Here is a 70,984-nt window from a genome sequence, read left to right as displayed (position 1 = left end):
TGTCAGCCAGGGTTTCTGGGTAGGTCTGGACCGTGTATCCAAAGCAGCCATTGCGGCTGCATGAGTTACAGTCCTAAACCTCGCCCATTTACCCTCGACATCAGGAGGAGTGGGGGACGATGCCAACCCCAGCTGCAAGCGATGGTGAAATTCTCGCTTGCAACTTTCATCAGCTAACTGAGACCAGGCCACTTTAAGTTGGAATGGGGTCCTGGGTGTACACCCACCACCGGAGTGGAAGAATGGCAGGCGCATCTTACAGATGACTAGTCGATGGTCAGAGGGCAGATCAGCTCCACGGTAGGTCCTGGTGTCAAGGACATGGGCTCGCATCCGCTAGTCCGTCACTATATAGTCCAGCAGATGTTCTTGCTTTGACCCGGCATGCAGCCATGATGCTGTGTGGATGCGCCGATGCCGGAAGAGCGTGTTGGTAATTACAAGCCCATGGGCTGTACAAAAATCTAGCAGCCTCCTACCGTTGTTATTGAGCTGATCTGGCCCATGCCTTCCAATCACTCCAGACCAGGTGCCAGCATCTTGACCAACTCGGGCATTGAAGTCACTCAACAAGATGACTCTGTCCTGAATGGCCACTTTAGCCAGCACCTGTGACAGGATGTCATAGAAGGCATCTGACTCTTCGGCTTTGCCTGCATCCCTCCACGGATGTTCGTCTTCGGTGGGGGTATAAGTAACCACGACCAACACTCCTCGCCTCCGGTTGATGGGAAGGCGAGCCCAAAGTATCATGGGGCTTACAGCTTCCCACACCTCACGCCACGCTCCCACGCCCCCTTCATTCTTTTGTTCAGAAGAAGAGCCACTCCCTGTTGTTTGGCAGTCTCGTACCCCGAGTAGAGGACTGTCCAGCCCTCATGGTGGCAGGAGCCAGAACCGGTCCACCGGACCTCCTGAATGCCACAGAGATCCAGGCGGTCCCGGTCCAGCTCCCGACAAAGGAGTGGCAGCCTCTCCTCCGCAGTGAGCGTTCGAACATTCCACGTGGCCATCCATAGTGGCTTTTGGTTGTTTCTGGAGGAGCCCCGAGGGTAAAGATTCAATCTCCTGGCTCCGCCAATTGGGGTTTGGCCAGGAGACGTCATAGACGCCTGTCCCCCCGGGGCCTCCGGCACAAGCTTATTTGTTACATATTTATGTTTAATTCGTAGTTTCGTGGTAATGAATTGAAGGTGGAGGGGTTACCAGCTCCTCGCACCCGTCCAGAGCCCCCGTTTAGCCACTGTGGTGGTCACAGACGCCATGAGGGGAGAGGGGGCAAATGGGCATTGGCCCCCTCCCCCCACAGCACTGTCCACGACAGTGTTGCCCATCCGGCACCACGAGGAGGTAGGGGGTGGTTTTGCCGCACACACACAGACACACACACAACGCACACGAGGCAATTGAAAACGATCGCAAATTCCCTCACCTAGCAAGGAAACCTTCACAGGAGACGCAATAACAGTGCCTTAAAATAAAACAAATAAATATATATGTACACATAATAAGAAAATGACCCCTATTCAGAGCACGCTAAAATACATATAATATATACGTGTTAGATTTATACTAATGTAATATAGTCTGTATCCTATAATCGTTCATCTGTGTTAGTGCATTGTAGGAGGATACACCTGTAGTGACATAAGAAGGGAGGGGCTGCTGGGGGCTCTGGGACCCTGGGCGGGCCAGGTGCTTAAGCCTCTTGGCGCCAGGCGTGGGTTCCCAGGCGGGTCAGACGCTTAAGCCTCTTGGCGTCAGGCGTTGGGTTCCCGGGTGGCCCAGGCGCTTAAGCCTTGGCGCCGCCAAAGGGGGGGCTGTGTGTGCTCTGTGGGAGATCTGGGGGCGCACACGGCCCCACCCCTCGTTGGGGACTAGTTATAAAAGGGGAGCTCCCTGGACAATCAGGGCCAGTCGTCGCTCAAGACCCAAGACCCAAGACCAGCCATCTGAGGACCCTGGGACGCTGTGAGAGCCAGTGGTGGGACTCTGGAACTCCCGACTCTACGACCTTGTGAGGGCGAGTTCCAGAGCGTAGCCAGAGTAGTGTATCTAGGCTGTGTAGCTAGGCTGTGTACCTAGGCTGTAACAGAGTATCAGGACTGTTGGAAGGTTGGAGAGTTGGAGTGTTGTTGGATTGTAATAAAGAAGTTACCTCTACAAGTGTCTCCGGAACCCATTACATTTGGCGTCAGAAGTGGCTATGTAGACAAGAAGTAAGCCACGTACCTTCAGTCCTGACGGCGATGTCGAGGAGCAAGCAGCGATGGGGCGGCCAACGCCGGCCGACAGCGACGCTGCACCGCCGGCCGACAACAACGCCGCACTGCCGGCTGAGCAGCTGTCTGCTCCGCCGATCGTCCCCTCTCCAGCGTCGGGAGCAGGGATGGAGGAGGCGCTGCTTCGCCTCGCAGAGCTGCTCTGCGCCACCACCTCCCTCCTGGGCGAGATGCGGTGCTCTCGGGCGATGGCGGGAGGGAGAGAAGAGGCGCGGCGCTCGCCCGAGCCCGCCGCCGCCATTCCCGCCACCGGCGTTCCCCCCACGGATGTGGGGGATGCTTCTGGGAATGACATTGCTTCCATCGGAGGAGCAATGACCGCTGGGAGTAACGTCACTTCCAGGCCCAACGTGGTCCAACCAAACAACGCCGCGTCATCAGCGTTGCGACCTTCACCGCCGGACGACAGCTGGCTTCAACCTAGCATACCGCATCATCAGCGCTGCGATCGGACAGTGAAGGCGCCATTCTTACTGTAACCGGCGCCGGGGCCGGCACATCGACCGACACGCTGGTCGCCGCCTCTGCTGCTCTGGCCAAAGGTTGGAGGTCGGGAGACCAGGCCCCTGACACTTCGTCCATTTACGCGCTCCGGATTAATGATTATTTTTGTTGACATTCTCTTCGTTGTCGTCGGGGAGTCGTGATTGTTGTTGGGTAAACTGTGTGGAGCTTCGCTCGTGAGTGTTGTCAATGTGTGTGCGAAACTTTGCTTGTGATTGTTAACAATGTATGGTTTGTATTGAGCTTTGTTCGTGATTGTTAATGTATAGCTTGTGCTGTCATTGTTAACGATGTATATACTGTATGGGGCATTTATCTTGAGATGGTGACATGCTGCCAAGGATTTGTAATTGTCATGCTGGCTCTCAAATATCTTGGGGTGCAGATCCTGACCAGGATGGCCCAGCGGGTGTTGCGTGTTTAACACGAGAGTTGTGGTCCCGTCATGCTACGGCTGACGGCTTGACCTGACAGCCCGGAGATAGAGATACTCAGTGGCATGTCTAGCCTAGTGGGCTGTGCGCTCACATGGCTCGGAGAGTGTGGTCCCGTCATGGAATAGCTGACAGCTTGACCTGACGGCCCGGAGGTTGAGACCCTCCGTGGTGCGTCTGGAGCAGTAGGCTCGCCCTGACGGCCCGGAGATTGAAACACTCCGAGGCGCGTTGAAACAGTGGGCTGGAGATTCGTGGTGTTCAGGTGTAGTTGTCCCGTTACGTTGGGACTGTATTCCTCAGTTGTTAGGGTGCATGTTGTGCAGTGAGTGAACGATGGGTCATCTCAGCTCGGTCGGTACAGCTATATGCTGCGATGCGAGTCTTGGAGAGAGACTGGGTCGTCTCAGCTCAGTCGGTACAGCTATATGCTGCGATGCGAGTCTTGGAGAGAGACTGGGTCTCAGCTCGGTCGGTACAGCTATATGCTGCGATGCGAGTCTTGGCGAGAGAATGGGTTGAAATTCCCCCCCGATATGGCCGACGTGCGGGGTTTTAGGATGGAGACGCCACGTTGGAAAGGCGGGGGGTGCTAACGGTTGACATGTAATGTCGGTGGTGGTCCTCATTGAGGGCTGCTGGCACGCAAGCACGGGATGCCTTGGAGATGCGGTTCGCGCGTGCGGCCACCATTTCTGGGCAGGAGCAGGCAGATTTATTTTGTTTGTGTCATGTCAATTTTATATATATATATATTAAAATGTAGATACTGGAGCAGCCCTGAAGTGCGACTTCTTTGCCCAGTACATGGGTCAGCCCTGAAGTACGACTTCTCGACCCGGGACGTAGACAGACGTCCGGATAAGTGTGTGTAGAGGGGTGCTAGACATGTTGGTCTTCGCCTTCTCACCACCTGACGGATGGGAGGGTGGCAGGGTGGTGTGGATCCCTGCCATCCATGCGGTGGTTGTGTGATTTCGGTTCGATTACCGGTGTTGGTTGTGCATCCAACGCGTCGGAATCTGTATATTTGTTGTTGTTAATTTCCCCGGTTTCTATGCGGATCCCGAGGAGGGCTAGGTGTGCCGCGGGTCGTTTGTTCACGTGTCATTGCTTCACCTTTTTGTTGATTGATGCTTGTATATAGTGTAAAGTTGTACAGGTTGTTTATGGTATTAATGGTTGCTTTCTTGTTCTCTTTTTCTTTTCCTGTTGAGGCTCGCGTATTTTTTTTCTCTCTCTCCCTTTCGTTAATTTAAACTTTCTAATTATTGACAGCCGGGATGGCTGGAGGCTACATAGAGGAGGGTAATGTAGTGACATAAGAAGGGAGGGGCTGCTGGGGGCTCTGGGACCCTGGGCGGGCCAGGCGCTTAAGCCTCTTGGCGCCAGGCGTGGGTTCCCAGGCGGGTCAGATGCTTAAGCCTCTTGGCGTCAGGCGTTGGGTTCCCGGGTGGCCCAGGCGCTTAAGCCTTGGCGCCGCCAAAGGGGGGGGGGGGGGGGGGCTGTGTGTGCTCTGTGGGAGATCTGGGGGCGCACACGGCCCCACCCCTCTTTGGGGACTAGTTATAAAAGGGGAGCTCCCTGGACGATCAGGGCCAGTCGTAGCTCAAGACCCAAGACCAGCCATCTGAGGACCCTGGGACGCTGTGAGAGCCAGTGGTGGGTATCTGGAACTCCCGACTCTACGACCTTGTGAGGGCGAGTTCCAGAGCGTAGCCAGAGTAGTGTATCTAGGCTGTGTAGCTAGGCTGCGTACCTAGGCTGTAACAGAGTATCAGGACTGTTGGAAGGTTGGAGAGTTGGAGTGTTGTTGGATTGTAATAAAGAAGTTACCTCTACAAGTGTCTCCAGAACCCATTACATTTGGCGTCAGAAGTGGCTATGTAGACAAGAAGTAAGCCACGTACCTTCAGTCCTGACGGCGATGTCGAGGAGCAAGCAGCGATGGGGCGGCCAACGCCGGCCGACAGCGACGCTGCACCGCCGGCCGACAACAACGCCGCACTGCCGGCTGAGCAGCTGTCTGCTCCGCCGATCGTCCCCTCTCCAGCGTCGGGAGCAGGGATGGAGGAGGCGCTGCTTCGCCTCGCAGAGCTGCTCTGCGCCACCACCTCCCTCCTGGGCGAGATGCGGTGCTCTCGGGCGATGGCGGGAGGGAGAGAAGAGGCGCGGCGCTCGCCCGAGCCCGCCGCCGCCATTCCCGCCACCGGCGTTCCCCCCACGGATGTGGGGGATGCTTCTGGGAATGACATTGCTTCCATCGGAGGAGCAATGACCGCTGGGAGTAACGTCACTTTCAGGCCCAACGTGGTCCAACCAAACAACGCCGCGTCATCAGCGTTGCGACCTTCACCGCCGGACGACAGCTGGCTTCAACCTAGCATACCGCATCATCAGCGCTGCGATCGGACAGTGAAGGCGCCATTCTTACTGTAACCGGCGCCGGGGCCGGCACATCGACCGACACGCTGGTCGCCGCCTCTGCTGCTCTGGCCAAAGGTTGGAGGTCGGGAGACCAGGCCCCTGACACTTCGTCCATTTACGCGCTCCGGATTAATGATTATTTTTGTTGACATTCTCTTCGTTGTCGTCGGGGAGTCGTGATTGTTGTTGGGTAAACTGTGTGGAGCTTCGCTCGTGAGTGTTGTCAATGTGTGTGCGAAACTTTGCTTGTGATTGTTAACAATGTATGGTTTGTATTGAGCTTTGTTCGTGATTGTTAATGTATAGCTTGTGCTGTCATTGTTAACGATGTATATACTGTATGGGGCATTTATCTTGAGATGGTGACATGCTGCCAAGGATTTGTAATTGTCATGCTGGCTCTCAAATATCTTGGGGTGCAGATCCTGACCAGGATGGCCCAGCGGGTGTTGCGTGTTTAACACGAGAGTTGTGGTCCCGTCATGCTACGGCTGACGGCTTGACCTGACAGCCCGGAGATAGAGATACTCAGTGGCATGTCTAGCCTAGTGGGCTGTGCGCTCACATGGCTCGGAGAGTGTGGTCCCGTCATGGAATAGCTGACAGCTTGACCTGACGGCCCGGAGGTTGAGACCCTCCGTGGTGCGTCTGGAGCAGTAGGCTCGCCCTGACGGCCCGGAGATTGAAACACTCCGAGGCGCGTTGAAACAGTGGGCTGGAGATTCGTGGTGTTCAGGTGTAGTTGTCCCGTTACGTTGGGACTGTATTCCTCAGTTGTTAGGGTGCATGTTGTGCAGTGAGTGAACGATGGGTCATCTCAGCTCGGTCGGTACAGCTATATGCTGCGATGCGAGTCTTGGAGAGAGACTGGGTCGTCTCAGCTCAGTCGGTACAGCTATATGCTGCGATGCGAGTCTTGGAGAGAGACTGGGTCTCAGCTCGGTCGGTACAGCTATATGCTGCGATGCGAGTCTTGGCGAGAGAATGGGTTGAAATTCCCCCCCGATATGGCCGACGTGCGGGGTTTTAGGATGGAGACGCCACGTTGGAAAGGCGGGGGGTGCTAACGGTTGACATGTAATGTCGGTGGTGGTCCTCATTGAGGGCTGCTGGCACGCAAGCACGGGATGCCTTGGAGATGCGGTTCGCGCGTGCGGCCACCATTTCTGGGCAGGAGCAGGCAGATTTATTTTGTTTGTGTCATGTCAATTTTATATATATATATATTAAAATGTAGATACTGGAGCAGCCCTGAAGTGCGACGGGGGGGGGCTGTGTGTGCTCTGTGGGAGATCTGGGGGCGCACACGGCCCCACCCCTCTTTGGGGACTAGTTATAAAAGGGGAGCTCCCTGGACGATCAGGGCCAGTCGTAGCTCAAGACCCAAGACCCAAGACCAGCCATCTGAGGACCCTGGGACGCTGTGAGAGCCAGTGGTGGGTATCTGGAACTCCCGACTCTACGACCTTGTGAGGGCGAGTTCCAGAGCGTAGCCAGAGTAGTGTATCTAGGCTGTGTAGCTAGGCTGCGTACCTAGGCTGTAACAGAGTATCAGGACTGTTGGAAGGTTGGAGAGTTGGAGTGTTGTTGGATTGTAATAAAGAAGTTACCTCTACAAGTGTCTCCAGAACCCGTTACACACCCATCGCATTCGTGATGGCAATTGCTTGTACAGCTGCATTTGTAAGCGACGCAGAAGGGAGCGTGTCCCAAAGAACGTCTCTCACTGATTTGCATCATCATCATCATCATCATCCGTCACGATCATTCCATACTCCTTGCACGGCGAAAACTTCGAGGAAAGCACCGAACAGCATCCCAAACGCGTCAGTTCCGTCGATAAATTTTCCGTCAACTTGTTGACGTCAATGGGACGCGGTTCAAACAGGATCAGCGTCTTTGCGCGCGCGTGTCTCTGTGTTTAACCGGGCGAGATTGCATCAGGGGCTCACAAGATCCTTGCCACATCTCAGTTTTTCAGTTTCATGTATTAGGTATAACCCTGTGAGCCATGCGGCTCTTGACTCGGGTGCAACCGCAACAAACAAAAACATGAACAAGATCTGGACACAGTCCTCCCCATTGGTGATCTCCGTCGGCGTTGGCTGAGTAACTTTAGTCCCGCACACCCAGCCACCGCATTTCCCACGCGAATTATGTTTTGCCGGATAGACGGGGCTAAACGGGCACGGCTAATTTGTGTACTGATGTGTTCCGGAAGGATGTGGAGCTGAGTGACTGGTACCAGCGGTGTCAAGATTAGTTCAGTTAAGTTAAATTATTAGGTATAGCCCTGTGAGCCATTCGGCTTTTGATTCGGGTGCAACCGCAACAAACAAGAACATGAACAAGAAACATCTTAAAGTAACTACACGCAAACAGAAAAATCCAGGAAAAGACAGCAAAGTATTCCAGAAAAAGCACCGTATACCATTGCTGTGTGCAAAAATCCCAGTGGGATGCAAGTCAAACAATATAAGACAATTCAGATTAAAGTTACGTCTAACTCTGTAATAAACAAATATGGCTAAACCAAAAACGTTTTCGAAATCACCAAAATAAAGCTATAAAAACCATGTAATAGTGATCATTGGAACTGTGATTCAAATTTAACAATAAACGATATACGTAACATGTACGACCAAACTTTGCGACCTCTGTGGGGGAGGTTCGTGAAGGACACTGCTGCTGCTGGTGAGTTGGAGGTAGTCGCCATCCAGCAACAACAGAGGACGGAGGAGTGACCGCTCACAACAACGGGCGGAGCGCAGGGCAGTTAAAACACAGAACGTTGGCACAATGGGGAGCAGAGTTTGGTGCGCACAGTGTCTCTGGAATTGTGTAACGCTGTGGGTCTAGTAGGGGGCACAGGTGGTGCATCGGCCAGTCATCTCAGTCAGACAACCCATGGCACCTGGGTCTTTTCCGTCACCTGCCAGCGGGCCGTCGACACTTCACGTGGCCTCAAAATGTACCTAGCCTGGCACAAGCGCTGCGGTGACGTCTACGCCACTTAGTGGTGAACGGCGGTTGTTGTTGTTGTTGTCTGTGTAGTGGTGATACGTGCTGGCAGGGAGGATCGTGAGACAGCACGTGGTGGGTGGTTACATCACGGTCCGCAAGCGGGTGCCCACATCGTGGTCCGCATAGGCCCCGCCCCCCGGGAGCGGAGGGCTATGTAAGGCAATGCGCGGGGGCACTCGGGGAGTTGGTAACCGGCGAAGACAGAAGACGGAGGAAGAGATAGGCCCTGGGACCCCTAGCCCCGCTGCCCTTGTAAGGGCCGGGGCTCTGTGAGGCTCAGAGGCGAGGCCTTGGGATTCACGGCCCGACGCCCTTGTAAGGGCCGGGCTGTGTAACTCAGTGGTCGAGACCCGTGGCCTGACAATGCGGGTCTGATAGCTCCCCGTGGGGAGAGCGTAGCCGGAGAGCCTGAGGGCAAGGCAGAGTTAGGCACGCGTACCCTACGGGAGAGACTGAGTGCGGCCCGAGCCGGGCGCGCGTAGGGGTCTGATAGCTCCCCGTGGGGAGAGTGTAGCCGGAGAGCCTGAGTGCAAGGCAGAGTTAGGTACGCGTACCCCACGGGGGAAACGGAGTGCGTGGCCGAGTCAGGCACGCGTAACACAGGCGTTATCTCGGTTGTGCCTGTTACTGTGCAACCATTGTGAATAAACAAGTGCTGCCCCGTCAACTCGTCTCCCGCCATTATTGAAGATATTACATCTGTAGTGGAGCGGTCGTACAGCGGTTACCGCGCTGCGCAACGAACCCGGCGACCTGAGTTCGATTCCAGCTAACGACCACTAACACGGGTGACGATTATCTGAAGCGGTCTTCGGCCTCCCCTGGGTCGACTCAGCCTTAAATGAGTACCTGGTGCGATGTCTGAACATCGCCACTTCGGAGACAAAGGCGGCCGGGCGTGACGTTTTCCAACCACCCCCTCGTTGTGCCGTGCCGGACCTAATAGGTGCTCGCTAACAGAACTTGTGAGTGAGCACCTACAGAGAATATTTATGTCTTTGGGCGAGCGGTGGGGCAGTTGTTAGCGCACTAGCGGCCGGGCGTGGTGCTGGCCACCCACCCAACCACCCACTCGTGTGTCGTGCCGACCTTTGTAGGTGCAGATCGCCAACCGAACTTTCCCCAACATTCTGTCGAGGCAACCGCGGGGCATCAGAGCTCCGCGCGCTCACCGCGAAATGCGACGACCCGGGTCTCATTTCCCGTTTACGGCCAAAATCGACGACGAACGTGAGGGCCTCACCTAGGTCGACTCAGCCTCAAATGAGCGCGGTGCTGGCCAGAGGCGTAGCTAGGGGGGGGGGGCAGGGGGGTACATATGTCCCCAGGCGCCAAGGTAGAGGGGCGCCAAAATGAGGCTTACAACGTTACATTATAACTTATTGCGGCGGGCGCGGCAGCCTGAAACTACTGCACAAATCTACACCTCAACCTAAAAATTTATATATCCCGCCACACACAGCCTACATGTCATGTAATTACATTTTGGTACGCGCGCCTATTAAGAACTTACATGGAAGAACGTCCCAAACAACAGACTGTCGCAGTCTTTCAGCCTTAGTCAGTGGCCTGTTTTTTGGTGGCGGAAACTACGACGGCCTGAAACACGCGGGAGTGCACGATCACAAGCTGTTAAAGCTATCTATGAAGCACTGGATGAACTAGTAGGGCTGCTAGATAAATTATCGGAGGACGTAACTATGACGCCTGAAACCAGAAGTGATGCAGAACAGTTACAGGCATGCGTATTAAATTTTTGCTTCATAGTTTTATTACATTTCTGGAATGTCATTCTTGGAAAAATGTATCGTTTTCAGAAGCGCTTACAGGATCCTACTATGAATTTTAAGGAAACAGCAACTGATCTTGAATCTTTGAAGCATGAATTTGTCAAGCTACGTGATGATTTGAGCCAAGTTGCTGTAGAAAACGCCAAAACAAGATGCACAGCCTGGGGGATCGATGTGGACAGAATAATTAGGCGACGTCGGAAGATGCCAGGAAAACTGGCAAGAGATGCAGGACTTTCAGCAGAAGAAGAAATTATGCGCGTTATGAAGAATGTATTTTATCGACTTCAACATATGTCAACACGGTTTTTACGACTAAAAGACCTGAACACAAAGTTTGGATTTCTGCTGGACGTCAAAACTCTTCTATCCGACACAGATGTCGATGCAATTTGTCGAAATTGCACAGATTTTGGAAATTCTATGACACCGACATCAATGGCCACGAACTTTTCACAGAAATTGGAGATTGCAAAATGCTGCTCAGTAACCGGAATGAAGTTCTACCTGAAACTCCTTTGGATCTTCTTGGTTTAATTGTGTTTTATGGAGACGACATATTGCCGAATTTTCGAATTTCACTGTAAATTTGATTAACAATAGCAGTTTCAATTGCAAGCTGTGAGCGGTCGTTCAGCAAATTGAAACTTATTTTGTCGTATTTGCGGCTTCAATGGGACAAGATCGTCTCAGCGATCTTGCTCTTCTTAGCGTTGAAAGAGAAACATTGGAAAAAAGAGATTTTGATTACGTGATTGACCAGTTTGCGACAGTGAAATCAATAAAAATTTATCTTTTGTAGACTGTCAACCAGTCCACGACAGTGACTGAGTGAGCCATGTAATATAATTTCTATAAATTTGCTTCTTTAAATACAATGTTTCATTAAAATTTAAATTGTTATTCCTTATTCAATGTAATAGGAAAATGTGATTAAATGGGGGGGGGGGGGCGCCAATTGTATAGTTCGTCCCCGGGCGCAAAATATCCTAGCTACGCCTCTGGTGCTGGCCATCCACAGCAATTGCCCCAACAGTCTGTTGCGAAAGTCCGCACGTCGCATGCGGATGCGTATCGAAAATAGAACCGTGGTTGAAATGCACAATGTGGAAGTGGCCCACGCTCACTGACATTCAAAAAGACACACTATCACTCACTGGCTTACCAATACCCTCACACTTCCTCTATATCTCTGAAACAAAGACACAGATCCCCCGTATAGCCTTAACAGGCTGTAGGGGCAAGTGCTGTTTGCGAGCGCCTATGAAGGCCGGAACGGTACACGAGGGGGTGGGTGACCAGCACCACGCCCGACCGCCTTCGTCTCCCCAGTGGCGATGTTTACTACACACCGGTACTGGGTACTCATTTGAGGCTGAGTCGACACTAGGGGAGGCCCAGGACCGGTTCAGATAATCGTCACTGGTGTTGGCCGTGAGCGGGGATCGAGCCCGGGTCGCCGAGTTCATAGCGCAGCGCGCTAACCGCTACACCACCGCTCCCCACACACACACTGATACAAAGATTCCCGTATAGCCTTAGAATTCTGTTGGGGGCAAGTGCTGTTACGTTAACTCATTGCACTAGTTACTCATTTGAGGCTGAGTCGATGTAGGGGAGGCCCAAGACTGAGTTCAGATAGTCGCTGGTGTTGGCCGTGAATGGGAATCGAACTCTGATCGCCGGGTTCGTAGTGCCACCGCGTCGTTCTTACCAAGAACCGTGTTGTCGTTCTTACCAAGAACCGTGTTGTCGTTCTTGCCAAGAACCGTGTTGCCGCTTTTGACACGGAACTTGTCTTGGGTGGGTTGTTGCTTTGTGCTTCACTGCCAACGCAGTCACGGAAGCAGACTTTTTACTGACGATTGATAATGTTGACAATGTACTAAGATACTGAACTTATTTAGTACCATACGTAGCCAACCGTGCTAACTGGAGGTTGCGGAGGAAAGGCCACGAAAGCCACTTTAAGCACACAAAAAATCCCAGCTCTAACGAATGCTCTCGGTGCATTGTTATCACTGTTACCACAATCGCCATCAATCGTCAAAGGGCACCATGATTTCACACACCGATGCTGAAACATACTAACCCACAACACCAACAATGAAACAACCAAAATCCCCCGTATAGCCTTCAGAGGATGTTGGGGTAAGTGCTGTTTAGAGGGGACCCATTGAGACAGGACACGGCTCACGAGGGGTGCGAGTGATGAACACGACGCCCGGCCGCCTTTGTCTCCCCGGTGCACCAGGTATTCGTTTAAGTCTGAGTCGACCCAGAAGAGATGCCCATGAGCGATTTCTTATACATTCATACATTCGAACTCCGGTGGCCAGGGGTTCGTGGCGCAGAGAGCCACCGTTCTTTGTGCAAGCCACACGCACACGCGCGGCTCCTCAAGACACGCACGCGCACAACAGACACACTCACAAGCATTCCATGTGACCAAATATGGCAATACCGCCCACCCACCCCCCCAACCTCCACCACACGAATTGACCGCCACCCACTGATTCTCGGTAGCCTTTTACCCTCTGCCTCTGAACCCCCCCCCTTCCCTTGCAGCCCTCGGGTATAAGAGGGGGTGGATATTCAACGTCTCCACGCCACAGTCACTTTGCGTTGACTCGGCACGACGCGCTCCTTGTCCTCCCCAAGAATCATCTTCTTTCTCCTAGAGCCGTCAGCATGGGTAAGCCCGACTTCCAGGTTGTGACCTTGACGACGGATGTGCCTTGCGTTATACTCAGTGTTACCTAGACCAACGTTTGCCCAACGTTTGCCCAGCGGTTCCAACCATGTGGCACGCGACGTCGGCGTGTCTTGCCGGGTAGCCAACGCCTCCGCGTGCGTTACGCTACCCCTCGTTTGTAAAAAAAACCTCCGGGGTAACCCCACGACTCTCGTGAAAAGTGCCCACCGCATCCCGAAGGGCTGCCGACTGCGGTCGAGATCCGACGTGAGCCTTGGGCAAGATTTTGTAAGTAGTAAACGATGGAGCGTGTCGGCGAGATCGGTCAGGGGAGTGACAATTTTCATGTGCCCCAGGGCTTCCACCACCACCACCATACTCTTTGGTTCTTTCGGTAAAGTCACGTATAAAGATAAAATAATAAATTAAATAATAGCATACTACGACGTTTCCGAAAGAACCAAAGAGTAATCCCTGCAGTCACGAAAGCTCAAAATTAAGATTGAACCACTTCTACGGGGAAGTTTTAAGCTTATCTTTTTTCTCTCTCTCTGGGGTTTTTTGTTTTCTCTCTCTGCCTGTGTCCTCTCTTTGGAATTTTCACACTTAAATTCTAAACTTAGCAATCTTTGAAATACGTAATCAACCAGGCTATGCGTTAATTGTGTGTTGACCGACTCTCTGTGTTGCATTACATTACATTTCGATATTTTGCTAGGTTATTTTATTTTAGTGTGTCTCTCTCCCGTTCTCCTAATTTTCAAGCTTGCGTACCTCACCACCACCACCACGTTTACCAATGTCACTCCACCCCCATTCGAATTAACTCGTTTCCACGCCGCGCGCGCCCAATGATTGTCGGACACGCCCCACGTGACGTAGTTAGCAAAGTGCGCGTTAACAGAGAACTGATGCCATTGACAACTGAGGTCTCAGTGAGCGTGCGCACGTGTTCGGCGTGATCGAGCGGTACGTTTGGCACCCGTTAAGCAAGCATCGGACGCGTGCAGCGTGGAAACGAGTTAATTTGCGTTTGGATTGGGGAGGAGTAAATTGGTAGAGACGGCGCGTGGTGGAGTTTGGGAAACCCCATTTCTTATCCTAATTCTAGATTTGAAGCTTTCGTGACTGCAAGGATTCATATTCTTGGGTTTTTTCGGTAATGTCACGTAGGTAAAAAAATTAAATTACAATTAATAAAAGTAAAATAAAAATAAAATAAAAATCACGACGTTTCGGAGGCAACACAAGCCTCCGTCTTCAGGTGGAACCGTCACGGCACGATTGCTGTATCAAGTAAATGAGAAATTCCAAGAGATCCGACCCCGTATATATACTAACCCTAATTATAATACTAATCCTCTGACAAAAAAAAACCTCTAACCCTGTTCATACCCCATATGCAAATCTTAATAATAACTAACACTAAGCCTAATAATAACAACAACCATTATCTCAACCCTGAACCTTATTTGTAAATATTTAAGGCTGCATGTGAATGCATGTATGTACGTATGCGTGTTGACAAAGAGCGGTGGCGCATTGGTCAGCGCATTGCGCGACAAAACCGGCTACGCGAGTTCGATTCCCGCTCACGTCCAATGACGGTGGCGAATATTTGAACCGGTCCCGGGCCGCCCCTAATGTCATCTCGGCCTTAAATGAGTTTGCTGGTGCGATTAACACATCAGCACTGGGGAGACAAAGGCGGCCGGGCGTGGTGCTGGCCATCCACCCACCCTCTCGTGTGCCGTGCCAGACATCATGGGTGCAGCTACTCGCCAGGAGCACTTGCCCCAACAGTTTGTTCAGGCTGCACGGGGGATCTTTGTCTTTGTTCGTTCGATCACGTGTCCGTTAATGCGGCTCGTTTGGGTTGGCTCGCTTCACTATTCGTATTTTAATTGTTAAATTCCTCGTACAAAACGTAGCTCCAATGTCATAATTAAAGTTGCATTAGCAGCCTTGTCGCCGTTAAATCCAGATTCAGTCGGGCGGTTGTGGTGGCTACGCATGTGGCCTCTAATCCAGCACCAGTGGAGGCAGCAGCGAGAGTTGGTGTATCACACGAAGACGTCGCGAAACTCCCTATGGGGCCGTACCTCGGCTCTGCCAGAAAGAGGTGGTACAGCAGAAATGTGATCCGTCTCCATGGGGATAGAGCGTTTCTCCCTCGCACGCATGGCTTTTTGTTTTTCCTCCGGGTGCTCCCATTTCCTTTCACATTTAATTGAGCCGAGAACACCTCAGTACATAGAGGACCACAGAGCTTGGGGGGGGCAATCGTTGGTATCGCCGGCTTCTCGTCTGTGGCTCCTTCTTGCGCCTCCAAGTGGCCCTTTCTCTCTCTCTCGCTACGAGAGCGAGCGGCGGCGCAGCGTTCCAAGCTAACAACATCATCATTGCTATTATTCGGAGAAGTGAACAAGCTCGGTGGATGATAAGATTAATATCTTCCGGTAAAGTCACGTAGAAGGGAAATAATAAAATAATAAAAATAAAACATAATAAAATAATTCTCACGACGTTTCCCTTCTACGTGACGTTACCGAAAGAACCAAGAAGATGAATCCCTGCAATCACGAAAGCTTTAAATCGAAAGATAAGAATAATAGTTTAAGAGATAACAAAGCGGCATTGTGGTGTCGGTCCAAATATCTCAATGCTGAAAGATCACACTTCAAATGTCTAATTTATTTAGAACTGCTTGTTGTTTGTTTTCAGTTTGTTGTGTTGAGTGTTATTGTGTTGTTGTTGTTGTTTGTGTTTAGTTTGTTGCCCTTTCCTCTGCGCCTCCGATTAGCACGGTTGGCTACGTACGGTGCGAAAGAAAGTTCAACATGCGTATTACTCAATTGGAAATCACACGCAGCAGCGGCAACGACATCGCCCTCTCGCTTGCGACGAAAACTCGGCAGGACCCTCTTGAACAATGTGTCTTTTGACTGCTCAGGTTTTGGACTGGGAAAACGAGCGTGATAACAACGATGAGTTGAGCTTTTACAGATTGCAGCGACACGCAGACTTAGGGCAATAGCAGTGCGAAACAGAATTTACACATCTATGGGGAGCCAAAATCGCGATAGTTATCGTATCGTAAAAATAAACTATTAATACCGTGTCGTGAAACCTGATATCGCGTTGACATGGGTGTGCGCGGAATCATGTGTTGCACTAAACGGGGCCCCGTGGTTCGGATGGAGTGCTCTCTACAACAATAACGTCTGGTAATCCAGCGGGGGTTTGTTTAACGAAGACTGGATCTGCTGATGAGACCTCAGAAGCAGGGGCGGTTTATTCATTAGGGCGATTGGGCGACGCACCACCAATGTCATTCAACCACAGAGTCACGCTAGCCGTCACTGTGCCTCTGGATATAGTCCAATCAGCGTCATGCTACGTTCTGTGGAGTACCGCCTCTTTTTGGGCGATTTCCCTCCGGCTGAGAATCGCCCCGAGTGGTCCCATAGACTTACATTCAAAGATGTTTTTTTTCGAACGGGGGGCGCTGCAATGCATTCTCTATGGCTTCCGGGAGGGCTCGCACTAACGTGCTTACGTCATCATACGTAAGCACGTTTCATCCAACAAAATTATTTGTCGCCACCTAGTGGAATCTTTAATAAAAGAAACATGAGTGGATTGTATTAATAGTGAGTATAGAAACAAACAAGATGTATTGTAAGAGTCACTTTATTTTTCATTAATATTAAAGAAGTGAAGTTGCCTTTACATGCTTAAGCTGTTAATTTATCCTTTGCATGGGTGGACCTTATCCTTATCAATCATCCAGACATTTGCCCCCCCTGAGAGATTTTGCAGGAGCCGCCACTGCTCAGAAGGTCAAATCCCGTTCGAAGTTTGCTGCCAGGCATTCCTGTTCTGGAAAGCCGATGGGCCGATTGACTTTAACGTAAGCTAAACATTTTTTGTTTATTTTACAAGGTAAGGCCCACTGAGCTATGCAGTTTTTTTTCAGAAGTGAATTTGCCACAAATTATATCTCAACGAAGTGGCTTATCACGTGGAAATGTATAGCAGCCAAATACTCTAAACGCGTGATGTTGATTTTAAATGTGGAGGGAAAACCGGAGGATGCGGAGATAAATCCACACGACCACGGGGAGAGAGAGACACGCAAACTCAAAATATACAGCAGCAGGCGTCAGGGTCGGTATTGAACTCACAACCTCCTGTATACCAGGCGAGGTAGTTAACATCTATCCACCGTGATGATGATGATTAGAGAGAGAGAGACACGCAAACTCCAAATATACACAGCAGCAGGCGTCAGGGTTGGTATCGAACTCACAACCTCCTGTATACCAGGCGAGGTAGTTAACATCTATCCACCGTGATGATGATTAGAGAGAGAGAGACACGCAAACTCCAAATATACACAGCAGCAGGCGTCAGGGTCGGTATCGAACTCACAACCTCCTGTATACCAGGCGAGGTAGTTAACATCTCTGCACCGCGGCGCCCTATATGGGGCACACAAGACTGAATGTTGCATACGCATTAATTGTACAGTCATAAGGAAGTGTTAAGGGTTATACAGTACACTATAATTAATTTAAAATGGTTAAAGATTTCGCCGCAGCTTCCTTCTATTGCAATCACGAGAGCTAAATTTAACTCTGCCCGTGTCACCCCCGGCCACCATCACATCGGAAGCTAAGCATGAGGCTTACAGACTGATTCACACCCCACTTGGGTGGGAAGGCCCCTCGGTGCTTGCCAGGTGTTGTAGGCACGGCGCTACAGAGGAGGTGTAGCCAGGAGATGGCAGTAGAGCAACGGGGGGGGGGGGGGCTTGGGAGCGGCGGGGCAGTGGTTAGCGCATTGCGCCGTGAAGTCCAGTTCCCGGCCCTCGGCTCACATCAGCGTGAGATGGAATTGCGAACGGGAATCTCTGGTAAGGTCGTCGGTAAAGGCGCGGCACCTGCAAGTGCTCGCTCGCGCGATTTCGTTGCGGCAGAGGCATCCACCGTAGCTGGCTCTAGGGAGGCTACTCTTCCGTGGTGCCGTTTCAGGACGGTTTTGGAAGACGCGTGGGAGTCACCCACGATTTATCCCACGACACACGACCAGCCCGTCAAATTGACAGCGCCTCTGCACCCATCAATATAACGGTTGACTGCCGGGGCGGATAGAGGCGGAATTGCGGGCGGGGAAATGTTTAAGAATCGTGTCCCCGTATTCTACTCCCATTTATATTGTACCAAGTAAGGGCCTACTGAGATACGCAGCTCCGTTTCAGAAGCGACCTGGCCACAAATCATAGCCCAACGAAGTGGCTCATCGTGTGGAAATGTATAGCGGCAATATATACTCTAAATGCATGCTATTAAATGTGGAGGGGAAAAGCGGAGGACCCGGAGAAAAGTCCACGCAACCACGGGGAGAGAGACACCGCAAACACCAAATATATAACAGGCGTCAGAGTCGGGATCGAACTTATGACCTCCTGTATACCAGGCGAGGTCGTCCACCATCTCGCGGCCTCTGAATTGCAACTCAGTGACACCACCGCTGCGGCAGTGTGTTACTCGTTCCAAGAAATCCTGTCCTGGATTCTCCCTTCGATTGCGACGGATTTTGTTGTTTTTAATATTTTGTATGATTATTACAACCTCCCACTTCGCGAGACGGGTCCGACTCCAGGCTTACAAACGCAATTTCGGAGAAATTCAGTTTTTCCCTCCTCCAAAAAAAGTTTGGGGACTTCCCAGTGTTTTGTTTTTTTCCCCTCTGTGGTTATCTATCGCCACTGGTCAAGCTGCCCCTTCCTCCAGTTAACACAATGCCTGGTCAAGGGGAAATGACACGGCAGACATAATGCGTGTGTGCAGATATACAGGAACCAGTGCTGGGGGGAAGGGGCGATTATTTAGTTTGGCTAAGTCCATTACTCGATGGTGGCTAATTTACCGGAACCTTTATCAATCATAAGGGGGGAGGGGTCGGGGGGGCACCCTGATATCTTACCAGGCAAGGCTCACTCAACTAGGTAGCTCTTTTTTAGAAGCGACCTGCCCATCACAAATGATAGCTCAACAAAGTGTCTCATCACGTTGAAATGTATAGCAGCAGCCAAATGCTCTAAGACGCGTGGCGTTGATTCGAAATGCGGAGGGGAAACAAAAAAAACCGAAGGACCCGGAGAAAAATCCACGCGACCACGGAGAGAGAAACATGAAAACCCACAACATACGGGCGTCAGGGTCGGCATCGAACCCACAAGCTCCTGTATACCAGGCGAGGTAGTTAACATCTCGCCAGAGCGTTGACCAGGCAAAACACCGTCTGAGCTTCTGGGATATTACACCAGAGTGTGTCCATCTGGATGTTGAACTTCTTTCGTACTCTACGTAGCCACCGTGCTAACCGGTGTCCCAGTGATCAAGAGAGGAAGTGAAAGTGATCGGGGTGGAAGTACGGACGAGCTGTTTTAAATGAATTAGAGATACCATTGCCAATATACCTACTACACTCATGCAAAAATACGTGTACACATTACACACATACATGCACATACGGCAAGATTTGGCAAACACGATTGAGCTGGATGGGATACATTTGGGTGGGACAAGTCTGGGTGGGATACGTCTGCAGGATGGAGGTGGGCCAATTGCTGAGACAGGCATTGGAGTGGTCTCCTCGAGTCTGGCGACCTAGGAGAACCGTCAACCTTTGAACAGACGGTGGTAGACTGTTGGGGCAGATGTATGGGTTTTTGAATGAATCTATGGCTCTCTGTGAGTCTATGGGTATCTGTTTGAGTCTATGGGTCTCTGTGCGACTATGGGTCTCTGTGAGAGTCTATGAGTCCCTGATAGTCTACAGGTATCTGTGAGCGTATGTGGTTTTCCGTGAGTATATGGGTTTCTGTGAGTCAACAGGTCTCTGTGAATCTACAGGTCTCTGTGAGTCTATGGGTCTCTGTGAGTATATGGGTCTCTGTGAGTCTACGGGTCTCTGTGAGTCTATGGGTCTCTGTGGGAGTCTACGGGTCTCTGTGAATCTACAGGTTTCTGTGAGACTATGGGTTTCTGTGGGAGTCTATGAGTCTCTGTGAGTCTACAGGTGTCTGTGTCTGTAAGCATGTCTTTGATGATGGGTCTAAGTGGGAAGTGGTGGCCCAGTGGTTGGCGCACTGCGCTACAAACCCGGCGACCTCAGCGAGCTCATGGTCAACATCGGTGAAACATATCTGAGCCGGTCGTGGGTCTCACTTAGGTGGGCTCAGCCTTAAACGAGCAGCTGGTGCGGTGTGTATAAACACCAGCACTGGGGAGACAAATGTGCCGGGGGCGTGGTGCTGCCCGTTATGTAAGTCTGTAAACACTTCTTTCGCACCGTACGTTGCCAGGTCAAAGGTTATTTGAGTAACCAGGCGAGACCTCGAGAGACCAGAGGATGAGTCTCGTTGGGACACGGCGAGCTGGCTCACCAAAATATGCACAAAAGCAAAACAATGTAATTCAAATGAAGTCCAGCAATGAGAAGCAGCAAAGTATGAACAAAATAACAAAAGCTGTTTCTACCCTTTCTGGCAATAAAACGGGAGGTGTTGGGATGTTCACACACCAGAAACCCTTTCGCAAGGAATCGTGTCATCCGTTCGCCTTTTTGGCTGTGTTCTCCGGCCTGACACTGGTGGTGAGACTCGGCCATGAAGACTTTGGCTGCTGTGTCTGGTGTAGGCCAATCAGTGCCAGAGACAACGCGTGCATTATGATCAGAGCTACGTGTTTGTCTGCATGTTCACCACAAGCAGTGTGCGTGGTTAATGCAGTCATTGATTCCTTGCAGGAAGGCTTCTATTCGGTGTTTGAACAGCCTAATACCTCCTGTTTTATTGACAAAAAAGGGTAAACACGTTATTATTCTTCTTGGTTATTTCGGTAAAGTCACGTAGAAGGGAAATAATAAAATAATAAAAATAAAACATAATAAAACAATTCTCACGACGTTTCGGCCACAACGCAAGCAGCCGTCCTCAGGTGAAGAACAGGGCTGTCGGAAAGACAGCGTCTGAATGAACACCACCATGCTTCTACGGGGAGGGATTCTACATAACTTTGAGATCCTTAAACAAACTCCGGGATAAGAAGGCTCAGCTAATCGAGTCTCTCACCTTTCTGAAGAGATGCCGCGACTCTAAGCTTGGTGGTGTTTCATTCAGACGCTGTCTTTCCGAAAGCCCTGTTCTTCACCTGAGGACGGCTGCTTGCGTTGTGGCCGAAACGTCGTGAGAATTGTATTTTATAATGTATTTATTTATTTGTTTACTTCCCTTCTACGTGATTTTACCGAAAGAACCAAGAAGATGATCCCTGCAGTCACGAAAGCTTTAAATCGAAATTTCACATTATTATTATTTCATAATTTGATACGGCCAACAAAAAGGTCCCATTCATCGAATATAAATCGGCGCAAAAACAACTGCGTCACACGAGACCTCTCGAACAGCACTTGCCCCAGCAGTCCATCAAAGGCTACACGGGTGTGTGTGGGGCTCTATGTCTTTGTTTTGTCCCGTCAGATCCTCTGGAACTGGAGTCGTTCGAGAGGCTGGAGGTGGCGAACCAGAAGGCGCATCACCTGGAGGCTCTCGCCGTGGAGAAAGACCGTCTGTTCTTGCGGAGGGGGCAGCCGTTCCAGCTCCTCGTCAAATTCCGAGGGCGGCTGTTTAGCCCCGGGACGGATGCCATCGTATTGGCACTGCATACGGGTGAGAACCCAGCGGTCGGTGCGCACACACACACACACAGCGCGCACGACCTTACAGAGACACGGCCTTAGAGAGACACGGCGTTAGAGAGACACGGCGTTAGAGAGACATACGGCGCTAGAGAGAGACACGGTGTCGCAGAGAGAGAGAGACACGGCGCTAGAGAGACACGGTGTTAGAGAGACACGGCGTCGCAGAGAGAGAGACACGGCGTTAGAGAGACACGGCCTTACAGAGACACGGCGTTAGAGAGACACGGCGTTACAGAGACACGGTGTCGCAGAGAGAGAGACACGGTGTGGCAGAGACACGGCGTCAGAGAGGCACGGTGTCGCAGTGACACGGCGCTAGAGAGACACGGTGTTAGAGAGACACGGCCTTACAGAGACACGGCCTTAGAGAGACACGGCGTTAGAGAGAGAGACACGGCGCTAGAGAGAGTTCACAGAGACACACTCACTCTCAGAGACACTCGTTCGTGCACAAGAACAGACTGCTGGGGCAAGTGCTGTTAGCGAGCCGCTATGAAGGCCGGCATGGCACACGAGGGGGTGGGTGACCAGAACCACGCGCGGCCGCCTTTGTCTCCCTAGTGGCGATGGTTACACACCGCACCAGGTACTCATTTGTGTCTGAGTCGACCTAGGGGAGGCCCAGGACCGGTTCAGATAATCGTCACAGGTATTGGCCGTGAGCGGGTAGCCCGGGTTCGTAGCGCAAACTACTACACCACAGTAAACAACCACAACTGCAATTTGCCAATAAGTGGCGGCGACATCACCACGGCGCTTGTGCCAGGCGGGGTGCACATTGAGGCCACGTGAAGTGTCGAACGGCAGCTGGTAGGAGGTCACGGGACAGACCCAGCAGGTGCCACGGGTACGACTGACTGAGATGACTGGCAGATGCATCAGCTGTGCCCCCTACTATACCCACAGGCTCACACAGTGCCAGAGAGCCTGTGCGCTGTCGTAGATAGGCCTTCATCCAGCAGTGGATAAAGGCTCCGGAAGGTGATGCCACAGACCCCCAATTCACTATGAGCCGCTTCTTTTTACAACGAATTCGAATGACTAACATTAGATTGTTTTTTTTTAACGGAACGCTCACGCGTGTGGAGTTTCTGTGTTCTCTTTCTCTGGTCTATATTGGGATTCCTCCGGGTTTTCCGGTTTCTCCCCGTAGCTAACTTTCCTCCTCCCCGACCCCACCACACAATGTAACCGCGATTGGCCAAAACGTCTCAATGCTGAACCATCAATCATCTGCAAATCACTCGTTTGGGAACTCACAGCCGTAGCAACAGCGCCACTTACTGCAGAAACTTGGCAGCGCCACCCTGAACGCGAGTGAGACTCGGTGAGGCTTTCCTGGGCAAAACAAGCGGAATAGTAAGAACGATAAGGAGCCGTCCATAAATGACGTCACGCAACTAGGGGGGGGGGGGGGTCAGACATTTGTGACGATGTGTGACGAGGGGGGGGGGTTGAGAAATGTGACGTCACATCAAAATGCGAAACTTTAAATAAATATACACAACACGTTCTACTTAATTAAATATACTTTTTAATAAATGTTTTCTCCTACAACATCAGAGTGCAGCGCCACATTAAATACGCACTACAATGACAATAGCTTAAAGCGATTTGAAGCATGTTATTAATTATTAATCAGAGTATTGTTTTTTGTTTGCATTTGACTGCAAGTATTGTGGTTAATGTAAACATGATTCCTTGCAAAAGGTGTCAGTTTTGTTTCCAGAAATAAAGGGGGAAAACCCTATTAGTATATTTTGGTACTGGCAAAGGAGGCCTCATGATGTAGCCCTGCCCCTGTCTAAGTATCCTGAACCGGCACTATCCACTGTCTGTGTACCCCTGTGTACGCGTACCATCCCCATCAGCTATCCGCGTACCCGCATGTCACTGCAGGTCAAACCTGTGACTGGCGAGCAAAGTTACGTTCAGTCCCCTTTGAGCTGGTGGTGTGGATAACATAACGCTGATGCTGCACACGCCGCTGTGCGCGTCGTCAAATCCGCTCGTCTGTCGCTTAATATTTGTCGTTGTAACTTTTCTGACCCACCCCTAACTGGGCATCTGTCAAAAAAAAACTTCGTAGCTCATCGCATTTCTCCAGGATAATTGAAAAAAAAAATTCTGATTCTGCGAGCCCCGTACTGTTCTGACCTCCGCAACCAGGAGGGTCAAACGCGCTTCCACTTCGCAACATCACCCCCCCCCCCTAACCCAAATGACCGTAGGCCCCAGCCCTTCGCAGAAGGATGGCACTCTCCTGCGCGCATCCTCGGACAACGCGGGGGAGCTCTCCGTGACCGCACACGGCAGCGGCCACACCTGGAGCGTGCTCGAGGCGTCTACCCCGGCCAGCGCCCCCATCGGCCGCTACACGGCCTTCCTGGAGACGAGGCACGCGAAGGGCGGCGACCGCACGGTGCGCTGCTTCCCCCTGGGAGAAATCGTCCTTCTCTTCAACGCCTGGTGCAAAGGTGAGCGGGCCCGCCAGAGGCGACCCCCCCGCCCCCCCGCCGCCCCCGAATTCGGCGCATCACGACGAGCAGTCGATGGGCCCCCACGACAGCCACCAGGCTGTGATTGGGGCTCGCCGACTGGGGGACGATAACGCGACCCGCCGGTGGAACGTTCGGGTGCCTGCTGCGGTTGTTCGTGATTCAGATTTTGGCAGGCCGCTCCTGGTCAATTACCGCGGTCGTGTGAATTAACCGCAGAGTACAACGCGCCCACCCGCCTGTCTGCTTCGCTCGAGAGCGGGCGGCAGAGAGAACCCATGACGTCGTACGAAACGAAGAGGCCCGTTGCGTGCCCGCCGTTTTTTGGGCCCAAGTTTGAAAAAAGGTGTGAGAAAATCGCACCGCAGGCCACGTGGTTGGGATCGTGCGCAGGTGTGACACCGCTGCAGGCCGCGTCCGTGGACGATGACATTTAAAAAAAACGGTGGCGCGTTCCTGGGCGACGGTTGCCACGTGCGTGCCATAAGAAAGAGGGCACGAATGCAAGCGTACTCGAAAATTACACTGGTCAACAAAATTTTTGTTTTTTTTCTGGCCTGGACTTTTGCAGCTGTTTTAGACTAATTTCAGGGTGCTGATTCCAAATCTGATCTCAGATTTGCTCTATCACATCTCATTTGTCACTTATGATTGCAAGATGTTGCGAGTCATTGACTGCTTTAGTGTTAAAATATGGTGCTGTATTTTAGAATAGTGTGTTTATAATATTATTTTATGTAGATATCCACATTTATTTAATATTTTTCTTCTGCAGTTTTTTTTGAAAATGCAATATTTGATATCTCAAAAACCTGATGTGATAGACAAAAACTGATGCCAGATTTGGAATCAGCACACCAAAATTACCTTAAAACCGTTGGAATACCTTGTGCCAGAAAAAGTGTGTTGACCAGTGTAATAATGATGATGATTTTGTGCACGGGCGACCTTTGTGTCGTGTCTGTGCGGTGATGTTGCAGACGACGCCGTGTATATGGAGGACGACCTCCTCCGCTCCGAGTACGTTCTCAACGAGACGGGAAAGATCTACGTGGGCTCCCAAGACTACATCTCCTCCGTCCCATGGAACTTCTCCCAGGTCTCATGCAACAACAATTGCAACAATTACAACAATAATTGAGTGCATGTGGTGTTTTGCGCTAGGGGCTGCACTGCTCACAGATAATCATTCATATTGTGCTTGTTTACCAATGAAAGCCTCACCGAGTCTCATGGCGTATTCACATACCTGTCAACCCATACGGCATAACCCGTATTCTTGTACAGGGAAATTGAGTTTTCAGGTCCATACGGCGTACACCCGTTTCAATACGGGCAACAACATTTTTTTGTGTCTATTTGTTTGTGTTTCTCCCTTGTAATGGGACTTTGTAGGATGAACGTTGAGATTTATAAGGGGGCACGGGGTGACCAATCAGGTCTGAGTTGGTCTCTAATTAGGTAGGGCACTGATAAGGGTTGTCAGGTATGCATGCAGAGGATTCTGCCGAGGTTTTAATAGGATGGGGGGGGGGGGTTCGATCTTTCTGCGTGCAATCCCAATTGAGTAATTTGCGGAACAATTTATTTTTTTGCTCTCCAAAGTTTAGTCAAATATGAATGATGTCGGGGGATCTTTAACGTCCACTGTGGCGGACACGACGGCGCGGAGTATTTTATCGTCAGCACCACACTGCGGGACTCACCAGGGCGGCCTGCTTGGACCCGAACTGCGAACCTCTGCCGCTGGGCCCGTGTCACTGCTCCACATCACACACAAAGGTCCCCCGTATAGCCTGAACAGACTGTTGGGGCAAGTGCTGTTAGCGTAGTTGCACCTGTGAATGCCGGCACGGCACACGATGGGGTGGGTGGCCAGCACCACGCCCGGCCGCCTTTGTCTCTTGAGTGGTGATGTTTACACAATGCACCAGGCACTCATTTGAGGCTGAGTTGACCTAGGGGAGGCCTAGGACTGGTGTTGGCCGTTCGTAGCGCAGCACGATAACCGCTGCACTACCGTTCCCCACAACGCACACATATCGTGCACCCACAGACACAGTATACATACACACACAGCACACAGACTCTACACACACTCACTCCATCTCCTCCATCTCTTGGGACTTCTTCTAGGTTTACAAGCACACCGACCACATTCATAGCAACAACAACCCCCATTATCCACGAAGTAGCGGTGACGTCACCACGGCGCTTGTGTCAGGCTAGGTGCACTTCGAGGCCACGCGAAGTATCGAAGGCTCGCCGGCAGGAGGTCACGGGACAGACCCAGGTGCCATGGGTTGACTGACTGAGATGATCGGCAGATGCACCGCACGCACGCGAACACGGCCAGACATACATAACACGCACTCACCAAATCACATGAAGCACACGCGGTCACCGCACTGGACATGGCAACGACGTCGACTACAACTACGACGGTGACGTTGAAAATGACCGTGCCACCGGCCGCGTGATGGTGCCGCTGGCAATGCCGGATGGCGTTGGCCGCGGCTGACGCGTCGTTGTCATCCTTGCGCAGTTCGCCCAGGGCCTGGGTGACATCTGCTTCCAGATCCTGGACAAAAGCAACGTGGCGCTCAAGGATCTGGCAGCAGACACGAAGAAGCGCGGAGACCCCATCCACGTCAGCCGAGTGCTCTCCGCCATGGTGAGACGCGCGCACGGACACACGGGCACGGACACACAGAGATGCACGCACGGACACGTGCCCACGTGTGCTCTTTGAGGCCACGTGAAGTACTACAGGGTGCCACGGTGGTAAGATGTTAACCACCTCGCCGAGTGTACAGGAGATCGTGGGTTCGATCCCGACCCTGACACATGTATATTTGAAGTTTGCGTTTCTCTCCCCGTGGTCGCTTGGCTTTTTCTCCGAAATAAACCTGTTCCTCATTCCTCGCTTCTCTCTCTTTTTTTACGATCAGAGGAAACAAGAAGATGCTCGGTGTAGTCGGCACTTTGCTTCATTCATCATTTCGTTTTTTTTTTCAATGCTTTACTTTATGTGCCCCCCCCCCGCCCCTTTTTTAAAATGAAAGATTTCACAAAAGACGTCACGCTCTGATCTCCTCCTTCCCTCTCTCTCTACCCCCTCTCTCCCTACTCCATGTCTATGTCCCCCCTGTTTTCTATCCCCGCCGACATCTCCACCACAGATCAACTCCAACGACGACAAGGGGGTGCTGCAGGGAAATTGGTCGGGCAAGTACCCAGACGGGACGTGGCCCACCGGCTGGACGGGCAGCGCCGACATCCTGCGTTGCTGGTATAAGACGCAGTGCCAGGCGGTCAAGTATGGTCAGTGCTGGGTGTTTGCCGGGGTGGCTTGTACCGGTGAGTGCCATTTGATTGCACACGTTGTTTGCGTGCACGTACATACACACAAAGACAAAGGCCCCCCCCCCCCCGTATAGCCTGCAACAGACTGTTGGGGCAAGTGCTGTTAGCGAGCACCTATTAAGGCCGGCACGGTACACGAAGGCGTGGGTGGCCAGTACCACGCCCGGCCGCCTTTGTCTCCCCAGTGGCAATGTCTACACACCTCGCTAGGCACTCACTTGAGGCTGAGTTGGGAGGCTCAAGACCGTTTGAGATAATTGTCACTGATGTTGGCCGTGAGCGGGAATCGAACTCGGGTCGCCGGGCTCGTCGCTACACTACCACACACGTACACACACGTATCTCAAAACAGGTAAACCCTACCTTCCAGTCAGGTTTATCATTTTTCCGTGACGGTTCCATACTCTTATGGGTTCCATGTTTAATTATATATATATTTACAAAACCAAAATTGGCTCAATAGCCGACCTCATGGACAATACTGCAATGGAGCACACAGCACGGCATACACACAGCTGGCACGACCATGGTATTGGTTTATAGAGTTATAAACACAGAGTGCACACTGCACCCACATATATATGTAGTACACATTTCGCAGGGTTTGTGTCTGTATTAGCTGGGTGGTGGTGGCGGTGGCCATGCACACGTGGCCTGTAATCTCAGCACTGTGAAGGCGGTACAGCAAAAATGTAGACTCCACCTGTTCCGTCTGTTACGGGATAGAACGTTGCCCCCTCGCACGGGTGTTTTTTTGGGTGCTCCAGTTTCATCACACATGTACATAATTGGACTAGGGCTAAGCCCCCCAATTAGTCGCCATGGTGGCGAGATGTTAACTACCTCGCCTGGTATGCAGGAGGTCATGAGTTCAATCCCGACCCTGACACCTGTATATTTGGAGTTTGCATGTTCTCCCCATGGTTGCGTAGACTTTTCTCCGGGTCCTCCGGTTTTTTCCCTCCACATTTAGAAACATGCGTTTAGAGTATTTGGCTGCATTTTATTTCCACGTGTTAAGCTACTTCGTTGAGCTATCATTTGCGGTCAGGTGGCTTTTGAAAAGAGTTGTATAGCTTAGTGGGTCTTACCTGGTAAAATAAAAACAGTAGTAGTAGTCCGGCTAGCTGAGGTTTTATAGTCATACATACATACACATTTACATACACATATATATACGAAGGATGTGTTGTCAATTTTAAAAATTTTAGATTGTTGATTTGAAAATGTCATGGGCGTGGCATGGGCTAGAGCAGAGATGGCCTGCAATGGCACGGGAGAGGATTTTAAGATAATTGGACTTGTTGATGACTAGTACTCCGCGAGCTATCCACTGTGCCAAGCCAGAACCAAACCGTGCTACACTGGCCTCACAAGGCATCGGAATCTGGCTCCGGGCCGAGCAGGGCCAGGGGTTTGGCTCGTGGAGTATTCACTCTGTGTGACGTCAGTCAGTACACTCAAGGGACGCGCCGTCGCCACGCCATCTACACGTGTCTCAACTCGTCCATTACATGTGACGTCAGTGGCACGGCTCAGCTTGTGCAGTCGAAAAACCTGGCACCTCCTGAGCTGTGCCGGGCTGGCTGTACACGGCCCCTGCGCAGCACGTTTTGTGCCAGCGGAAAATACGTTTCTGTGGCCTTTGAGGGGTCACTTTGCTATGCATGACCTTTTGGCCGCTGACCTCTGGGGCGACCCCTTGACCTTACCCCACAGTGATGCGCTTCTTTGGCCTGCCGACACGCTGCGTCACCAACTTCACGTCGGCTCACGACAAGGACGGGAACCTCTCGTGCGACCGCTTCTACTACGAGAGCAGCAACAAGCAGGAGTCCCACGACTCTGTGTGGTGAGACACGGCAACGCAAAGGACGCGAGATGCGGCATGGGTGACAGGACACACAGGGACACGAGGAGTGATAGTGGACATAGAGGGGGGGGGGGGCATGGAAGAGACAAGGACGTGGAGACACGGGGACACAAACGATTGCAGACCCCGTCTGTGTAACACAGCAGCGCCTTCCTGGGCTATGAGAACGATGATGCCCCCCCCCTACCACCGCCACCCCTCTGTGCCCACTGTAGAGGTCGCAACCGGGTACCCGATACCCGTACCCTACCCGTACCCGTACCCGGCCGCATCAGGGTCGCAAACGGGTACCCGTTTGCGACCCTGGTGCGGCCGGGTACGGGTAGGCCGTGAGTCACTGGTGAGTAACTGTTTGTCACTCATTTCCCAACGTCTTGTCTCTTCTCACAATTCAAGTTCCTAGAATCAACCCACCCGCGCCTGCAACATGGCTTCATCCCAGAGGTCGCAATCAGGTACCCGATACCCGTACCCTACCCGTACCCGGCCGGGTACAGGTAGGGTACGGGTACGGCCGGGTACGGGTACGTGTACCCGTTTGCGACCCTGGTGCGGCCGGGTACGGGTACGGGTAAGGAATCAAAACCCGTTTGCGACCTCTGGCCCACCGCCTGGCTAGCAGGCACACGTGGTCGCCCATCCAGGCCCCGAGCATCGTTTGGCTCTCCTAGGTGCTCTTCCAACGTTCGATCAGATCGGGCGCATCGCGGGCGAATTTGTTCAAAGGGCAATTCGGCTTGGCGAAGTAGTGTTGTCGCAACATGAAATCCACTATTCTGATGGTCTAGCCCGACTGTTAGCCTTAACGGGTACTCTCGAATGACACTCGCCCCGGCAGTGCATCTCACTACCTTAACAAATTCTCCTTATCTCCCCCCCCCCCACTTCAATTCTCCCCCTTTTTCCCCCTTCCCCGGTTAACCCACTGCTCCCGACTGCTATCCCCAACGTTGCAGAGTAGTGAACCCGGGTGACTTTAATTGTGGCCCCCATTTGGGGGAGCATTACTCGGAGGTTGTGGCTAGACTGAGATGTTTACTCCCTCGCCTGGTATGCAGGGGGTCGTGGGTTTGATTCCGACCCTGAGACTTGTATATTTGGAAATTCATGTCTCTCTCTTTCCGTGGTCATGTAGATTTTTCTCCGGGTCCTGCGGTTTTCCCCTAGACATTCATAATCAACAAGCATTTCGAGTATTTGGCTGCTATGAATTTCCATTCGATGAGCCACCTCGTTGAGGTATCGTTTATGGCCGGATCGCTTCTGAATAAGCGTAGCTCAGTAGGCCTCGCCTGGTGAAATAAAAAGTGCGGCTTAATTTGAAAGTTTCTTTTGTGTCTAGTTTTTTTTGGGTTCAATTATAATAATGATACATTCTCATCATCAGCACTTTCCCCTAACATTCTGTTTCAACGTGAGCACGAATAAACAGGCGCCCCTTAAAACAGCGTTCGGTCGTTCCCGTTGTGTCGGCTGGCAGGAACTTCCACGTGTGGGTGGAGAGTTGGATGTCGCGGAAGGACATTGAGGAGGGATACGATGGGTGGCAGGTGGTTGACCCAACCCCCCAGGAGAGGAGCGAGGGTGAGTGACGCGTGTGATGGCATCGACGCCTCCGTAAGCTGGCATCTGTAGGCTCACCAGGGCAGCAACATCATCCTCATCAACATCATCATCATCATCATCGACGTCGACACACTCCCACATAATCAAATCTGTAACTCACGAGACAACCTCATCATGACAGGAGCGCAGCGCAGGCCCCCGGAGGACCACAGATTTCACGCAAAGCACACAGAAACGTGCACAACCAAGCGCTCGGTCTGTGTGCACACGATGCAAAAGCCATCAGCAGTTCCCCAAGAATGCATCCACCCCTTGCAGTTATATTTCTTCACATACCAGTTACGAATCATCAGTAGTTCCCGAAGAACTGCAATGTGGTCCCTCTTATCTTAAGTCACGGTTAAATGACCTGAGGCAAGATGAACTGCATAGTGCAGTTCTTGTTGCAAAATGCAGAATGGCCGAGTGCTTATTGCGTGCGTTGTCTGAAACTCAAAGTCATCCGGCCGGTACTATCTTTCCGTAACGACGATGTTCTCCAACCCAGCTGAAATATACGCTCCAAGCTTGGTGGTGTTTCATTCTTCACCTGAGGACGGCTGCTTGCGTTGTAGCCGAAACGTCGTGAGAATTATTTTATTATGTTTTATTTTTATTATTTAATAAAAATTTCCCTTCTACGTGACTTTACCGAAAGAACCAAGAAGATGTTCTCTCGCCATTCGCAGATCTCATCGATTGATCAAGGAGATGCAGGAGGCATGCCCACGGGGCCACGCGTAGGCATCCTTATTTTTTATTGACACGATTGGGGCCCTGCGCCCGTATCTCCCAGGCGTGTTCTGCTGCGGGCCGGCGCCGGTGAATGCAGTGCGCGAGGGCCAGGTAGCGCTGGGCTACGAGACGCCGTTCGTGTTCGCCGAGGTGAACGCCGACGTGGTGATGTGGTCCGTGGCGGCCGACGGGAGGCGAACGCGCATGTCGTGCGTCACGGATCACGTGGGACGCTGCATCAGCACCAAGCGCGCGGGCCGCGACGAGCGGGAGGACATCACGCTCCAGTACAAGTACTCCGAAGGTACACGGGGCGAGACGCGCGAATGGCGAGTCCCGAGTTGGTCTCGTTGAACCGGGCCAGAACCCGGGGTGACTCGAGGGAGCGGGACAGGAGCAGCCTGGGATGGGTGGTGAGCATAGTGGGGGCTACACTGTACGGTGGGAAAGAAGCCCCAACAAACACACGCACGCACGCAAGTGAAAACCCCTTCAACTACCACCAAGCAATGTAAAAAGAATGAATAAGCAAATAAAAAAATGGCACCAAAAACGAAGAGCGAAGAGAAGTCGGGCCGAAAGACAAATCGCATCACGTGAGACATTGAAATGATTGCGAAAGACGTGGGTCGATGCCGAATGGTAAAATTCCCAGCGGCGTAGATTATGTGTCTTAGAACTATCACGGCACAATTACAATTACATACCTGTCAACCCATACGGTTTACCCATATTCTTGTACAGGGAAATTGAGTTTTCAGGTCAATACGGCGTACAGCCGTTTCAACACGGGTAAATTTGTTTTTGGTTTATTTGTTTGTGTTTCTCCCTTGTAGGATGAACTTTGAGATTTTTAAGAGCACGGGGTGACCAATAAGGTCTGGATTGGCCGCTGATAAGGTAGGCACTGATAAGGGGTTGACAGGTATGCAAATAAGTGACAGAAGCATTAAACAGAAATGACAACCACAACTTTGTTTACCAAAAAAACCCACCACCCAGTCATATTGGCATCGGCTAAAAACATCCCCAATGCTGAAAATATTACCCGCAGGTAACTCAATTGGGATCACACACAGCAGCAATATCACCCTCCCTCCCCTCCCCGCCCCCACTGCAAAAATCTGCCAAAGATCCTCCTGAAAAAGAGTATTAGACCTTAATGATGCCTTCCTGGGTAATCCAGCGATATAGTAAGAAAACTGAATTGCATTTACGATTGCCATATTCTCCGGATTATGTGACGCACTTTCCTCCCCGTATTCTGACGCAAAGGTTGAGGGGTACGAGATGTTAACTACCTCGCCTGGTATGCAGGAGGTCGTGGGTTCGATCCCGACCCTGACGCCTGCTGCTGTATATTTGGAGTTTGTGTCTCTCTCTCATCATCATCACGGTGGCTAGGAGATGTTAACTACATCGCCTGGTGTACAGGAGGTCATGAGGTCGATCCCGACCCTGACGCCTGCTGTTTATTTGGAGTCTGCATCTATCTATCTCATCACTGTCACAGTGGCTAGGAGATGTTAACTACCTCGCCTGGTATGCAGGAGGTCGTGCGTTCGATCCCGACCCTGACGCCTGCTTGTGTGTTTGGAGTTTGCGTGTTCTCCCTGTGGTCACGTGGAGTTTTCTCCCGGTCCTCCAGTTTTTCCCCTCTACATTTAGAAACATGCGTTTCGAGTATTTGGCTGCTATAAATTGCCACGTGATTAACCGCTTTGTTGAACTTTCCTTTATGACCAGGTCGCTTCATAAAACGAGCTGTATAGATCAGTGGTAAAACAAAAATAGTTTAGTTTAGTTATTCTTATAGCCCGCAAACTGTGCGCGCGTGTGTGCATACGCGCGTGCACCTGTGCACGTTGTGGATTAACTCTGCGTGCGAAATGAAAGGTCAACGCAAAGAATGCATTTAATAAAATATAAAGGTGCAGCCCTGAAATTTCCTGCTCATGCCACTGCTTGCAGAAGGGCCTCCACTACAGGGCGCTCTTGACGTCCTCTCTAGAGGGTAATTTGCCTACTCTTCCACATTGGTAAGACGTCTTAGATGAGGTGGCTGTTCTTATCCCACAACCGGCCGAATGAAAGTTCGTTGACTGTGATCAGCAAACATGACGAATGCAACTCCAAACAGGACGAGTGATCAGCACGAGACTAAAAGAACGTCATAGAAATATTAAATACTACCAAATACAACTGTCAGCAGTAGCAGAACACGCGTGCCAACAAGGACACTCAATTGATGTTGAAGTTCTGTGCAAAACTAGCTACTACTGGCCAAGACAAATTAGAGAATCAATCGAAATTGAGAGAAATACAAATAATTTTAACCGTTCGGATAGCCAAAGACGTAGTGCTGCTTGGAAGTGAAACATAAAAAAATACATTGTTGATATGCATGCCTATACAGGCCACCGTACTTCAATAGGGATTACCTTTGGTACGGCTATTTTAGTACATACAATGGACAGTAAGTACAAGAACAATAGGCTTGCATAATGCGCATGCATAATCCACGTTGATTACCAAATACATATGCATTCATTAACCCGCAGCCACTATCGCGTAAGAAGTGCACACAAGGGGTGGTATCACATCTACGCCTCTCTTTAAGGAACGAAACGGGTGGACTTCTCCACAAATCTGGCTGTCGCCTGATGAAGCTGGTTGTAATTACTGGCGTAAAACGTCGTACTCAGATTGTAAATGTTGTGGCTTGGCTCTCCAACACACCGGTGTGCTGTACTAGTGACGAATTGGTCACGTTCTGTTTACGTGACAACCCTTACGAATTTGCTGTATCGGGTGGTGGCGGGTTTAACGGCACTTCTATATATTTACGCGATCTAGCCCAAAAAAACTGTATTATGGATGATATTGGTCGCGAAAGCCTCCTACCACGTGTTAAACTCCTTAAACCTCTCCCCCCTCCCTACTCCTTAACCGCCCCCCCCTTCCCGACGCCCCCCCCCCCACTCTGAATGCAACTCCTTAACCCTCTCCCCCCTCCCCAAGGCTCCAAGGAGGAGCGAGCAGCCTATGCCCGGGCAACGTGCATCGTCCGTGGGGAGAAACCGCAGACAGGAGTCGACGACGAATATTCTCGGCCGCCGCGTGTGCCGCCGGCCCCCAACGGAGCCGGCGAGCAGGGCGAGCAGCAGGAGGTGGTCCAGGGCCTGCTCCTGCGAACCCGCCTGAGCCGCTCGGCGTTTGTGGGCAGCGACATGGACGTGCACACGTCGCTGCGGAACCCGTCGCGCCAGCACGCGGCGGTCGTGCGTCTCGTGCTTTGCGCCAGGGCCGTCACCTACACGGGGATCGTCAAGGGCATCTGCACCCAGAGGGAGTGCACCGTGAAGGTTCCGCCCGGAGAGAGTGAGTTGACCTCCGTTGAGTATGGCTAGCCACGTGCGATGCGAACGAATTTCCACATACATACAGGCAGTCCCTGACTTACGAACGGCTGACTTACAAGCACCCGTATTTACGATCGGGCTTCCATAAGATATTTATGTTTTAACCATCCGACCTGCGAACGTGAACTCGCAATTGCGAACCAAACCGCAGGACTGTTTACAGTGTTTCATGCAAATTTACAATATTTCTTCTAATCTACGAGTTTAACAGTGTTTCCCTTTTTTGTTGAAATGTAACACATTTCATGACACTGACAGGATGTTCGTTTAAATACAGTTACCTTATTGTGTTTCGACTTCCGAACAGTTCGACTTACGAACTGGCTACCAGAACGGAATGCATTCATAAGTCGAAGTCTGTGCGTACATACGACGGGGACGAGGGCTGCCCACCTGTTCTGTCGTCGTTATTGTCGCCAGGGGGGCAGGATGGCGTGGTGATGACACTCGTGGAAAAAATGCCCTGGTTTCGACTCCCAACATTAGCGCCCTTCCTGCATGGAGTTAAAATTATTATATAAAAAAAAATTCATTCAATTTTACCAGGTAAGGCCAACTGAGTTATACAGCTCTTTTTGAGAAGCAACCTGGCCACAAATGATAGCTCAACGAAGTGGCTTATTGTGTGGAAAATCTTAGCAGCCAAATACTCTCAAATGTGTGATGTTCATTATAAATGTGGAGGGAAAGACTGGAGAATCCGGAGAAAAATCCACGTGACCACGGGGAGAACACGCAAACCCCAAATATACAGCATGCGTCGGATTCAGGATCGAACCCACGACCTCCTGTATACCAGGCGGGGTAGTTAACATCTTGCCACCATGGCTCGTTTGTATTGCCTCTCTGTGCTTCTGTTCTGCATGGGTTTCCTCTGAGTTATCCAGTTGCCTCCCATAGCTTACAGTTTTTTTTTTTACAGATATTGCCCGAATATCCCATAATGTCAATTCTGTTGCTATTGCTCTTTCTGTTGACGATGCAGATGATAATGCTCTTTGTAATTACTGACAAAACGTCGTACTCAGATTGTAAATGTTGTGGCCAACACACCGGTGTTGCTGTACTAGTAACGAATTGGTATGTTCTGTTTACGTGACAACCCTTATTAATTGGCCGTGTCGGGTGGTGGCGGGTTTAACGACACATTTATATATTGTTGTATATTATTGATGCTGACGATCATGCAAATGGCGATGCTGTCCGTCTCTCACTAGTTGTCTCGGAGCCGCTGCGTATCAAGTACAAGGACTACGAGTCTCAGCTGAGAGATCAGAACATCATCCGCGTCACCTGCGCTATCACTCTGCCCGGCCAGGAGACGATCCTGGCCTTTTCTGAGCGGAACATCATCCTCGAGACCCCAGCGATCCACGTGATGGTCAGCCTATAGCATCTGTTCAGAGTGAATCCGTCGCCACTTACACAGAAAAGTGTGCTTTTTGTGCTAAGTTTGATGTCCTTCCCCTGCACCTCTAATTATCGCGGTTGGTTTCGTACTGTGTGAAAGAAGTTCAACGTACATGCAACATACATACTGTGTGGCCTAAATTTTTTTTTTTTTTTTATATAAACGACGTTTCGGGCCAGAGCCCTTCTTCGTTGCACGTAAATAGAGAGGCCAGAAGTGAGACAGAGTGGATGAGAAGAGTTGGAGACTGCAATTGTTTACACCGTAGGTCCTGATGAGAATTTAATTGAATATTTTTCTCATTAAGTTTTTTTTTAAACAGCCACAGTTACTTAATAGTAGCTGTTGAGTAAGAGCGAAACCCTTGCATAATCCTGAAGAATGACAACCTTTACTGCAGCCTTGCACCCCATTGGTTCTTAGTCATACATTTTGTGTGTGTTATAAACATAGGGTTTGGTGAAACAAATAAGTTGTATTTAACGTGTCCGTGCTTAATTTGTGTTTTCGATGATTTACCTTCTAAAAAAATCTGCCCATGTCTCGTCCCCCCCCCCAGAAAGGGCATCCCCAGGTTAAGAACCACTGATTTAAGCGGAAAATTATTCAATGTTGCTGGCACAATGCATTGCGATCACAGCACACGATGTTAAATTTCGATTTAAAGCTTTCGTGACTGCAGGGATACATCTTCTTGGTTCTTTCGGTAAAGTCACGTAGAAGGGAAGTAATAAAATAATAAAAATAAAACATAATAAAACAATTCTCACGACGTTTCGGCCACAACGCAAGCAGCCGTCCTCAGGTGAAAACCAGGTCTGTCGAGCACACGATGTGTTAAATGGAGCCCCACACGTGTTATGTTTACATGGGGGTGGGGGGGAGGGTGCGCTTGCCAATTCTCATCTGCTCATCCATCGTGTAACAAGCCAAGGCTCTGCCGTTGGGACCCAGAAGGTCGATTTTGTTCGCGTCAACAAATGCTGCTTCGATACAGGGCGGCAGGGTGTTGCAGCGAGAAGGGTTCGACAAACACACATCGAGGAATGATAGCAACCCTCCCGACGTCGACGAGGAATTGGAGGCGCTTTTCTCTTTTTAAATCCTTTATATTAAGTTCGCTTGTTAAATCCTTTATATTAAGTTCGCTTGCTTGCTTGCGTGCTTGCTTGCTTGCTTGCGTGCTTGCTTACGACCGTGCAAATCTTTCGGTCGTTTTTTAACCCACTTCCCGTGATCCAATCGAGCTGACATTTTCCACACAGACTCGTTGTGCGAGACAATTAATGTTCGTGAAAAAAAATTCCCAAAATTTTACACTTTTTAGGCAAAAAAAAAAATATTTTACATATATTCAAATAGAACTCATTCACAGTATAAGAGCCCAGAGCGTAACCCCTCCACAGGCCGTGGCGGAGTAGCGCAGTTGGTAGCGCCCTCGCTTCCCATGCCAAAGGTCGCGGGATCGATCCCCGCGTCCTCCACAGGCGAATATATTTTAAATCCTTTATATTAAGTTCGCTGCCACGCATATAAAGGATTTATAGTGAAAAACTTTGTTTTTACGGGTTATACTTATTTGTGGATTGGTCCTGCCAGGTGCTGGGTGAGCCTGTGGTTGGCCGACAGCTGAAGGTCGAGATGTCCTTGGTGAATCCACTGCCTCAGCCTCTGGACGACGGGGTGTTCTCCCTCGAGGGACCAGGCCTCACCAGTCTCCAGAAAATCTCCTGCAGGTACAGAAAATTCCCCACGTCACGCACGTTTATTTTACACCAATTGTTATTGCTATTATATAAAATAACATAATGTTATTGATATTGTTGTCGTTTAAACGTTGCGCTTGTTTACCCAAGGATAGTCTCACTGGGTCTGGGTCCTTTCCAAGTTTGCACAGTAGGGGGGCTCGTTGCTATGTCTTTTACAACTCAGTAATTTGCAGGTGATTTTACCGCAATTGGAATGTTTGGTCAATACCCAGTTACATGGTGTACATTGAACTTTTAGTTTTATGTGACTCTAAACTCATCGAACGATACGATGATGACGTCCATGCGGAAGCAAACCCATGCTTCTTACTATGATTACTGCGGCAACCGCTTGCCGAACCAAAAACAAATGCAGATTTGTACCGCGAAACGAGGAAGAACAATCATGTTCTCGAATGGATCACCACGACGCTTGCCAAAGAGGCATTCATCAGAATCAGAATGTTTATGATGAGCTACAAAGCCCTTTTTCACAGATGTCCTCGAAAGTGTTCAACTAGATGCCGTGGATTAATGGTGAGCACGTGTCTCCCCTCTCCATGACCCCGACCCACAGCGACGTGGTGGAACCCGAGAAGAAAGTGTGCGTCAGTGCATCGTTTTGCCCAAGCAAGCCTGGGCTGCACAACCTCATCATCACGTTCAACAGCAATCGCCTGCGCAATGTCCACGGAGAGGCACGCGTCATCGTGCGCAGAGCTTAAGTGCACCGAGCTGACTGCCCCGCGCAGCCTGGGTTCAGAGTCTGGGTCTGCGTGCATTCCAACCAGCTGTGCGGGATACTACGGGTTTCAAAATGACCGTAAACATAGTAACAATTCAGTCTATTTGGTATTTGCGCCATTATTATCGCGCAAGGATATATACAGGTGTCCCAAAAGTCTGGAATTATAGGGGAAAATAATACAAAAAGCAATAATAACGCCATATTCTTTGGTCCGTTCGGTAAAGTCACGTAGGTATTAAATAAAATAAATTAAATCACGACGTTTCGGGCACAACACAAGCGTCCGTCATCAGGTGGGGCAACCGCAGCAATAAACAATTGTTGAAGTGGGCAGAAGGGGGCTGCTGCAACAAGAGGCCATTTCGGCAAGAGAAGGGGGGGGGGGAGCCAGGGAGGAGAGAGAGACGGGGTTAGGGGGAGTGGAGCGCTGCCAAGTGAAGCGCTGCTAGAAGGGATTAAAGGGCAAGCAAGGCAAAATGCCATGGGGGGGGGGGGGGGGGGGGAGTAAGCAAGGCTAGGAGTGTGAGGCTGAAGAAGAATGGAGATGCGGATATGAAGGCAACAAAGGTTTGTTCATGAAGCCATCCAGGTATATAAACATAGACATAACTTCAACCGAAAAGATGGATACAAATTGAGCAATCATTGGAAGGATGTTATTAACCAAGTAAAACCTTAACTGCTTTATGGTGTTGCCTTCATATCCTCATCCACAGTTTCTTCAGCCTCCCACTCTCAGTTCCGCTCACTTCCCCCCCCCCCCCCCCAGGATTTTGCCTTGCTCGTCCTTTAATCCCTTCTAGCAGCGCTTCACTTGACAGCGTTCCACTCCCCCTACCCCACACCCCCCTCTCTATCCCTCCTCCCTGACTCTTACCGATATAGCCTCTTGTTACAGCAGCCCTTTGCCCACTTCAGCAATTGTTTTTTGCTGTGGTTGTCCCACCTGATGACAGATGCTCGTGTTGCGCCCGAAACGTGGTGATTTAATTTATTTTATTTTATACCTACGTGACTTTACCGAAAGAACCAAAAATATGGATCCCTGCAGTCACGAAAACCTAAAATAATAACGCTTTTATTCACAGAACATACTCGATGTGTCCACCATTGTTCTTGATACACAACTGCTCGAAGGTCCACTGCGTGGTTTATCTTGTATGGATCCCGTTTCCCTAAACTTTGCAACACAGCTTTGTGTTATTGGCTCGCGGTCAGGATCCTGTTTGTTAAATGCAACAGCGACCTCCCTCTGTCTCCTATTTCCTATGAGTAGCATTATCTTGACTCATTCTCCCTTACTCAGATACATCTTGGGCCTGCAGAAACAAAACAATATGAATTAGTTATGTTTTCCCTATGATTCCAGACTTATGGGACACCCTGTATATATGACGAAGGCGCCATGTGCCACTGACAGATTTAGTCTTCCAGTATAAGGGGATGTTGCTGCTGCCGCCAATGTGAAAGCAATAATTCAGTCGTTTGTGGGGTAATTTTTAAAATTCGAAAATGTTGACCGTTACGTCGGCAAAAAATGGCCTAATTTTTGAAATGCATGAGGGGTTCTGTAACATCAACTGTGAAGCAGGCGGCGCTTAGTACGTTGTGCTTAATACACCTGAAGTTATAACTAGCATCGTCTGCCAGATTAAAACCACGAATCTCTGCAACAAGCGGCCATGTCTGGGTATTTTCATGTCTATTTCTCTGTTTTTTAAATATATATTAAGTACTGTAGTTCATAATGTCAATGTCAGAGACACTCAACTAGTACTACCTTATTAAAACACCTGGGTCTAATCCTTGGGTATGCTTGCATTTTATATCAAGGCTGTTTACACTGCACGTTAAGTATGTTCCGATTGGTGGTGGTTGTTTATGAGGGTAGACTGACAGCTGCCATTTTAATGTGGGCCACCCCTGAGTTTTGAGGCCATCAAGTGACTTGGCTCAGAGTCACGACTGACAACAACTAAGGTTGTGAAGCCATTGCATGCGTCAGCTCTGTCCGTCTGCAAATGTGTTGGGCACTGCTACTCTCGTGAAAATAATCCAATACCAACAAAAGCTTTTTTTATGAACTTGCGTTGCTATTCGGAACCCATCCTAAAGAAAACCAAATTTATCAAATGGTAACCCTAAACTCGGAGACTCGAGACGTGCTATGAGGACCAACATCGGCAACACGGCCCTGCCGGCCGAGGTTGCACCTTGCTGGGCAGAGCCGCTATGAGAGCGCCGTGGTCTCGTCGTGGCCTATGGACGTACTGCTTTCTGCGCGCCTTTACAGGAGCGCGACTGTTGTCATTTAAAAGCAAAAACTTCAGAGGACAATCGCATTGTTAGAAAGCGTTTAAAGAACCTAACCATACGCGTAAATTTCCATTCCTTGTTTATTACGTTGTGGTTTTTTTTTCACCATGGGGAGCCAAATGATAACAATGGACTCAGTTTGCAAGAACACTGTCTAAGCTACGCTGGTCAGCCAATCTCTCCTTACCTGCAATGCTGTCGCCAGTCTCAACGTCTTACATTTGCATACCTGTCAACCCTCTTATCAGTGCCCTACTTTATTACAGACCAATTCAGACCTTATCGGTCATAAATATCAATGTTCATCTATACAAGGTCACCTCACAAGGGAGAAACAGACACGTTTGTTTTGCCCGTATTGAAACGGCTGAATGCCGTATGGACCTGAAAATTCAATTCCCCTGTACAAGAATACAGTTAAACCGTAGGGGTTGACAGGTATGCATTTATGACATACGTAACATTTAAAGTGACGGTGTTTGGTGTGTTCCTTTATTGGAAAATGTCTTGCTTATGTTTGATGGGCCAAATAAATAGATGCAGAAATAATCCCGAGTTTGCGTCTCTGTAATGTTCGAGAACGGGCATGGGTGGTGCTGCGACTGAAGCCGGTTTCACAGCTGAGTTGTGAAAACCAAACTGTCCTCGAAATCGCGCAACTTCATCGCCTGCAACTGGTTTGTCCATCTTCTTGGTTCTTTCGGTAAAGTCACGTAGAAGGGAAATAATAAAATAATAAAAATAAAAGATAATAAAATAATTATCACGACGTTTCGGCCACAACGCAAGCAGCCGTCCTGCATTCCGACCACAGGTATTGTGGTCAATGCAAACATGATTCCTTGTAATTAAGGTGTCAGTTTTGTTGTTGATATGTCATATTGTTGATGTTGATATATTGTTAGTGTGGTTGATTTGAACAATATTATTGCTTTTTTATGTGATTATTATTGTTGTAGTTGGTTGATAGTAGGCTTGCGAGTTAGGAAACGAACAGAATACAATCCATATCGCTTGCAATTCACTTAAGTTAGATCCTGCACAAATGCGTGGGCAGTGTTGGTATACTATTAATAATATCATGAGAATAGTTTTTTTTTACCTTTTTAAATCATATCGTGAAAATGCACATTGTAACATTGCGTATTATGAACAACTACGTCGCAGCAAATCTAACCGTAACACTCGTGGTTTGGTTTCACGGAGTGGGATAATTTGCACCAAAGATCCCCCGTCTGATGGACGAGGAGGATGGACACACGTGATCCAACAGAAATCAAGAACAGCACGAGACTACAATTGTACATTACGTCTCTCTCGACTGGAGAGCACATCAAAACACTCCGCTTTTAAACACTCCGCTGCTCTGCTGTAAGTCAGCACAGAAGGGCAGTGACAATTTCCTTGCAGCTTCAATTATTGGAGTGGTGTGTCTGTATTTTCGACATAGTTGCTATGACAGTCGTATTTGCAGGAGTTGACGTGGGTCTTTTAGTGTCCCAAAGATGAGCAGGAAGTCCGATGGCCCTCTCGCTGTTAATCGGAGCAGTCTTGAAATCATCTCGCATAGCCCGATGACTCCTCCGTTTGACACAGGCTTTCGCGACCAATATTATTCGTAATACAGTTTTTCTTGGAGTAGATAGGGTAAATATGTCGCTATCCGACACAGCCAATTAGTAAGGTTTGTCACGTAAACAAAACGTGCCAACTCATTCCTACTTCATTGTACTAATTGGCTGTGTCGGGTGGTGACGGGTTAACGACACATTTATACTTACGCGATCTAACCCAAGACACCTTTATTACTGATGACCCCTGATGATGCTCTCAGCAGTCACCACCTCAGCCACAGCTTATTTAGCCTTTCATTGGCTTCTGCTTCGCATTGGGTGGCTGTGAAAAAAAGTACTAGTGTAACTTACTGATAATTTAACACGACAAAAATCATTCGGAAAAATCATCTTTATTTATCCTGGATAAATCCGATGAGCTATGAATATATTTTTAACAGATGTCCAGTAGGGGCAGGTAGGAACGTTAAAAAAATTAACAATATAATCAATTATTGGAGTGCAAAGTGTAGGAAAGATAAGCAGATAAGTAAAAATAAATACTTATAATATATAACGTATATAAGTTCAAATTGCATAAGTACATCAATTCCCATGCTTGGGCAAGGCAGCAAAAACAGTCCCAGGCTACACCAAGACAGCACACAGTAAGGATGAAAATGTAATCTCTCCTCGGACTTTCACCATCTGACACTGTTTTAGCCCGATGTATGGGCGTCTTGATGAGATAGGATTTCTGTGCAGGGTTATGATGCGAATCTGCATTCAGATAGGCATCAGTGTGTGTTTCCTTTCAGTAAACACTGTTATTTTACGATTTAGGCAGCGTCCGAGCAAAATATCCAAGAATGGGAGTGTGTTATTCATCTCCATTTCCATAGTGAACTGGATGGTTGGGTATTACGAATGAGAGATGATTTATAAATTCACTAAGTGTATCTTTACCATGTGACCAGACAACTAAAGTGTAATTCACATATCTAAACCAAAAACATGGTTTTAGTGTACTTGAAGCAAGTGCTCTTGCTTCAAATATTTCCCATGTACAGATTCGCAATAGCAGGAGGCAAAGGAGAGCCCATTGCCGCTCCTTCCTTGTGTTTAAATAAATCACCACTCCATAAGAAATAAGTGTTATTTAGACAATGGTTAGCTAGTTTTGGAATATATTTTGGTTTTCATACATTAACCCGTTAGCTCTGTTAAAAAAACCTCTTGTTTACATAATGGTTGAAAAAAATCATCAATCCCATTTTGCCACAATTGGCATCTCTCATGATGTAAATTGTGGAAGACACGTTCGGCGGCTAGTCGTGATGAATTCCAATCCACGTAAAGTATAACGAAAAACTGTTTTTTCTTCATCTTCTTGGTTCTTTCGGTAAAGTCACGTAGAAGGGAAGTAATAAAATAATAAAAATAAAACATAATAAAATAATTCTCACGACGTTTCGGCCACAACGCAAGCAGCCGTCCTCAGGTGAAAACCAGGTCTGCCGGGGAGACAGCGTCTGAATGAAACAGCACACGAGCTTGGAGCATGTATATAAGCTGGGTTGGAAGGGGGGGAAAGGGCGCTTCGACAAAATAATTTGCATATCAAGAGGAATTTAGCATATTTATGGGAAATGCAGGAATGTGATTAGTACTACATATGCCCGTGCATTATGCAAGACTAGCAGCATCAAAGGGAGGGGATATGGGAAATGCAGGTATGTGAATAGTACTAATTATGCCCGTGCATATTGCAGGATTAGCAGCATCAAAGTGAAGGGATAGGGGTAGCATTAATAAAGGGAAGGAGTGTTAATAGTATGTAGCTGCAGTAACTAAAACCAACACGTAAACAACTAAAGTATAAACTACATAGTATCATCAGTATACTAACTATACTCTACAATAAGCTGAGTTACTAACAGTAAGTAATACATTACAATTCTACGTCGTAAAAATTATATAATATGCTTCCACCTAAACTTTATTCTCTTACATCACACGAGTCTACACCGTACTATATACTGCCATAGACAAACCCAACATTAAATTATATACTGTATTGCTATAAAACACGTATACATTGTAATATAACACTATGTATTATTCTACCCACCCTAATGTATATCACACTGCTATATATTCACTATACAATTACGATACTATATATTACTTTGAAAAACTGTTTACAGAGACACTGTTTTGAGATGTAACTTTTCCCTTGCACAATTGCACTGTACGTAGCCAACCGTGATGGAGGCTTGAAACTGTTGACCTGAGCTGCGGCTTAGATAACAGCTAGGTGAAATGTTTTGTTACGTATACAACGGTATGTGTGGGTTGGCCATTATTTAGCGTCTCCTCTGCAGCACATCAATGTATCCCAAGGTCAAACAAACAGCCTTGAGGATCAGAAAGACAGGAACGAGCGCAAACACCACGAAGGTGATGCCAACTAGCAGCAGAGGCAGCCTCATGAAGTGGAGTGATTCCCACACTACGGGAAACCCCACTATCACTAGGAAGAGGCCTGGGAGGGTCAAGAGGAGATGCACGGCCATTATCAGGAGGCCATCGATGTAGCCGGGAGAGATGTATTTGTTTTCCAAACGTTCCCGAACAAAATTACGCACAAACGCACGAGCAATTACTGTAATACTGGGAGATATCCAATCATAGTAAGTCTCGAACCAGTATCCACCATTCAACTGCCATGCCAGAAGCATCAATATCCAAGTCCCCACCCAGAACCACGAGGCTCCAAGTGAAACGACAGTGACTCCAAATATAACCGAGGCCCCTGCAGTCATGCTCCAATAGGGACAGACAAGAGCAAGGAAGATCATCAGGCTGCCCAAGGCCACTACCATTTTGACAAGTGAGTGCTTAATTTCTACAATGGAGTGCGCGTACATAAAGAGGAGGAGTTTCAGTGCACGGCACGCGCCGGAGATGACTGTTCTCTTCACTGCGGTTGGGCCGTTGAATGTGGCTGCAAGAACGAGGAATGTGATGAGGAGTCCAATCCAGATGGTCCAAAGCGCCACCCACAGAGGCTGTGGTCATACATATAAATAATGTACAGAAATAATTGCCGTAAATATACAATGTTTCACTTCGCAAGATTCATATGAGCATGTTCACGAAGATGAAATAATCGATACTTAATATAACCGCAACGTGGATGTTTCTGTTGAAATGTATCGCGTAAAATCACTTACAGCCAGCCATGTAGTTAAAGTGAAGACCCAAGAGATGGTTTGTCCCATCCCCATCGTGGCACTCGTTAGGAGATATTTCACGATTTGAATGTTCGCCACACCTGTCAGCACATACACATCTGCGTGTCTGTATTGTTTCATATGGCACATTGTTTCAAAGACAAATAACTTTGATGTACGTGTTCCTGGTATTGTATTTCATTGTCCATGGCTTCTGTTGATCAATTCGAAAATATCGCAGCGCCCTCGGCATTCTGCATTGGCACACAGGTTGCCGAGCAAAGGGACACTAGTAACCAGAGCGGTAGCTAAGTGTGGTTACACACACACGCACACTCGCTTTGGCCTAAATCACGAACACATGTCAATACAAAATACACACACACAAACTGCTCAATCTAAAACTCTTATGCGTATACTGGACACATGATATAGGGTTAATCTGAGTAGGGCACAACGTTATTAAAGGGGCATGTGGCGAGATGTTGACTCCCTCGCCTAGTATGCAGGAGTCGTGGATTAGATTCCAACCCTGACGCCTGTATATTTGGAGATTGCATGTCTCTCTCTCTCTCCCCCCGTGGTCACGTGGTGCTCCGGTTTTCCTCTCCACATTTATAAACGTTCGTTTAGAATATTTGGCTGCTATAAATGTCCACATGATGAGCCGCTTCATTGAGCTATCATTCGTGGCCAGGTTGCATCTGAAAAACAGCTATGGAGCTCAGTAGGCCTTACCTGGTCAAATAAAAATAGTAAAACATATATATCTTCTTGGTTCTTTCGGTAAAGTCACGTAGAAGGGAAATAATAAAATAATAATAAAACATAATAAAATAATGTAATAATATATTATTAAAACATAATAAAATAAAAATACAACATATTAAAAATAATAATATATATTAATTTATAATTTTTTATTATTTTATAATTTCCCTTCTACGTGACTTTACCGAAAGAACCAAGAAGATGAATCCCTGCAGTCACGAAATCTTTAAATCGAAAAAAATATATAGTTTTAGTACAGATAGCAATGCTACCTTAGTCATTGACGGAGATAGCGCTGCCGCTACAGTTGCTCACAGAGAGCACTGCCGATTTAGCCACACTGTGAGAGGCAGGACGTCCACTCGTAAATCATCCTGTGAGAGACAGCACTACCGCAGTAGTCACTCACAGGGAGGTAGCATCGCCGCTCTGGTCACTCACGTGTAGCAAGGTGTGGGCTTTACCTGTGGAGTCGTTTGCACCTGAGGTGTGCTGTCGGCGGAGCTCTGGAGTACACTGTTCACCTGTATTGTGCTGTATAGGTGTTAAGCACGTGACGATTTGAGGAAGAAAAGCGGTTTCACATCCTTCATACAACCCTTGTCTGCTTTTTTTTTCTCCATCTTCGGCATTCAATGTCGTGGTCGCAAATTCTTTATCCGTAATAGAGGTGTTTTTTTGGGGGTTATATCGCGTAAATATATAAATGTGTCGTTAAACCCGCCACCACCCGACACAGCCAACTAGTAAGGGTTGTCACGTAAACAGAACGTGGCCAATTCGTCACTAGTACAGCACTAGTGTATAGTGTAGTGTATAGTAGTATAGTGTAGTGTATAGTGTCGTGTATAGTAGTGTATAGTAGTGTATAGTGTAGTGTATAGTGTAGTGTATAGTAGTGTATAGTGTAGTCTATAGTGTGGTGTATAGTGTAGTGTATAGTGTAGTGTATAGTATAGTGTATAGTGTAGTATATAGTAGTGTATAGTGTAGTCTATAGTGTAGTGTATAGTGTGGTGTATAGTGTAGTATACTAGTACATCACACCGGTGGTGTGTTGGAGAGCCAAGTCACAACATTTACAATCTGAGTACGACTTTTACGCCAGTAATTACAACTAGCTTCAACAGGTGACGGCCAGATTTGCAGAGAAGTCCACCTGTTTCGTTCCTTATATAGAGGTGTAAATGTGGTGACCACGCTTCTGCGCTCTTGCGCAAAGTGGGGGGCGGGGGGGGGTTACTGAGTCACCGTACATTATACATGTGCATTATGCGAGCCATCTGAACTTGCCCTTCCTGTCCATTGTGTGTGTTAAAATAGCCGTACCAATGGTAATCCCTATTGGAAGAATGGTGCCCTGTATGAGCACGCATTTAAACAATGTATTATTTGATGATTCACTTCCACGCAGCACTGAGTCGGTAGCCATCCGAACGGTTAAACTTATTTTTTTATTTAATCTTGATTTGAAGCTTTCGTGACTGCAGGAATCCATACTCTTTGGTTCTTTCGGTAAAGTCACATATATAACCTTGTTGTAACTGCTCTCTCGCTGGTTCAGCAGTTCCACTGCTGGATTATATTTTTGTCCGCCTGAGGACGACCGCTTGTGTTGCGATCAAAACGTCATGATTTATTTTATTTTATTTCATACCTACGTGACTTTACCGAAAGAACCAAAGAGTATTTGTTTTTCTTTCAATTTCGGTAGATTCTCTAATTAGTCTTGGCCAGTAGTAGCTAGTTTTGTACGGAACTTCCAACATGATCGAAATCAATTGAGTGTCCTTGTTGGCACGCATGTTCTGCTACTGCTGATAGTTGTATTTGGGAGTGTTTAATATTTCTCTGATGTACTTTTAGTCTCGTGCTGATCATTCGTCCTGTTTGCCCAACGTTGAGATTCGTAAGGGCACAGGGTGACCAATAAGGTCTGAATTGGTCTATAATAAGGTAGGCACTGATAAGGGGCTGACAGGTATGTAGTAGTGTAGTGATTAGTAGTGTATAGTGTAGTGTATAGTGTAGTGTATAGTAGTGTATAGTAGCATACACATACTATTTGTTCCTTTCGGGGAAAAGCCACGTAGGTATAAAATAAATCACGACGTTTCGGGCGCAACACAAGCGACGGACGTGGCTTTACTGAAAGAACCAAAGAGTATGGATCCTTGCAGTCACGAAAGCTTCAAATCAAGATAGTACCATACACGTCAACCCATACGGTTTACCCCGTATTCTTGTACATGGAAATTTAGTTTTGAGGTCCATACGGCGTACAGCCGTTTCAATGCGGGCACAAAAATATATATTTTGGTTGTGTTTCTCCCTTGTGATGGGACTTTGTAGGACGAACGTTGAGATTGATAAGGGCACGGGGTCACCAATAAAGTTTTAATTGGTCTCTAATAGGTAGACACTGATAAGGGGTTGACACGTATGCGATACAATTATCAAAGCTATGCTAACTTCAGCACGCCGGTGCGTTGGAGAGCAATCCACAGCATTCAAGACGCGACAGATTTACTGATATGGATGCGTTCAGTGGAGGAGGGCTGTATGAGGTGCATTGTATTTACGCGATCTTAACCAAGAAACAATTATGAATCACAATACCATACGAAATCAATCACCTTACTCATACCTGTCAATACTCATTGGTTATTTCGGTAAAGTCACAAATAAAATTAAATCGTAATAAATCACGACGTTTCGAAAGCAACGCAAACGCTCGTCATCAGGTCAAAATGAGGCAAAACACATAGACAGGGAATAATAATAATAATAATGCAATTTATAACGCGTGCATATTTGCGGACGTAACGGCCGCAACTCAGAGGCGTGGAGCCAAGCTCAGAGTCGCCCGAAAGCATGATTGTAGAGGTGAGTTTTTAAGTCTCTCTTGAAGGAGGCGATTGAGGTGATGCTGCAAATGTGCAGAGGGATAGTGTTCCAGACTGTTGGGGCTGCCACCGAGAAGCGGCGCATAGACATGACCATCCTGGATCTTGGTATCAAGAGGAGGTCGTGAGTCGCGCTGCGCAGGCATCTGCCGTGTGCTGAGCTGCAGATGTGAAGGCATGGTGGCAGAGGCAGGCGATCTTGTATATGACCCTACTGCCGACATCATTTCTCCCTCTACCAGTCCATGGGGGGCTCCCATCGTGCTCGTGAAAAAGCACGATGGGTCCCTGAGGTTTTGCGTTGATTTTCGTCGCCTTAATAAGATCTCTGTGGCTGACGCATATCCGCTCTCCAGGATGGACGAATCTTTGGATGCTTTAGCAGGGGCACGGTATTTTTCCACATTGGACCTGCTATCGGGATTTTGGCAACTCCCCCTTGACGAGGTGTCGAAACCCAAGACTGCGTTTCGGACACCTGTGGGCCTATTTCAGTTCAATTGGCTGCCTATGGGACTCCATTAAGCTCCCGCATTGTTCCAGCGGCTAATGGAATTGGTTTTGTCCGGCCTTCAATGGGATACCTGTTTAATTTACCTGGATGACGTCATCGTCTTCAGTAGAACGTTAGAGGAGCACCTCCAACGTTTGAAGGCAGTGTTCCTCAGGATGAGGTCCGCTAATTTGAAATTTAAGCCGCAAAAGTGCCATTTACTCCGGGAATCGGTGCGGTACTTGGGGCACATCGTGGGCCGTTCGGGTATCTCCACTGATCCCGATAAGACACATTGTGTCAGTTCTTGGCCTACGTCCACTTTGGTCAGCGAGGTCCGTAGTTTTATCGGGTTTGCCGGCGATTCGTCGAACAATTTAACACCATAGTCAAACCCCTGCATGCTTTGACAGCAAAAGGGGTGAAATTTCACTGGGGGCCGGAGGAGGAGGCCGCTTTTCGCTCCCTTCGTGACGCCTTGGTGAGTGCTCCGCCCTTGTGTTATCCTGAGTTCACCGAGCCGTTTTTGCTTGAAACAGATGCCAGTAACACTGGTATTGGCGGAGTACTCTCACAGGTGATCGGGGGTGTCGAACCGTCGTCGCTTACGGTAGCAGGGTTTTGTCGCCGGCGGAAGAGAGGTACTGCGTAACCCATCGCGCGTAATTGGCTATTGTTTTTTTTATCCAACAGTATCGACCGTATCTCTACAGCCGACACTTCACTGTCCGTACGGACCACGCGGCGCTTCAATACGCGCTTCGTGTTGACCAGCCATTGGGGCAGTTGTCCCGATGGTTAGAGGTCCTTCAGGACTACCAATTCACAACCACTTACCGTAAGGGTGTTCGCCATACGAACGCAGATGCCCTGTCACGGTTGTCACCGGGCACGGAACGTGCATGTTTTTTGGGATCGGGACGTTGCAAACCCCAGACTGTCGTCCCTCCTGCGGCTCTGGCCGCCGCGGTTGATGCACCGCGACCCGAGAGTCCCTTCTCTCCCACGAGTGGGGATTCATTGCTTCAATTAACCCTCGTTGACTGGGGCCAGCTCCAAATGGGAGACGCGTCCCTGCTCGCGCTGCGTCGCAAGGCAAATGGTTCCGCAGAAGGCGTGGTTGGCGTCGATTCATGGATATTGAAACAGGGGCTCCTTATGAATTGGGACGGTAGGTCCCTTCGCCATAGACTCGTTGTGCCATCTGCCGTGCGGGGTAGGGTTGTTCTTGCCGCTCATGAACAGATGTTACATTTGGGGTTTCACAAAACCCTTGCCATGCTCCAGCATGATTACTATTGGCCGGGCATGGCAAGGGATGTGTCCATCATGCTCAAGGGGTGTGTGCAGTGCGCCCAACGGAAACAGCCTTCCAATGCGGCTAACCCACCGTTGCAATCCATTCAGGTCTCGCGCATCAATGAACTTGTTGCGCTTGATATTCTGGGGCCCTTTCCGTCGACACCTAGGGGTAACAAGTACCTGCTGGTTGGCGTGGAATATTTCACTCGATGGCCGATGGCCTGGCCACTTGCCATCCAGTCGGCAGCAGCCGTTACCGAGGCCTTTGTCCAGGGCTATGTCCTGGACACGGGAGTGGTTGCAGACCGTTCAGGGATATTTCTTTTCGAGCACCTTGCTACGGGAGGTGTGCGACCTCTCAGGCACTAAAAAGGTGCATACCTCCCCGTACCACCCGCAGACTGATTGAATGGTGGAGCGGCTCCACAGGACAATTACGTCCATGTTGTGCCATCAGGTGTGCGAGGCTCAGGTGGATTGGGACTTACAAATTCCAGGTGTCCTCGCCGCCTACAGAATGGCTCTCCACGCGGAGACGGGGTTTTCCCCCTTCTTTCTTATGTTTGGCCGGGACTTTGATCCGCCCATGGATGCCCAGTTGGGGATTCCGGAACCCCGTGCTAAATCCAAATTGGCTGATCACATAAAATGTAACATTTCAAAATTGGCCGAGGCACGGGAAGTGGCGGCACAGAATTCAGAATTCGAACGCTCGCCAGAAGGTGAACGAGCGGTTACGTGCACATCAGATACACACGCACGAGTGGAAGCCGTGCAATAAGGCCTTGGTTGCACTACCCGCAGGCGCCATTGGCAACGTCCCCAAAACTGCTGAGGCCATGGCGAGGACCGGTCGAGGTTGTACAGGTTGCACGCCCACAATGTGTTCGGATTAAGTGGGGGAAGCGTTGTTGATATGTTCACCCCTCCCGACTGAAACCTTTCACTGCACCACATACCTTTCCTACATGTCAAAATGGCCGAGCGTATGATGTGTCCGTCGACTCGGGGGATGGGGTGCCGCTGCCTGATCCTCACATGCCACTAACTGTTCCGCTTCCAGGTGCCCCGGAATTGACGGCCTCCGAACGTCAGCAGCCGGATCCCCAGGACACGTGCGGAACCGGGGGACCCGGTTCAGGCCTTCAAGGGCTATCAGCCATGCCCTGTCCCATACGACCGGATCCACCAGGTTGCCCGTGTCAGGGCGGCCACCTTCACTGTCCGGATGTCCCGCTTCTCCCCGCGTCGGGCGTGTCAGGTCGCGGGCACGGGTCACGTGGAGGGGGTAATGTCGTTTTTTTTTTCTTTTTCATCAATGTTGTATGTATGTTCATGATGTTGAGTATGTTGGTGGGTTGGGTTATTTATTGGGGCGTTCGGTTCTTGTTGTCGTGTTATTGTTGTTGTTATGAGGCACACACACGGTTCTGGTTTTTGTTGTATTCTTTATTGGAAAATGTTGTTGTAGCCGGGCCGACTGCAGTGGGGGGGGGGGTGATGTAGAGGTGTTACATAACGGGGAGAAACGGGCAGTTACACTGGGGTGTCTACATCCACGTCCGCAAACGGTTACCACCCTGGGGGGCTGTGTGGGGGGGGGGGGAGTCTGGGATCCCACACAGCCCCCGCCCCTCGAGGGCATGTTGGTATATAAGGCGTGGAGTGAGAGAGCTGGAGGTAGTTGTTGGGTACATATGAAGATGAAGAGCCAGTGAAGACTGAAGGCCAGCTAGCTAAACCTGAAACTACCCTGACTCGCTGTTCTTGTAAGAGCCGAGCAGGGCAAGCCAGTGGCGACCTCATAGCAGTGAGGTCTGATGTCCTTATAAGGGCCAGACTCGTGTGGCTGAGGGTCGGAACCTGCGCCGAAGCTGGGCCAGGTTAGCGAGCCTATTTTTGGGGAAGGTCTGGGATCGAGGGAAGTAAGGAGTTAACGGGGAGCGTTAGCTGGGGAACACTTCCTCTAATAGACCGGGTGAAGAGGCCAATACCTCTTCGAGTGTTAGAGTCGTTACTCTGCTGTACTGAATTCAATTGTAATACATACGTGTTGCCTCCAACTTCTCCTGCGTCACATATGCCCGTTACACTTACATCACACTTGCATAACTCGATACACTTCATTGTATTATCCAGATTGATACGACCCTAATTATCATAACTGCATGCATTAGCATAATCACATACATTTGCATACCTTAACAAAATGACACCTCCCTAATTAGCATGCATTGTGCACAATTACACATTTTTCCATTTTAATTTACATAATTTTTCAAGAACCGACATAGTTATCAACTGTCCTTAGCGCAGATAATGGAGAGTTTGGCTCTAGAAAGATTAATCGTAGTGGTGCACTTGTGATCATATCATACACATTTGAACCACCTTAAGGTGCTATATGGTATAAGACGAGTACGCACGAAACTAGAAGAGTGGATGGGAATGTAAAATGTGGTTGTGGCAAAGGTGTGGAATACAATGGAAATTAAATTAGTATATTGATAGGTGGCCGTGGAGTGAGACCGGGAAGACTGAAGTGGTGAGGATAAGGTTCAGCTATGAGAACACGCGGATGTCGGACAGCGTTTGGGGTTTGTTATAACGCCCCCTACCTATATGCACCATTTCATTTATTTCCAGTATTCCTTAGATCAATCTGGTCCAATTAACCTTCCCAGTCCTAATGGTGCCTTTTATTCTTTAGGGAGACACGCGGGGGGGGGGGGGGGGGGGGGGGGGGGGGGGGGGGGGGGGGGGGGGGGGGGCTCCATTTTAAAGACCGCAAGGGAACACGTCAGCTTCAAGTAGTGGAACTGCTTGCATTAAGATCAACCCAAAGTGGACCTTTCAAGGAAATGTTTATTTTAGTTTTTTTAACCAGGAGACAAGCATGCAAGGCGACCAGGTGGAGCCGTTGTGCAACAAGCACCATTCAAGCCAAAAATAATCGTTCGAATCCTTGCTTTATTCCATGCCGTGCGTACATGTTAAACATCTGCATCACTGCTTAGCCAGCATCCTCTTCGAAGCAAAGCCCAAGCCCACGAGGATGATGGAAGCAACCGCTGCAATGGCCACCCCACACCAGGGTAGTTCAGGATCTCTGCTGTAAAGGAGGCAATAGATGGGGCAGCATGTAAGGCGAGGTCATAGAAATACATTTTGCAATTAGGACACATCAGGATGCGTTTAAAACTGCGAAATCATTGAAGTGTAAGACGAATTCTAGCTTGCTGGATTAACACTTCTGTTAGAGGGCCTAGAGTTTTTAAATCGAGACCTGGCCTAAAGTATAAATCATTATCATGTTGCTTTGAAAACCAGCACCACGCAAAATGAAAAGACAAACACACAGCAGGACAGGGCGGCATCCTCGCTGTAGACAAAGGGTCCTCTGGTGAAGATGTAGACCAGGGTATCCACGGTCTCCAAGCTGCTCCTCCTTTTCCTGGCCAGACATCCTTGATGGCAGCGAGAGGCAGTCAAAGAAGCCTTGCAAGCTATCAATGCAGCATGGATGTACACCTGCAGAAGAGTGAAAGGGAGGTTTTTAAAAAAAGCATGTGCAATTTAAGGGGATGTGAACACCCCAGGAGACACCCAAACGAATCATTAGCAATCAATGTTTTACCATTGGGTAAGTCCAAGTTGATAAAATGAGGAAAACCCATTGCAGAACAGAAGTTCTAAATTAGACAAATGAGGCCAAGTTGTAAACTTTCCCCAGGCCATTCTTGATGCACGGCAAAGCATAGACAAGGCTCGACCCTACCACTCGAAGTTCATGATCGCTTTTACCATGGTGGGACATGGAGCTCACGTAATTTGTATCTTGAGAAGTGAATGCGAAGGCTGGGAAGGTGAAGCGGCGGTGACGGTGACGTTCAGTGCTGTCACGCAGATGCCTACAGAAAGAGAAAGGCCACAGATTAGGCAAGAAATAGAGGCTCAAGTACACTTCAGCCAGTGTCAAGCACGAGAATAGAAAAACAACACACCCTTCTTTCACGAGATAGTATTTTCGCGGATCAAGATGGTTATTGGTGGGAGTTGCATAGAGGTCGACGGTGAACAGGGAAAGGTCGAGGCCGGTCTTGAGGGACAACTGAAGATAGAGGGTTTGACGTAGCTGCACCGCGAGGGGGTAGTCGGTGGGCAGGTATGGCGCCAGGAACGTTGAGCTTTTGTAGAAATCCATCTTCAGTTCCAGATCGGCATAGACGGTCTGGTTGAGCACAACCTTGGTGCTGTTGGGCTGGAGTGCTAAAGACGACAAGAGCTCCGTCCTCGGAATCTTGCAGCTATTATAAAAATGAAGGGGATAATGCAAAGAAAAGCGCATCAGTGTCTCGGTCTTAACAAATTAAATCCTATCATTACAATCGCAGAGTTTAGTTCAAACTACGGTGCATCAAAACTCTACTCAACAAAATGGGTCACGTGAACAGGTACCAACAATCATGGGTTTCAGTTCGGCAGTAAGTTGTGAAACGAATGACAAATTTAGCTTTTGGACAAGACCTTTCATTTGAAGGCATGCCAATCGGGACAATATCCAGGAAGTTACTGGAAGGGTCGTTACGACAGGCTTCGTCAAACCATTACATGGAATAGCAAGAATGGTTTAAGAGACAGCGATAATCTGTCTGTCAAGCATGGGTCTTGGTCACATACATTGCATTGACCAAGATGTACACGAAGTCGTAGGTGATGATGCCGAACGTGGTACTGGGCAGAGAAATCGTTTGAGAGAAGACGATGTCTGTGCTCGTTTCCTGTGGGGGGGGGGGGGGGGGGGGGGAAAGATACAAGGCAGATTAGAGTCGTTTGCAAAAAACAAGCAGTCAAGTTAAAGCACTTTATATAAAAGTTAATATTGGAGACCTCAAAGACAGTGCCATATTCTCCGAGCGAGATGTTGAACCTGATGTACGGCCCAGTTTCTGTCAATCTGCATGCAGGAGTTGCAGAGTTCATGACGAGATCAGAAGCGCCATAGCCCAGCAGGACGCTTTTCGCGATCGTCGCAGACATCCTCTCATTGACGCATTCCACCACATAGGTGACACCTGTAAAGACGTTCAATGAGACCCACGGACATCAGGTTATGAAATTTAGTGTCCGATGGCACACGCGCAAGGAAGAGCCAAATACATTTGTAAAATGAAAACCCCCACAAAGAATAGTGCAGGTCAGAACTAATTCCACTAAATGCATTGCATGTTGACCATATTTTGCTCTTTAAACTATTGCTCCGTGAAAAAGCAGAAGGGTGTGTGCACATTGCTAACTTTATATATTTAACCCGCAATGTAAAAAAAGAGATTTCTACGTAGTGCAGAACATGTATCTGTGCCCCTTTTCAATACGGTTGCAATATTGCAATGTTAAAAATATAAATTCCATGCCTGCTTGGACCAACTGCACATGATGCAACTTCATTGCCCCCCCCACCCCCAGCACTTGACCTACAAATCTGCAATATGAGAGTTAAAACAAACCAGTGCATATTGTTGAGTCTTTCGGTAAAGCCACGTAGACAATAAAATAACGACGTTTCGATCGCAATAAGCAATCGTCATGAGGTGAAAATAGGAGCTGCCGAGGCAGGATGTTATAAAGGATTGAGATTGGTGTAGTCCAAGGATCAGCGAAGTGGGCTGGGCCAGAGATAAAATTGGCAGATGAGGTATACTGCATCGCAATTGAGATTGTCTTAGGTGGCAGTCCCGTGTCACGTGCAAAGCATTGTGTATTACCCGCAGGGATCGTAGATGGCGGAAATTCCTCATCATCAATAGCCCTCAAGCCACGGTTGGCAGCTCGATGTCCTTCAAGGAGAAGCACAACAGCAGGGTTAAAATTTAGCATTTAAATCAAAAGGTACAAAGCTTTCACTCGCGCCACAGCATTTCCTCCATTTAGTTCTGACGCTTGCTTGGAGTGTTCCACACTATTTTTGACCAATAGATTGTCCCAGTAACCAGGGAGATCCAGCTTTGTTAGGACGTTAAATATTACTTCACAGGAAGACTAAACGAGTCGAAAGGATTGCATGCAAGGAGGCGTTGATGAACGGCAAGCAAACAAAGAGAAGCAAGGTGGCTATTATTATGCACTGCGAATGCAACTGGTATTGGGCAAACATTCTAACTACACGAAAACCCTGCCCATGGCGGTGGTTTCGGTCGACAAATCTGACTTCTTACGAAAAAGCGGTCGTTTTAATCACCCTCCCCCGTTTCAGGTTAATCCACACCAATTCAAACAGGACCAAATAAGTCAGGATGTAAAGTAGGACTAATATTTATGAATTCTTTTCACACGTGTTGGATAGTAAGTGTATAGAATAAACAGGTCCCTGCTGGGTGGGCTGGTAGGAACGAATAACCAAAGAATATAAACATAATGTATTATTACACTTGTTTAGCCAGGAAAGCCTCACCGAGTGTAAAGGTTTTTGAAAGGTTATGCCAAGTGTTTGCAGTAGGGGGCGATGTTGCTACACAGACGGACAGACGATATAATCTATTGTAGGCTGGTTCACTTCGTTCTTACCAGTAAAATACCACGTACATATACCGTGTAGTACACGTACTGCACACCACGATAAGCGTACGTGGCTGAAACGAACACACGACCTGGAACCAGCAATGGGCTGCATTGGAGACAAGATGGCGCGTGTGCTTCTGAAGCAGTACAGTACTTAATGCATACGCGAATTTTGCAGTCAAATTTACCAGGGCCACCATTAAGAGTTCACTCAATGGGGATTACACGTAACACCAGACGCTTATTACAATTTGCCAGGCAAAGTCTGAGAAAGGGAATAGATTCTTAGGCGACGTCGAATAAATCACTAATAAACAAAGAATACAAGACAGAGTTCGATACATTACAGCAATTCAAATATTGTACTGCGTTTCTGTTCGATGGTTTTTTAAATCAATAGGTTTCATTGTCAACCGTACGAGTTGCCATGAGAGCTTTATTGCGCTTAGCAACTTTCTCTTCACAAGCTTAAAAACACGCAGCGAGGGACGTGTGAGAAGCCTCACCTACGAAGCCCGGATCCGCAGACAAAACACCGACTACGCAGAGCACCACGACCCAGGAAAGCAGAGACTCCATGTTAATTATCAAGTGAGAGACAAGAGAACGGGGGTCTTATTCGGCCATTTATAGTCGCTGAGGGTTCCCTCTGATTGGTCGCAGTGGCACGCTGTTCAATTACCTCGTGTCTCTCATCGATGCTTTGTGTTTCGATTACAATGCACTTACTTGAGTCTGGTATGCAGGCATTACCCCTCAATTAAGGAGCTCAGGTGAATGAGAACATGTTGCTTGCTTGTAGTAATTAAATGATTTGATTATTTTTCAACAATAAGGGGTGTGGCATCACTTATGGGACCTTAATTGAATTTGCTAAAATTGTATACATCAATTAAAAATCACTCTCTTCCCATATTATAAACGTACATATTAAAAGGATTCATGTAATCAAATATTTCTACATGTGTGGGATCTCGCAAGTTCTGCAGGGACTGAGCCTGGTTTTGGATGGGTGCACACCAGTGCAAGAGACCTCGGCCTAGCGATGAAGCCAAGACATGGTAGTACATACATTGACGCATTTTACGGAAAGAGTTTTGCATTAATTTGGTCTGTCTTAGGATTGATTATAGCTTCAAACGCTATGTTCTTGTATTCGTGGGTTTTCTTTGGTTACTCTGGCATTCTCCCACGTGCCTTAAGAATGGAAGTGGCTAAACAACCCAAAGCAAAACATCTGCCTTAAGGGGCCGTCCATAAATTACGTCACGTGATTTTGGACAATTTTTTACCCCCCCCCCCCCCATCGTCACATGGCGTCACAAATAGTCAGACCCCCCCCCCTCATCTATGACGTCACAAAGCTCTGCCCCACCACAAAAAACATACTTCAAATCGCTTTACACTCTTGTCATTGTAGTGCGTATTTAATGTGCTGCTGCACTCTGATGTTGTCGGAGAAAACATGTATTAAAAAGTAGGCTTTCGTCCGTGAATATTTGTCCTTTGAAAACGTGACACATTTTTTACTGTTTGGCCGTGTCGGGTAGTGGAGGGTTACGACACATTTATAAATAACGCGATCTGACCCAAAAACTTATATTATGAATAAATAGAACGTGTTGTCTATATTTATTTAAAGTTGTGCATTTTGATGTGACGTCACATTTCTCAAACCCCCCCCTCCCTCGGCACACATCGTCACAAATGTCTGATCCCCCCCCCCCAGGTGCATGACGTCATTTATGGACGGCCCCTAAGATTTATCGCGGCTTCCCTGGTTTAATATGTGGTGGGTAATTGTTGGGCGTAATACGCGCCACCACTAGCCCTCGGCAAGGTAAGGTAAAAGTTAAACGGTAAAAAAAAACAAGACTAGCTTTACCCTACCTTTTACCTTACCACAATACAATCGTTCTACCCTACCCTTTACCCTTTAGCAGGTAAGGTAAAAGGTAAAAAGCAACGAGCCTACCTTTACCCTACCTTTTACCCTCATCCCATACAAATTACCCGATTACAGGGAAATTACTGTGGTACAACACATTTAAAAGGTTCATAACGATAAATGCGAGGTAGAGTACTTTATTCATATAGAATACTCTCGAATCGGGCATTGAGGCTGTCGACGACACCGTCCTCCATAACCTCCTCGTCCCAGTCGTCTTGGTTGATGACGATCTCATCAACAGCCTGATCAAGTTCGTCATTGCCATCGTCCTCGGACGAACGACAGGAAACAATATCCTGCACCGCTCTGAGCCAAGTTAGACGGAACCTTCAGGCAGCCGACGCCGACGTCCCGAACTCACTGGCTGGGGCGAGCACGTTGTGCTTCTTGAAGTGGGCTTTCCACCCGACGCATTCGTGTGGGTGGAAAACCACTTGCGGCAGTGCACGCACTGCCGCTTCCCTTACTGTACATGGGGATCACCCTCCATCCAATCGTGCGTGTGCTGCCACGGGAACGCATGCCGTTGCTGGCATCATCGTCCTCTAGTACCTCTACCTCAAGAACGTGGACCATCTCCATCTGGTCCGAACATCAATTATCACAATTTAAAATGGAGGCCACAGACTGTGCCACGGAGCTTTTAGCGGTAAACAAGGTAATGTATTTACCGGGTAATTATTCGCGCTACCTTTACCCTACCAGGTAATTTTTCTGAGCTACCTTTACCCTACCCTTTACCTCACCCCTTGGCATGTCGAAACTTTTACCCTTTACTTTTACCTTTTACCCGGTAAAAAAGGTAATTTACCTTGCCTTGCCGAGGCCTAGCCACCACTGTGGTTGAGCTGGTACTTCCAGTCAGGCCCCGACAGGGAGCAGTAGCGAGTCCAACCGGTGACAAGCAGGACTCTTGGGTCAGGCATCCCAGGGGGGATAGTTGGGAACCGGAGGGGGACACCCCATGACCCCGAGTGGGGGGCTGGGGGGGATTGTGCAACAATCCAGGTCCCTTGAGAAGGTTCCAGATGGGGGGCGTGGCCAGGGGCGGGGTGACCCTGGGAGCCCCATAAAAGCCGGACCCCAGAGCAGCTGAGGGAGTTCGCCTAAAGCCGAAGTCAAGAAGCCGCCTGAAAATAGGAACCTGGACCCCAAGTCCCGACGTCCTTTTCAGGGCCGGGGTTCAGTGAGGCCAGTGGTCAGTAGGCTAGAACCCTGAGGATCCCTCAACCCGACGTCCTTCTAAGGGCCGGGTATGGATGGGCCAGGGTTATGACTCGCACCTGGGCTGGGTCGAGTCAGCCTCCCCTAGGTCCCGCTAGCAAGAGGGCTACAGGAGCAGTTAGCCCCAGTGGCTAGGGTACGTTAGCCCGGAGGCTGTACCTCCCTAGGTTGTGGGTGGAAGGGGCCATTACCTCTTCGTGTTAGGGACCTAGTGTTGTGTTACTGTTACGTTATAAAATGAACGTGTTGCCTCCTACGGAGACTCCGTCTCCATACAAACCCACTACAAATATATAGCATTGCAAAAGTGTATTATTATTCTTCATAATGCAATCATCATTATCAACGTTAAATCCGCGGCTGGATGAAAGCCTCGACAAAATGCAGCCACTTCTCACGACCCCGTGGTGCAATAATACACCTCGCACCTGCAAATGAATTTATTTTCTCGCTCTATCTCCCTGCCAGGTACCCTCTCAGATGCATTGCATTGCTTGAATGTCTCGGTTATTCAATTCCCCCAATCATAATGTAATCCGCGTCCTCTGGTGCAGACGGGTCCACCGACGCGGCGACATCTTGGACTCCCGGACCCGCACTTGTTCCCGCACGGATCTCCTCCTCCATCGCAGGCAGGTCGACCGCCCGAGGAAGGTCGTCGTCGTCGGATGATGTAGCAGATGATGGCGCAGGAATATTCTTTCTTCTGAGCTGTTTTGACATGCCGTTTCACTTCTGACACCAGTGTAATAAAGGACTCGATCCTGGGTCTGTCTCCGTTGTCCTTTATTCGAGTTCTTACACTTTTCCCACACGGCCCTCGCTCAGAGCTCTCCCCTTGGCAGCTCCATAGCTGCACTCGCTCCCGTAGCCTCCACACCTCTGCAGCTCCGCTGCAGATCCCCTGTGCAGTCCTCCGGCTGCCCTCACTGCAGCTCCACCGCTGCCCTCACTGCAGCTGCACCGCTGCGCGTCGTTCCTTCGTGCTTGGTCACCGCTGGCCGACGGTGCCAAGTCTTACTCTCCGTGTGTGTGGCGATCTCGCCACTCCTCGACCTCCGCCCTGCGTGGCCTCACTCTAACTCTATCTCCCACACTCTCCTGTCTCTTCCGGTATCTCTCCCTTAAGACCTCACCCCTCTCTCGCACGTGACCTAACTCCTCCCCCCCATGACGTCATATCCGCAAATCCGTTTACGCCCGCATTACAATAAGTAACTCCCTGTAGGTAAATCTAAACGATTATTTACAGACCACCAACGTAATTTACACAATCACTGGTGACTGTCCTTTCAAGCAGATATCTGCATGTTGTTAATCTGTGAACGTTGATGGACCAATTTAATAGCGAAGACAAACATCGTTTTGCAAAAAACTATATACTGCAGATGTTATTGGAAGGCAGAACAGCTCATTACACAGACAGGAATAATCTTAACCATATTTTAATTACTTTCACTTTTATTTGAAATTTAACTCGTCATTTTGAAACCTGAGCACGTGTTGGCAGCCTTTTTTTTATTATCAAGTTCTGACATTTCAGACAATACATTTTAATTGGACCTCATGGACTATTGTCAAGAAATGTGTGCGTTTTCGTCATTAAGGTGCACGCCTTTATTTTTCCAAACCACGTTTGTGAAAAACCCTCGAAGTTGTCTGCTTGGCATTGGAAAAATATGGTCACCTTGCATGTCATTTTGCCAAGTGGCAATTAAATTGTTGTGCAATTCCGATTTTACCATGTTTCAAGCCAATATTGGCCTCCGAGGAGAACTTTGATGATCAGCTTTTTCTAGTCATTTCTATTTGTCCACAACGCTTAAGCACAATGTAAAACTTACAGCACCTTACTAGCTGCAGCGTGGATCATAGGCCACGATAGATCAAATGGTCACTTCAGAGGATGGCGGTTGCGTTCAGACACGAATAGTATCGACCAGTGTCAGCTTATCCTTGGCGCAAAAGTAGCTACATATGCTACAGGCCCCATACCTTCGTCGGCCTCGCGCCAAATGCTTTCAAGCAATCAATTCCGGTTCAGCAATTCCTCACTTGCTCTGTTACGATGCTTTCAACTGTTATGAACGACCGGTTTTAAGGTTAGTTTGTCATATTCTGGCTGTATAGCAAATGAAAATATTACTTTAAGTAAAAAAAAAAATTGGTGGCATTTTTTTTATTTCAGGCCCAAGATAGGCTACAGGCCCTGCACGATAATCCGGCAGTGATCTTGGCATAGAGTTCCAGGATTTTAGGTATTTTCAAAGGGACAGTCCCTGTGAAAATGTGAAGCAATGGGGCCCTAAACACGTTCCTTCGGAGTGGGCAGGTAGGAACTTGGTTGGACAGCGCATTCGTGCAATCCGTGTCATGCAGCGAAAGCAGCGTGTCACGTGGTGCCGAGCCATCCCAAAGCGCTCCATGAAATACAATTTGAGGGCGTGGCTATGCATGACAAACAATCACTGGTGGGCAGTGTGGAACTGTTGTTCCTACTTTTATTATGCCTCTACATGGCCCACAACACCTCGCACATGCTTGCGCACCCAATACGATGGGAGAGTTTGAGGCCTAATTCTAGGCTTCAGGCCGCTGTGAGTTAATTTAAATGTATCAATTAAAAACTCAGGGAAGGAGTTAATTTTTAATTTAAATGTTTGAATTAACTCAGGGAATTATAAGGGAATGTTACACTTGTTTAGCCAGGAAAGCCTCACCGAGTCTAAAGGTTTTTGTAGGGTCCTGCCAAGTGTTTGCAGTAGGGGGCGATGTTGCTACACCTAATCGGACATCGGACAGACGGACATAATCTATTCTAGGCTGGTTCACTTCGTTCCTACCAGTATCATCATAGATATCCTTAGACGAAACACCACAGCCAAGTAGTAAGGTTTGGTCCTGTGTACAGCACAGTTGAAGTAAATCCACCACATTCATAGAGAACAGTGTCACCAGCAATTGCAACTATAAAAATAAGGCATAGCCTGCTGTCAAGGTCTTGCTAATTTGCACTACTTCACATCATGCGAGATGGCACTGGTCCGATGCTGGGCCTCAAACCGGAATATTTGTAGCTACAAGCAGCATCACCATGATGGTCACCAAGATGTAGAAAAATGTAATCTTTCAAATCCCATCTTTATGTCAGCCAGTGTCACAAGTGGAAAGCATGCAAGGAGACCAGGTGAAGACGTTTCATCAAATAAGTGTCATTAAAGTCATAAACCAGTTTGAATCCATGCTTTATTTTCCATCACGTGCACACGTTAAACATCTGCATCACTTCTTAGCCAGCATCTTCTTTGAAGCAAAGCCCAAAGCCACAAGGACGATGGAAGCAATCGCTGCAATGGCCACAACACCAGGGTAGTCCAGGACCGCCGCTGCAAATTGGAAAAGGCAACTGGGTAAGGCAACGTATAGAAACATGTCTGCAACTAGACATTTGTATACGTTTAACATGAAAATTGGTTTCCAAATATAGAACCTTGTAAGACCCATTTTAGCCTGTGGTAGGAGTTCTAAAATACGGATTTAACAGTATAGACCCTAAATTAAATTAGGAAACCGTATTGAACTGGTTAAACATAAAAAACGCACAGCGGGATAGGGCGGCATCCTCGCTGTAGACAAAGGGTCCTCTGGTGAAGATGTAGACCGGGGTATCCACGGTCTCCAAGCTGCTCCTCCTTTTCCTGGCCAGACAACCTTGATGGCAGCGAGAGGCAGTCAAAGAAGCCTTGCAAGCTATCAATGCAGCGTGGATGTACACCTGCAGAGTGAAAGGGAGGTTTAGAAAAAAAAAAAAAGCACGTGCAATTTGAAGGGATGTGAACGCCCCAGGAGACACCCAATCGAATCATTAGTAAACAATGTTTTACCAGTGGGACCGTTTGACCAGTCCAAGTTGATAAAATGAGGAAACCCCATTGCAGAACAGAAGTTCTAAATTAGACAAATGAGGCAAAGTTGTAAATTTTCCCCAAGGCCATTCTTGATGCAAGGCAAAGCATAGCCAAGGCTCGACCCTAGCACTCGAAGTTCATGATAGCTTTTACCATGTTGGGACATTGAGCTCACGTATTTTTTATCTTGAGCAGTGAAGGCGAAGGCTGGGAAGGTGAAGCGGCGGGCAGTGGCGGTGACGGTGACATTCACAGTGCTGTCACGCAGACACCTACAGAAAGACAGGCCACAGATTAGGCAAGAAATAGAGGCTCAAGTACACTTCAGCCAGTGTCAAGCGCGAGAATAGAAAAACGACGCACCCTTCTTTCACGAGATAATATTTCAGCGGATCAAGGGGGCTATTGGTGGGAGTCGCGTAGAGGTCGACGGTGAACAGGGAAAGGTCGAGGCCGGTCTTGAGGGACAACTGGAGATAGAGGGTTTGACGCAGCTGCACCACTAGGGGGTAGTCGGTGGGCAGGTATGGCACCAGGAACGTTGAGCTTTTGTAGAAATCCATCTTCAGTTCCAGTTCGGCATAGACGGTCTGGTTGAGCACAACCTTGGTGCTGTTGGGCTGGAGTGCTAAAGACGACAAGAGCTCCGTCCTCGGAATCTTGCAGCTATTATAAAAATGAAGGGGATAATGCAAAGAAAAGCGCATCAGTGTCTCGGTCTGAACAAATTAAATCCTATCATTACAAGAGCAGAGTTTAGTTCAAATTACGGTGCATCAAGCCATTCTCCTCAAAAATGGGTCACGTAAACAAGTACCAATCATGTTTTTCAGTTCGGTAGTCAGTTGTGAAACTGATGATAAAATGTAGCTTTTGGATAACATCTTTCATTTGAAGGCATGCCAATATCCAGGAAATTAACGGAAGGGGTCGTCACGACAGGCTTGGTCACGCCATTACGTGGCATAGCAAGAATGACGTTTAGGAAACCGAGAATCTACATGTCAAGCATGGGTTTTGGTCACGTACATTGCATTGACCATGATGTACACGAAGTCGTAGGTGATGATGCCGAACGTGGTACTGGGCAGAGAAATCGTTTGAGAGAAGACGAGGTCTGTGCTTGTTTCCTGTGGGGGGGGAAGATACAAGGCCGATTAGAACCGATTGAAAAAAAGTAAGAAGTCAAGTTAAAGCACTTTATATTAAAAGTGAATATTGGAGACCTCAAAGACGGTGCCACATTCTCCGAGCGAGATGTTGAACGTGATGTACGGCCCAGAGTCTGTCAATCTGCATGCAGGAGTTGCAGTGTTCATGACGAGATCAGACGCGCCATAGCCCAGCAGAACGCTTTTCGCGATCTTCGCAGACATCCTCTCCTTGACGCACTCCACCTCGTAGGTGACACCTGTAAAGATATTCAATGAGACCCATGGACAGTGATTAAATTTAGCAAAGCACACGGTTATAAAAAGTGTCTAATGATGGCACAGGCAAAGAACAGCTCAATACGTATCTAAAATGAGAAACCTCACAAATAATAGTACAGGTCAGAATTAATTTTACTTAATGCATTGCATGTCGACCAAATTTGTCCCCTTGAGCTAGTGCTCCGTGTAAAAGCAGAAGGGTGGGCCCATCGCAAACTTTGCATATTTAACCTCCCCCCCCCCCCCCCCCCCCATGTAAAAATGAGATTTCTACGTAGTGCAGAACATGCGTTTGTGCCCTTTTGAATACTGTTGCAATATAGCAAATATAAATTTAAAGCTTGTTTGTACCAACTGCACATCATGCAGCTTCATTGCCTTCCCCCCACCAAACCTGCAATAGGAGTTAAACCAGTGCACATTCTTTGGGTCTTTCGGTAAAGCCACATAGAAAATAAAATATCACAAAGTTTCGATCGCAACAAGCAATCGTCGTGAGGTGAAAATAGGAGCTGCCGAGGCAGGATGTTATAAAGGCTTGAGATGGGTGTAGCCCAAGGATCAGCGAAGTAGGTGGGGCCAGAGATGAAATTTCCAGACGAGGTATACTGCGTCGCAATCGAGATTGTCTTAGGTGGCAGTCCCGTGTCACGTGGACACGTGCACAGCATTGTGTATTACCCGCAGGGATCGTAGATGGGGGCAATTCCTCATCATCGATAGCCCTCAAGCCACGGTTGGCAGCTCGATGGCCTTCAAGGAGAAGCACAACAGCAGGGTTAAATTGTGGCATTGAAAAATCAATTGGTACAAAGCTTTCACTCGCGCAACAGCATTTCCTCCATTTAGTCCTGACGCTTTCTTGAGGAGTGTTCCACACCATTCTTGACAGATTTTGTCCCGGTAACCAGGGAGATCCTCGTTTGTTAGGACGTTCAATCTTCACTTTACAGGAATACTAGACGAGTCGAAAGGATTGCATGCATGGAGGCGTTGATGAACGGCAAGCAAACAAAGAGAAGCAAGTTAGCTATTATTATGCAAAAGCGAATGCAACTGGTATTGGGCAAACATTCTAATGACACGAAAACCCTGCCCATGGCGGTGGTTTCGGTCGACAAATCGGACTTTTTACGAAAGAACGTTTATTTTTAATCACCCTCCCTTGTTAGGTTAATCCAAATCAATTAAAACAGGACCAATTAAGTCGGGATGTTAAAGTTGTACTAATACTTTACGACTTATTTTCAACACGTGTTGCATAGCAAGAGCGTCCAATAAAAAAAATTATCCCCTACAAGTAGCGTGTAGTACACGTACTGCACACCACGATAAGCGTACGTGGCTGAAACGAACACACGACCTTGCACCAGCAATGGGCTGCATGGGAGACAAGATGGCGCGTGTGCTTCCGCAGCAGCACAGTACTTAATGCATACGCGAATGTTTCAGTCAATTCACGATGGCCACCATTAGAGTTCACTCAAATGGGGATTTCACGTAACATCAGACGCTTATTATAACTTTCCAGGCAAAGTCTGAGAAAGGGAATAGATTATTAGGCGACGTCGAGTAAATCACTAATAAACAAAGATCACAAGACCGAGTTCGATACATTACAGCAATTCAAATATTTTACTGCGTTTCTGTTCGATGGTTTTTGAAATCAATAGGTTTCATTGTCAATCGTACGAGTTGCCATGAGAGCTTCATTGCGCTTAGCAACTTTCTCTTCACAAGCTTAAAAACACGCAGCGAGTGACGTGTGAGAAGCCTCACCTACAAAGCCCGGATCCGCAGACAAAACACCGACTACGCAGAGCACCACGACCCAGGAAAGCAGAGACTCCATGTTAATTATCAAGTGAGAGACAAGAGAACGGGGGTCTTATTCGGCCATTTATAGTCGCTGAGGGTTCCCTCTGATTGGTCGCAGTGGCACGCTGTTCAATTACCTCGTGTCTCTCATCGATGCTTTGTGTTTCGATTACAATGCACTTACTTGAGTCTGGTATGCAGGCATTACCCCTCAATTAAGGAGCTCAGGTGAATGAGAACATGTTGCTTGCTTGTAGTAATTAAATGATTTGATTATTTTTCAACAATAAGGGGTGTGGAATCACTTATGGAACCTAATTGAATTTGTTTAAATTGTATAAATCAATACTTAAAAACCACACTCGTCCCACATTATAAACGTGCATATATAAAGGATTCATGTAATCAAATATTTCCAAATGTGTGGGATCTCGCAAGTTCTGCAGTGACTGAGCCTGGTTTTGGATGGGTGCACACCAGTGCAAGAGACCTCGGCCTTGCGATGAAGCCAAGACATAGTAGTACATAAATTGACGCATTTTACGGAAAGAGTTTTGCATTAATTTGGTTTGTCTTAAGATTGAATCTATCTTTTTATAGCTTCAAATGCTATGTTCTTGTATTCGTGGGTTTTTTTTTGGTCACTCTGGCATCCTCCCTTAAGTTTAACACGTAGGCTTTCGCGACCAATATCATTCATAATCAACGTTTTTTGGGTTTAGATCGCGTTATTTATAAATGTGTCGCAACCCTCCACCACCCGACACGGCCAATCAGCAAAAAAGTGTCACGTTGACAAAAGACAATTAGTTCACTGCGTTAGCCCACCGGTGTGTTGAAGCGTGAAACCACAACATTTACAATTTGAGTACGACGTTTCGCCGGTAATTGCATCCAGCATCATCGGGCAATTCGCCAGAATGGTGAGGCTCTGCTGTGTCTCCCGTTCTTATATAGAAGTGGCTAAACAACCCAAAGCAAACAATCTGCCTTAAGGGGCCATCCATAAATGACGTCACGCGATTTTCGACGATTTTTAACCCCCCCCCCCCATCGTCACACGGCGTCACAAATAGTCAGACCCCCCTCAAATATGATGTCACACAGCTCTGCTCCCCATCCCCCCCCCCAAAATATATTAAAACATGCTTCAAATTGCTTTAACTATTGTCATTGTAGTGCGTATTTCATATGCCGCTGCACTTTGATGTTGTAGGAGAAAACATTTATTAAAAGTCTATTAAATGAAATAGAACGTGTTGTCTATATTATTTATTTTTAAAGGTGCGCATTTTGATGTGACGTCACATTTCTCAACCCCCCCCCCAGGTGCGTGACGTCATTTATGGACGGCCCCTAAGACTTATCGCCTCTTCCCTGGTGGAATATATAGCATTGCAAAAGTGTATTATTACTCTTCATAATGCAATCATCATTATACACGTTAAATGCGCGGCTGGATGAGAGCCTCGACAAAATGCAGCCACTTCTCACGACCCCGTGGTACAATAATCTGCCTAGCACCTGCAAATGAACTGATTTTCTCGCTCCATCTCCCTGCCGGATACCCTCTCAGATGAGTTGCATTGCTTGAATGTCTCGGTTATTCAATTCCCCCAATCATAAGTAACTCCCTGTAGGAGAATCTAAACGATTATTTACAGACCACCAACGTAATTTACACTTACTTTTTTTCGGTAAAGTCACGTTGGTAAAATATAAAATAAAATAAATGAAAACAACTAAATTAAGTGTGTCTAAGAGATGGCTGTGACTAGGAATTATATAGTCGTGGGGGATGGAGGGAGGGGGGACATCGTGAGTGTGTGGGCGGGCTGTGGACCGGGAGGCAATGTTGTGAAAGCAACAGATGCTGGGAGCAACGCATAGAGTTCAAACTGAAGCTTTGTGATGCAGGGGGCGAAAGTATATAAGAAAGCTAAGATTTAACAGCCTTTTGTTATGCTGCCGGGGGAGTAAATTAGAAATGCGCAATATGAAAAACAATGTGTGGTAATGGTGATGGTAGTGTGTGAAGCTGGGGGTAACAGACTGGGAATATGGATATGATTATGAAAATAAATCTAAACTGGCTGTCTAGCAGTAAACTGCACGGCAGCTAAAGTTTAACTTGGTTAATTACATCCTTCCAATGATTGCTCAATTTGAATCCATCATCTC

The 70,984-nt window shown here is 48.4% G+C and overlaps 3 protein-coding genes and 1 long non-coding RNA gene across 6 annotated transcripts; 1 reads left to right on the top strand and 3 right to left on the bottom strand.

Annotated features, from left to right (window-relative positions):
• Positions 1 to 13,037: 13,037 nt before the first annotated feature.
• LOC144736947 (protein-glutamine gamma-glutamyltransferase 2-like) lies at positions 13,038 to 39,732 on the top strand. The gene is made up of 13 exons (XM_078619649.1): positions 13,038 to 13,156; positions 21,708 to 21,896; positions 24,160 to 24,405; positions 25,407 to 25,525; positions 26,972 to 27,100; positions 27,609 to 27,786; positions 29,512 to 29,644; positions 31,146 to 31,249; positions 32,067 to 32,309; positions 35,027 to 35,386; positions 36,645 to 36,808; positions 38,438 to 38,574; positions 39,164 to 39,732. Exons 1-13 carry the CDS (start codon positions 13,153 to 13,155, stop codon positions 39,309 to 39,311), a joined length of 2,154 nt encoding a protein of 717 aa, XP_078475775.1. The 5' UTR covers positions 13,038 to 13,152; the 3' UTR covers positions 39,312 to 39,732.
• A 3,868-nt stretch (positions 39,733 to 43,600) lies between these two features.
• LOC144736948 (uncharacterized) lies at positions 43,601 to 48,337 on the bottom strand. The gene is made up of 3 exons (XR_013588851.1): positions 47,675 to 48,337; positions 46,440 to 46,540; positions 43,601 to 46,274 (listed from the first exon to the last, which is right to left on the bottom strand). It is a non-coding gene; the product is annotated as an uncharacterized LOC144736948 (long non-coding RNA).
• Positions 48,338 to 54,758: 6,421 nt separating this feature from the next.
• LOC144736846 (CUB and zona pellucida-like domain-containing protein 1) lies at positions 54,759 to 59,067 on the bottom strand. 3 transcript variants are annotated; one of them, XM_078619493.1, is made up of 9 exons: positions 58,976 to 59,024; positions 57,677 to 57,748; positions 57,326 to 57,393; positions 56,802 to 56,986; positions 56,592 to 56,692; positions 55,916 to 56,218; positions 55,738 to 55,822; positions 55,271 to 55,442; positions 54,759 to 55,023 (listed from the first exon to the last, which is right to left on the bottom strand). In XM_078619493.1, the coding sequence occupies exons 3-9, from the start codon at positions 57,357 to 57,359 to the stop codon at positions 54,905 to 54,907; spliced, it is 999 nt and encodes a 332-aa protein (XP_078475619.1). In that variant the 5' UTR covers positions 57,360 to 57,393; positions 57,677 to 57,748; positions 58,976 to 59,024; the 3' UTR covers positions 54,759 to 54,904. The 3 variants fall into 3 exon arrangements, with proteins under 3 accessions (XP_078475619.1, XP_078475617.1, XP_078475620.1); XM_078619491.1 differs by lacking the exon at positions 57,326 to 57,393 and having other exon boundaries at positions 55,269 to 55,442; positions 58,976 to 59,067; XM_078619494.1 differs by lacking the exon at positions 57,326 to 57,393 and having other exon boundaries at positions 54,759 to 55,020; positions 58,976 to 59,067.
• Positions 59,068 to 64,873: 5,806 nt separating this feature from the next.
• LOC144736822 (CUB and zona pellucida-like domain-containing protein 1) lies at positions 64,874 to 68,900 on the bottom strand. Its single transcript, XM_078619465.1, has 8 exons — positions 68,765 to 68,900; positions 67,667 to 67,738; positions 66,779 to 66,963; positions 66,582 to 66,682; positions 65,916 to 66,218; positions 65,728 to 65,824; positions 65,248 to 65,419; positions 64,874 to 65,030 (listed from the first exon to the last, which is right to left on the bottom strand). Exons 1-8 carry the CDS (start codon positions 68,835 to 68,837, stop codon positions 64,927 to 64,929), a joined length of 1,107 nt encoding a protein of 368 aa, XP_078475591.1. The 5' UTR covers positions 68,838 to 68,900; the 3' UTR covers positions 64,874 to 64,926.
• Positions 68,901 to 70,984: the final 2,084 nt, after the last annotated feature.

The sequence above is a fragment of the Lampetra planeri genome, chromosome 63 (assembly GCF_965212315.1).
Source record: "Lampetra planeri chromosome 63, kcLamPlan1.2.h2, whole genome shotgun sequence".
NCBI lineage: Eukaryota > Metazoa > Chordata > Hyperoartia > Petromyzontiformes > Petromyzontidae > Lampetra > Lampetra planeri.
This window is presented reverse-complemented; position numbering and strand designations above follow the sequence as displayed.

Coding starts and splice junctions, on each gene's coding strand:
- LOC144736947 (XM_078619649.1), top strand. Junction 25,526..26,971: donor TCCCATGGAACTTCTCCCAG/GTCTCATGCAAC, acceptor ATCCTTGCGCAG/TTCGCCCAGGGCCTGGGTGA. Junction 38,575..39,163: donor CTCCAGAAAATCTCCTGCAG/GTACAGAAAATT, acceptor CCCGACCCACAG/CGACGTGGTGGAACCCGAGA.
- LOC144736846 (XM_078619491.1), bottom strand. CDS start 59,048: ATGGAGTCTCTGCTTTCCTGGGTCGTGGTGCTCTGCGTAGTCGGTGTT. Junction 57,749..58,975: donor TGCGGATCCGGGCTTCGTAG/GTGAGGCTTCTC, acceptor TTCTCCTTGAAG/GACATCGAGCTGCCAACCGT. Junction 56,219..56,591: donor TACATCTTGGTCAATGCAAT/GTATGTGACCAA, acceptor TTTTTATAATAG/CTGCAAGATTCCGAGGACGG.
- LOC144736822 (XM_078619465.1), bottom strand. CDS start 68,837: ATGGAGTCTCTGCTTTCCTGGGTCGTGGTGCTCTGCGTAGTCGGTGTT. Junction 66,683..66,778: donor AATGTGGCACCGTCTTTGAG/GTCTCCAATATT, acceptor CCCCCCCCACAG/GAAACAAGCACAGACCTCGT. Junction 66,219..66,581: donor TACATCATGGTCAATGCAAT/GTACGTGACCAA, acceptor TTTTTATAATAG/CTGCAAGATTCCGAGGACGG.